Source organism: Cylas formicarius, unplaced genomic scaffold (genome assembly GCF_029955315.1).
Source record: "Cylas formicarius isolate icCylForm1 unplaced genomic scaffold, icCylForm1.1 PGA_scaffold_26__1_contigs__length_5699629, whole genome shotgun sequence".
Taxonomy (NCBI): domain Eukaryota; kingdom Metazoa; phylum Arthropoda; class Insecta; order Coleoptera; family Brentidae; genus Cylas; species Cylas formicarius.
In genome coordinates, this window is record NW_026844301.1 from 1,032,806 (window position 1) to 1,104,894 (window position 72,089).

At 37.1% G+C, this 72,089-nt stretch overlaps 2 protein-coding genes across 2 annotated transcripts; both read right to left on the reverse strand.

Annotated features, from left to right (window-relative positions):
* Positions 1–19,188: 19,188 nt before the first annotated feature.
* Positions 19,189–19,611, reverse strand: LOC132697632 (uncharacterized). Its single transcript, XM_060663175.1, has one exon. The coding sequence runs from the start codon at positions 19,609–19,611 to the stop codon at positions 19,189–19,191; it is 423 nt and encodes a 140-aa protein (XP_060519158.1).
* A 99-nt stretch (positions 19,612–19,710) lies between these two features.
* LOC132697633 (uncharacterized) lies at positions 19,711–41,936 on the reverse strand. Its single transcript, XM_060663176.1, has 5 exons — positions 41,649–41,936; positions 38,957–39,218; positions 38,418–38,915; positions 38,062–38,371; positions 19,711–21,439 (listed from the first exon to the last, which is right to left on the reverse strand). Exons 1-5 carry the CDS (start codon positions 41,934–41,936, stop codon positions 19,711–19,713), a joined length of 3,087 nt encoding a protein of 1,028 aa, XP_060519159.1.
* Positions 41,937–72,089: the final 30,153 nt, after the last annotated feature.

Consider the following 72,089-nt stretch of genomic DNA (forward strand, 5'->3'; position numbering starts at 1 on the left):
ATCGTACCTAAAACCGCATCAAAACTGCAAATATTAGTTTAAACTATCATTTTTTGATACAAACAGTTATATATTCATGTCAATATCTTTCAAATTCTAGTCAAAATCGGCGTCTTTGGGCATTTTAGTAACGAAAACCTTAATAAACTATTAGATTTCGACGTAAGACAACCATTCTGAGTCAAATAGTTGCCGATTTCGATAAAATCTTAGTCAGAATCTGCTTTTTCGCCTCTTATTGTACCCAAATCTACCTTAGAAATGCAGATATATACTTAAAACACCTTCTTTTGGGACAAATAATTGGTTTTCGCCCTTGATTTACGGAAGATTATAGCTAAAACATGCATTTTCATAACTTAGCGAACTGAAATCTACATTAAAACAGCAGATAACTGCTTAAAAATTCACTTCCTTGAATTGATAATAGGTTTTTCTTTGTCATTTTAAACAGATTCCAGTCAAAATCGGCTTCTTCGATTCACATCGTATCTAAAACCGCATCAAAACTGCAAATATCAGTTTAAACTATCATTTTTTGATACACTTATATATTCTTGTCAATATCTTTCAAATTCTAGTCAAAATCGGCGTCTTTGGGCATTTTAGTAACGAAAACCTTAATAAACTATTAGATTTCGACGTAAGGCAACCTTTCTGAGTCAAATAGTTGCCGATTTCGATAAAATCTTAGTCAGAATCTGTTTTTTTCGCCTCTTATTGTACCCAAATCTACCTTAGAAATGCAGATATATACTTAAAACACCTTCTTTTGAAACAAATAATTGGTTTTCGCCCTTGATTTACGGAAGATTATAGCCAAAACATGCATTTTCATAACTTAGCGAACTGAAATCTACATTAAAACTGCAGATAACTACTTAAAAATTCACTTCCTTGAATTGATAATACAATAAGAGGCGAAAAAGCAGATTCTGACTAAGATTTTATCGAAATCGGCAACTATTTGACTCAGAAAGGTTGCCTTACGTCGAAATCTAATAGTTTATTAACGTTTTCGTTACTAAAATGCCCAAAGACGCCGATTTTGACTAGAATTTGAAAGATATTGACATGAATATATAACTGTTTGTATCAAAAAATGATAGTTTAAACTGATATTTGCAGTTTTGATGCGGTTTTAGATACGATATGAATGGAAGAAGCCGATTTTGACTGGAATCTGTTTAAAATGACAAAGAAAAACCTATTATCAATTCAAGGAAGTGAATTTTTAAGTAGTTATCTGCAGTTTTAATGTAGATTTCAGTCCGCTAAGTTATGAAAATGCATGTTTTTGGCTATAATCTTCCGTAAATCAAGGGCGGAAACCAATTATTTGTCCCAAAAGAAGGTGTTTATCTGCATTTCTAAGGTAGATTTGGGTGCAATAAGAGGCGAAAAAGCAGATTCTGACTAAGATTTTATCGAAATCGGCAACTATTTGACCCAAAATGGTTGTCTTACGTCGAAATCTAATAGTTTATTAAGGTTTTCGTTACTAAAATGCCCAAAGACGCCGATTTTGACTAGAATTTGAAAGATATTGACATGAATATATAACTGTTTGTATCAAAAAATGATAGTTTAAACTGATATTTGCAGTTTTGATGCGGTTTTAGATACGATATGAATCGAAGAAGCCGATTTTAACTGGAATCTGTTTAAAATGACAAAGAAAAACCTATTATCAATTCAAGGAAGTGAATTTTTAAGTAGTTATCTGCAGTTTTAATGTAGATTTCAGTCCGCTAAGTTATGAAAATGCATGTTTTTGGCTATAATCTTCCGTAAATCAAGGGCGGAAACCAATTATTTGTCCCAAAAGAAGGTGTTTATCTGCATTTCTAAGGTAGATTTGGGTGCAATAAGAGGCGAAAAAGCAGATTCTGACTAAGATTTTATCGAAATCGGCAACTATTTGGCTCAGAAAGGTTGCCTTACGTCGAAATCTAATAGTTTATTAAGGTTTTCGTTACTAAAATGCCCAAAGATGCCGATTTTGACTAGAATTTGAAAGATATTGACATGAATATATAACTGTTTGTATCAAAAAATGATAGTTTAAACTGATATTTGCAGTTTTGATGCGGTTTTAGGTACGATATGAGTCGAAGAAGCCGTTTTTGACTGGAATCTGTTTAAAATGATAAGGAAAAACCTACTATCAATCCAAGAAAGTGAATTTTGTGTAAAGTTGGTGAAGTTACCTGTAGTTTTAATGTAAATTTCATTCCGCTAAGTTATGGCCACGTGGAGACGTCGGGCCAGTTCGTACCTATATCCGCAGCAGATCTCCAAGGTGAAGAGCCTCTAGTCGATAGAATAATGTCGGTAAGCGAAGTCGGCAGGGGAAATCCCCTGGGAAGCAATACGACGCGCACGAAGTTGTTTGGCGCTTAACCCCTGTGCTGTTGCGACATTCTACTGCAATAGTGAAGGGCTGGGGCGCATATTAGGTTTAGAAATGCTCCAAGATAGTGTAGATGAGGGGGTTGTCACTGTCTCCACAATCTGTCCCGAAATGCCAGAAACGCCCATCGGGAAAGCCACAGAACGCACACAACACGTTAAGACGACACACGCGACTATCCCGGATTCGATGGCGCAAGGGCGATGGCGAAAAGCCCCGATTTACGAGCAGCCGCGAAACGCATGTCCACACTCGACGACCTCTCTCAAGAGAGGCATAGTTAAGTTACTCCCGCCGTTTACCCGCGCTGAATTGAATTTTTTCACTTTGACATTCAGAGCACTGGGCACGGATCCAATTTGCCGACTTCCCTTACCGACATTATACTATCGACTAGAGGCTCTTCACCTTGGAGACCTGCTGCGGATATAGGTACGAACTGGCCCGACGTCTCCACGTGGCCATAACTTAGCGGAATGAAATTTACATTAAAACTACAGGTAACTTCACCAACTTCACACAAAATTCACTTTCCTGGATTGATAGTAGGTTTTTCCTTATCATTTTAAACAGATTAGGGACGGTTTACGACCCCATTTTACGGGAATCCGGTGTCAGTTTCCCCATTTTCTTGATTTTGGTACCCCGGCCGGCATCGTATAGAGCATTGCGAGCCTACCTCGATTTAAAATTTAAAACTTGAATGGATAGGAGGAACGTCGGAAACCTACCAGGCTATAGTGGTTACGAATCCGCACCACTCTACGCGCGTTATATTGAGCTCGGTACGAAAATTCGCTTATTTTTCGCCTCCGATGCACCCTTACCGAGATACGGCCCTTTTTCGAAATTTTTTTTTCGATTTTAAAATGGCTATATCTCGAAAACGGTTCGTTTTTTGAGAAAACCGAGCAATTTTTTGCCCCTTAAGGGACGCTTTACCACCCCATTTTACGGGAATCCGGTATCGGTTTCCCCATTTTCTTGATTTTGGTACCCCCGCCGGCATCGTATAGAGTATTGCGAGCCTACCTCGCTTTAAAATTTCAAACTTGAATGGATAGGAGGAACGTCGGAAGCCTACCAAACTATAGTGGTTACGAAACCGCACCACTCTACGCGCGTTATAATAAACTCGGTACGAAAATTCGCTTATTTTTCGCCTCCGACGCACCGTTTCTGAGATACGGCCCTTTTTCGAAAATTTTTCGAAAATGTCGAAATCTCGAAAACGGCTCGTCGGATCGAAAAACGCACGAAATTTTCGCCCCAAAGGGGTCGCTTCTCACCCCCCTTTACCCTTAGAAGGCATTTTCTCCGATTTTTTTTCAAAAATTACAAAATTCGAGGGGGTAAAATTTGAAGTGGGGGGGGGGGGGTTGAGACTTTGCCAGTCGATTCCCCACGCCGAGTCGGCCGGTCCATCTAGTCAGCGACGCCGAGGCCGGTACGAAATACGGCCCTTTTTCGAAAATTTTTCGAAAATGTCGAAATCTCGAAAACGGCTCGTCGGATCGAAAAACGCACGAAATTTTCGCCCCAAAGGGGTCGCTTCTCACCCCCTTTTACCCTTAGAAGGCATTTTCTCCGATTTTTTTTTCAAAAATTACAAAATTCGAGGGGGTAAAATTTGATGGGGGGGGGGGGTTGAGACTTTGCCAGTCGATTCCCCACGCCGAGTCGGCCGGTGCATCTAGTCAAAGACGCCGAGGCCGGTACGAAAATTCGCTTATTTTTCGAAAATTTTCGCCCCAAAGGGGTCGCTTCTCACCCCCCTTTACCCTTAGAAGGCATTTTCTCCGATTTTTTTTTCAAAAATTACAAAATTCGAGGGGGTAAAATTTGGAGGGGGGGGGTTGAGACTTTGCCAGTCGATTCCCCACGCCGAGTCCGCCGGTCCGCCTATTCAATGACGCTGAGGCCGCTTATTTTTCGCCTCCGACGCACCGTTTTCGAGATACGACGATTTGAAAATTTTGAAAATTTTTCCAAAAAACCGCCGTATCTCGGAAACGGTTCGTCGTAGCGAGAAACGGAGCGAATTTCCGCCCCAAAGGGGACGGTTTCCGATCCCGTTTTACCCGGATCCGACATCGTTTCCGCCATTTTCCGGAAAAAAGTTCTTTCGGGGGCGGTAACTCCGCCCCCCGAGGTCGCGGGCGGTTCCGCTCGCGGCGCCGAAATCGCGGCCGCCCCCTCCGCCGACCCGCCAAGTTTCATCCCGATCGGAGCGGCCGTTCCCGAGATACATCGCGAGCCGGCAACGATTAGAGTCAGGTCCCGCATAACAAGCGGCGCGAGAAGCGCGGTCGCTTATTATGCGGGGACTAGGGCGGTATCTGATCGCCTTCGAACCTCTAACTTTCGTTCTTGATCAATGAAAACGTTTTTGGCAAATGCTTTCGCTTCTGTCCGTCTTGCGACGATCCAAGAATTTCACCTCTAACGTCGCAATACGAATGCCCCCATCCGTTCCTATTAATCATTACCTCGGGGTTCCGAAAACCAACAAAATAGAATCGAGGTCCTATTCCATTATTCCATGCACACAGTATTCAGGCGAAGTTTTAGCCTGCTTTAAGCACTCTAATTTGTTCAAAGTAAACGTGCCGGCCCACCTCGACACTCAATGAAGAGCACCGCGGCAGGATTGAGTTGGACCGCCCGCGTGAACGGGCTAAGTCCACCGGCAGGACGTCTCGCGGCACGCCAGTTAACACCGCGGACGATGAACCGGCGGCGCGAGACACAAATTCGACTACGAGCTTTTTAACCGCAACAACTTTAATATACGCTATTTTAGCTGGAATTACCGCGGCTGCTGGCACCAGACTTGCCCTCCAATTGATCCTCGTGTTAAAGGGTTTAGAGTGTACTCATTCCGATTACGGGGCCTCGGATGAGTCCCGTATCGTTATTTTTCGTCACTACCTCCCCGTGCCGGGAGTGGGTAATTTGCGCGCCTGCTGCCCTCCTTGGATATGGTAGCCGTTTCTCAGGCTCCCTCTCCGGAATCGAACCCTGATTCCCCGTTACTCGTTACGACCATGGTAGGCGCAGAACCTACCATCGACAGTTGATAAGGCAGACATTTGAAAGATGCGTCGCCGGTGCGAGACCGTGCGATCAGCGTAAAGTTATTCAGAGTCACCAAGTTGAACGATGGTTTTGATCTAATAAAAGCACTCCTTCCGTCTCCGGTCGGACCTCTGTTTGCATGTATTAGCTCTAGAATTACCACAGTTATCCAAGTAATTGTGGGTACGATCTAAGGAACCATAACTGATTTAATGAGCCTTTCGCGGTTTCAATTCGAATTCGCGTATACGGATCGCCTTTGTATGCGGACCGCCTCCGTATGCGGACCGCCTTCGTATATGGATCGCCTCGGTATACGGACCGCCTCCGTATGCGGACCGGCTCCATATACGGACCGCCTCCAAATACAGACCGCCTTTGTATACGGACCGCCTTGATATACAGACCGCTTCAATATACAGACCGCCTTCGTATACGAACCGCCTCCATATACAGACCGCCATTATATATTAGCTCTAGAATTACCACAGTTATCCAAGTAATTGTGGGTACGATCTAAGGAACCATAACTGATTTAATGAGCCTTTCGCGGTTTCAATTCGAATTCGCGTATACGGATCGCCTTTGTATGCGGACCGCTTCCGTATGCGGACCGCCTTCGTATATGGATCGCCTCGGTATACGGACCGCCTCCGTATGCGGACCGGCTCCATATACGGACCGCCTCCAAATACAGACCGCCTTCGTATACGGACCGCCTCCATACACTGATCGCCTCCATATACGGATCACCTCCATATGCGGACCGCCATTATATACGGACCGTCTCTAAATACAGACCGCCTTCGTATACGAACCGCCTCTCTATACGGACCGCTTCCATATAGGGATCGCCTTCATATACGGAACGCCTTTATATACGGACCGCCTCCAAATACAGACCGTCTTCGTATACGGACCGCCTCGATATACAGACCGCTTCCATATATTGATCGCCTCCATATACGGACCACCTCCATATACAGACCGCCATTATATACGGAACGTCTCTAAATACAGACCGCCTTTGTATACGGACCGCCTCCATATACAGACCGCCTCTATATGTAAACCGCTTCCACATGCGGACCGACTTTATATACGGACCGCTTCCAAATACAGACCGCCTTTGTATACGGACCGCCTTGATATACAGACCGCTTCAATATACAGACCGCCTTCGTATACGAACCGCCTCCATATACAGACCGCCATTATATACGGACGGTCTCTAAATGCAGACCGCCTTCGTATATGAACCGCCTCCATATACAGACCGCCTCTATATGTAAACCGCTTCCATATGCGGACCGGCTCCATATATAGACCGCCTGCATATATAGACCGAGTCCATTTATAGACCGCCTCCATGTACAGATCGCCTTTATATACAGACCGCCCCATATATAGGTCGTCTCTATATATAGACCGCTTCCATAACCGAAGCTAACCAAAATGGACCAAAGTGAAGTATATAGACCGTCTAAACGGTAAACCGCCTCGGTGGTGGTTGGCATCACCAAAGCGATAACCGAAACTAACCAAAATGGACTAAAGTGACGTATTGCCTAGACCGTGAACCTCTTCGGTGGCGGTTTGATATCTAATTAAAACTAATAAAAAAACCGATCAAAATTTAGAATTGAACATCACCATGATTCAGAACGTTTTGAAATTGAAATAAAAATGTTAAGATATGTGATTACGTATTTTTGAATCGTTCGTCTCGAAACGTTTCGTTCGACGTTAAAGGAAAAAGGAATGGGAAAGGGAAAATAAATTTATTTCATTTTTATTTATTATCGAAAACGAATTCTTTAAAAAACGATTTGGCGGTTCTAAAAAGAACCTTGAAGGTCGCCTGAAATATAACAAATTAGTATTGATAATAAAAAATCCTTGGTCGGTTGTGAACGTCTCGTAGATCTGAAACATTTAAAAAAAAAGGATTAGTTACGTTATGAGATAGTGTGTCGCGAATCGGGTTATCGTCGTATTTTTCTCTATCGTTCGATTGTCCGCGGTATCGAACGTAACGAATAATTTCGACCCTCGTGATGGGATTAAAGTCATAATCGGGTAAAAGTCTCAATCGGGTGAACGTCTTTGTCGGGTTAGAGTTTTAATCGGGAAAAAGTCATCGTTCGTACCGGCGGCAGGAAATATTGGAACTCGTGTACTTAATAAAAATTTGGAAAATGTAATATTTTTATTTGGTAAAAGTCGTGATCGAGTAAACGTCATATTTGGGTAAAAAGTCACGATCGGGTGAAAAGGCTATATTGGGTAAAGGACGTCGTCGGTAAAAAGTCGCCCTCGGTTACAAGTTATTATCGGTGAACTGTCATCGTTGTGTCGTAAAATCGGAACGAAAATGGGGTCGTAAAATGGAAACGAAAATGTAAAAAGTGGCAAATTTTCGAATTCAATTGAAGTTTTTATCTAAAAACGCCCTATAAACGATATTCTGCGTGAAAACTGGATTATTTTTGCGACCGTCTTTAAAGAAACGACCCTGTCTACGACTTTCCTTTACAAAAATGCGAATATCCTGCCAAGTACCCACTCTGGGCAAAGCGACGTACAATTGACCGTGAGCAAAACACGGGACGTTGAGACACAAACCGACTCGCGAAAGAGTCTGTCCTTGCGCTTTGTTGATAGTAATTGCGTGCGCCAACTTAATCGGAAATTGTTTTCTATAAAATGTGCCGCCGCCCGGTAGCAATGGCGTTTCTTTTTCCTCTAAAACGAATTGTTTTCTGATAATGACAAATTTACGGCCCTGAAATTGACCGGAAACGATGCGGCCGACTATCACGTCATCGCCCATCTCCAAAACGATCATTCTCTGTCCGTTACAAAAACCCCTCCGCACGTTAAGATTTACCAAAAGGACTACCACCGAACCGATCTTCAAAGTCAACCGATGTGGCGGTAGTCCCGACAAATCTAAACTTTCGATAATTTCACTGGTGACTCCCGTCGCGAGGGGATTGGCGATTTCGTGATCGTCGGCCCCATCCTCGTTACTCTGTCTATCGTAGGAATTGGTCGCCAAAAAGACCCTCTCCGATCCTGACGGATCGGGGAAGATCTTTGAGATGATTTCGTTCAACTCCTCGACCTCGCTGTTCGCGGGACAAAGGATCGACCGGAGGGCCAATCGCTCGGCTAATTCCAAGAATCGCTCGTTCGTCCCGGGAAGAGCGAGCATCGATTCGAAGACGTCCCCGTAAACAAAGTCGACGAGTTGTTCGCGCGATTTGACAATTAATTTGGAAGGAACGAACAGACAGTTATCGGAAATCGGTTCGCGTCTGTTGTCCGAAACGATTCTTTCCCCGTCGCCTACTCTCCTGATGAAATTCGACCATTCCACCTCTTGCGGATGAACACGCATGTTTTCCGTTAACGTGCACAGTTGAAAAGTACTCCATGCCGGATGCGAAACGATGGACTCGAACACGGACGCCATTCCCGCTCGCCTACCCTTGACAACGGGAAGCAACTGCTTGGGATCGCCGCTAAGAATAACGGTTTTCCCACCGAACGGCCGTCGCGATTGACCGTATTCCCGACACACGGCATCGATCATTTCCAACATCCACGACGCCAACATAAACACCTCGTCTAACACGACGAGTCTCGCGTTTCGAATATCGTCGGCCGCCTCCGACTCGCCCACCAAATTAGAAACCGGCGTATCGTCTACGCCTCTTTCTCTAGGAATGCCGAAAGAAGAATGAATCGTAGCCGCGTTCCGGGTTAACGTGGCCGCGATCCCCGTAAAAGCCGCGGATACGTACGGTAACGCGCGAAGTTCCGCCACTTCCAAAATAACGTTGACGGTCGCGGTTTTGCCGGTGCCCCCTTCGCCGGTCAAAACGAAAACGATACCGTTACGATTGCATACAGACTGTAAAACCTCGTAAACGAATCCCAGCTGTTGATCGTTGAGATCGATCAGATGCAAATTTTGATTCGGTCTCGGAACGAAAGCGAATTCCTCGAACGTAACCTCTTCCTCGTCCAAAAGTTGTTCCGCCTCCTCGTCGTAAACCCAATCGGAAATCCAATCCCGAGGAAGATTAATTTTTTCCATCGAAGTGGAGCATTCGACCAGAAATCGATCTACGAAACTCCAAAGGACCGTATACCGACACGTACGGAGCACGTGCATCCTTTCGTTTAAGTCGCCCGCGCCCTCTTCGTCGATATCTCTGATTAAATCGATATGAATCCTAAGCACGTCCGCGGACATACGCCTGCACCATCTCTTAAATAAAGTTCGGGGATTCTTCGACGGATTGTACAAGAGAATTAGAGCGAACGCTTCCCTTAAATAAAACGGATGACGAAGACGATCCGCTATCCAATCTGAAATCTTGTCCGCCTCTTCGTCGTCGTCCGGGATCAATTTTAACGCTAAGCAAGCGGCCTGATACGAAGGACATAAAACGCCGTTTACGGTTTTCGCGTCCACGAACGAAATCAAACCTGTCACGTTGCCCAAAATCATTCGTAGATAGTAGCGCTCCATATTCCCCGGACTCGGATAAACCGGACTCATACGACCTATAGAACTGGTGGGTCGCGACTTGGCGACCCAACGACCTTGCCGCCAAGAGTGCGTTTCGACGATGTCGACGTAGAACCGTCGCCGACCCGTCGCCTCCTCCGCCGCGTTCAATTCGAACCAAGCGACGAGCTTAGAACGCTCGCCCCTTTCGACTACGGCCACCTCGTCCCCTTCCCTGTAAATTTCACAAGCCTCTCCTTCCAAATGCACGTTCAACTTTTCGATCGTGTGACTGATATGGAACATGCCATTTCCCAAGATGCGATAGACCGCCTCGTGCGGTCCGATATATCTCATTTTAAGGAATGCCGCCGCCTCGTTCCAATCGATCGTACCGGTGGTCGTATTCACTTGCATCTCAACGCATTGGATGTTCGCTACGTCTAACCCCTTATTGACGTAGGCGTTAATGTATCGACATACCTGGATCGGGTTTCCGACGCAAAGTTCCAAATTCGTTGCCGACGAAACGATTTTGTTGCCTGTTAAAAAAGCAAACACCCGGAGGACGTCTGTAAAGAATTTGCTTCTCGATCTTAAAAACGGTGCTCGATATTTGCTGTTTCGGATATTTCCACCGGCATCGATCGACAACGGTCCAGCAAGGCGGTCTTCTGACCCTCGAATTTTCGACACCTATCTCCCCCTCTTGTTCCTCCTCCTCGTCATTGTCGTCGATTTCCTGTTCGACGTTTTCCGGTTCGATATCGCACTTGTTATGTATCATGAACGTGTTGACCAAGTGACGAAGCGATTCGAAACCGTTACCGTCCGAAGGTTCGGGCCATCTCGCCCAAATGACCCTATCCACATCCTCTCCCGAAACGGGAACGTCTTCTCTGGACAAATAGAGAAGGATATACGCGTGCGGAGCGCCGCGTTTTTGGAATTCTACCCTGACAACGTATCCTTCGATTTTCCCTAAGATTTGACGCTCGGTCAAATCTCCCATCAAGGCATTCAATTTTTGTTCGAATACGCGACACAAAACCTCCGGAAAGTTTCCTATGTCGGACACGGATTTGTCGCGGCGGTTCATCTCGTCGATTACCTCTTGCCAATTTTTGTTTGACGTGAACGTGAGAAGGTAAGTGGGAACTCTTCTCAATTTCGCGCACAAAGCCAAACTGTCTAGATAACCGTTGTGGTAGTACCGCCTGGTACCGGGAATCGTAGCCGGTAAGATGATGATGCGACCGGGACGTACGCGAGCTAGACCTTCATTTCCCTCGTTTATTTCCGCCGTCCGCATTTCCAAGAACCTTTTCAAACTATCGTAGGTATCGGATCGTAACACCTTTTGATTTTTTTCCGCCCAAGAAACGTCGTTGTACTCGATTTTGACGGCGGCGTCGATGATGTATTGTAAACGCAATTTACCTACCAAATCCAAGACATTCCAATAACGACCGCCCTTTGTCCTCGGAATATCCGATAACAACCGAAATCTGTAATATTGTCTCAACGTGTTGACCTTGTCGGCGGATTCGTTCCAAGAACTCTCCGCGTGCAAATGAACCAAAGGATACAACATTAGATCTAGTGTGGCCGTGATAACGGAAATCTCTCTATACGGCAAAGCCGCGTCCTCCTCCAACGGTCTTGGAACAAACTCCACGTCGTAGTAGCAAGGGGGCCTGTCCCCGATGTAAATACCCGCGATCGTTTCGTTTCTCGGAAATTGAAGTCCCGAGATGCGAGCCGCGGCTTCGGATATCCTCCTACGGTGGTATCCCGCTTTACGTGGACCGTTTCGTTCGTCCTTGATCCGCGGATTAACGCATAAAACAATTTCCCTAACTTCCCTGTTATTGACGGCGGCGTTTTCGACCTCCTCCCTATATAATTGGCCTGCCCATTTAGAAATTTTACATAATCGATTTTCCCGTCTTAAATACGATTCGAATGAATCGACAACGTCCTCGGATAATTGTCCCGAAACGGTGGAAAAAGACCTTCGCAAATTGGCCGTGTTTTCCGATACGTCCATGAAATAAAGATGCGCCTCGTTAAAACGACGATTTCCTGTTCGATGCGAATCCGCCATAAACCTCACTTGACGATTGATTACCGCGGTCGATGTAGCCGGACGGCCCGATCCGTACATCCCTAGACCGGCGTAATTGCCCCTGGGATGGGCCATAGCGAAAATGCTATTATAGGCCCTGGAAAATTTTCCAAAATGCCGCATTAATTCATATTCGTCTACGTTCAATTTTCCTCCGGCGTACAATTTGAGAAGGTTCAAATCGACCGGTTTCTTAAAGAACGCGTCTTCGCCCAAGACATTACGACCAGAAGAACAACATAACTCGCTTCGACCCGTTTTTTCGATACAATTCGGAAAACCAAAAAGCAGCCCCGCAAAATGGACAAAACCACCTTTCCCTTCCTAGATAATGAGTTTCGATTAAATCAAAATCAACGTCCTCGTGATATACGGCATTTTGATAAAAATTGTTGATTCTCTCGTTTCGAATACGCCACTCTCGCTTGTGCGTATCGAACGGAGGTAGAGGGTGCCAAGCGCGACCCACTCTACCGCGGATGACCGGCCTCGAAGCTTCCGCCACCGATTCCGCGATGGAATCCAAATCGTCTTCGTCGTCGTCGTCTTTCTCCTCGTTGTGTTGTTTTGACATCGTGATCGTCTCCTCCAAAGGACTCTTGGTAGGATTGACGCAAATTTCAAGCGATTCTTCGCCAACGACAGACGGCTCCGATTCCCTGACGTTCTCGACGACGGAATCCCGGACAAAAGTGTCCATGACCTCCACACCTGACCTAGACAAATCGAAATTGCGCCGCATTTCGATATAACAATCGTAATGATTGTGTCCACTGTATCTTAACAAAATCGGATTGGTATCGTCCATTCTTCCCTGATCTAAGAGAATTTTTCCATTTTCGATGATCAAAAACCTCCTATTATAAAACGAAGAAAGTGCGAAAACTTCCATGGCGGAACCCCATTCGCCGTTTTTTGACATGACATTTTTGTAATCATCAAAATTTGTAAAATCGGTCCAAACCGCTAGATCGTTCCAATTGTTTTCCGCCGCCGCGACCGCGTTCGATCTTACCTGGAAATGTTGCCGGTCGTTACCGTGCAATCCCACGGCGATAGAACGAAACAAGCAATTCCCGTCGCCGGCCGCCACTCGATACCGCCCGTATCGATCGCTTCTAATTTGTTCGCTTTCCATTATTATTTTCGACTAGAAACTTCTGAATAAAAAAAAGAAAAACGCGAATAAATTATACGATAAAATGTGTAAGAACGCATAAATCGACACATATTTAAAGAAAAACGTTAAAAAAAAATTAGAACATTTAAAATTTAATAAGAACCGTCAAAATAACAGAACGATATCGCGACGTTCTGTATACAATTTAAATTTAAAGAAGGAAATAAAAAAAAAACGAAAACGAAAATATCGTTCGCTCGAAACAAACGAAATAATAACGTAACACATAGAACCAATGTAAAAAAAATGGGACAACCTGTATGTGATTAAAAGCAAACTACCTTATCGAAGAACGTGTGATGGTGTAAAAACAGAGTTACGCAACCCGCGCATGATTTTAGGTAGGAAATAATTTAAGGACATCCGGTATATTTTTAAAAAATTAAATTTAAAATTATAAAGCCAGAGATGCAAAAACATTAGCAAATTTAAATCGAAATACTCATTTACCGCGGGGAACAATATCGCGACGTCCTGTATACAATTTAAATTCAAAGAAGGAAATAAAAATAACGAAAACGAAAGTATCGTTGACTCAAAAGAAGCGATATAATAACGTAACACATAGAACCAATGTAAAGAAAATGGGACAACCTGTATCTGATTAGATGCAAACATTTTTATCTGAGTATGTGTAATCGTGTGAAAACAGAGTTACGCAACCCGCGTATGATTTTACATAGGAAATAATTTAAGGATAACCGGTATATTTTTAAAAAATTGAACATGACGCTAGAGATGTAAAAACCAATGCAAAGAAAAAAAAACACTAAAATATATTAGCGAGAGATAGTCGCAACTCGAAAACTTTTTCTTCATGTCCGGGTAGGAGCACATAGCAATAGAAATATATTTAATTACCTTAAAAAAAGAAAATCAATCACAATTAACTTTCTCGGGTGCACTTTTAAAACAAACTAAATGCAAATCTCGATGAAGATCATCCCACCTACATTGTCACCCCCACCAATTATTTAATATTTCGCGCCTAGGATAACGATCGCTAAGATCGTCGAACGTTGCCACGTTGAGCGCAAAACGTAGTTATTAAAAATGATGCGAGTTAATTTTTGTCTTTACCAATTATGAGAATCGTCGAAATCTATCTGGAAACACTTTCAACTGCATCCCGTCTCTTTTCGTTGAATTGAAATTGATCTTTTTTTCAATAAAAATCGATATAAATCACAATGCAGGGATGCTTCTGGCAACAGTGTCACCCCATCCACTTTTATAACGGTTTTCTGTCCGTCGATCGTAAATCATTTTTTCGCGGGTAAAATAACGGCTGTTAGAGAATCGTCGGACGTTGCCATATTTAAGAGATGCAAAAATCACGAAAATAATCGATCGATTTTAATAAGGGAAAAATGAAAGCCTACCTCGCTTTAAAATTTCAAACTTGAATGGATAGGAGGAACGTCGGAAACCTACCAGGCTATAGTGGTTACGAATCCGCACCACTCTACGCGCGTTATAATGAGCTCGGTACGAAAATTCGCTTATTTTTCGCCTCCGACGCACCCTTACCGAGATACGGCCCTTTTTCGTATTTTTTTTTCGATTTTAAAATGGCCATAACTCGAAAACGGTTCGTCCAATCAAAAAAAGGACAAAATTTTCACCCCACAGGGGTCGCTTCTCTCCCCCCTTTACCCTTAGAAGACATTTTCTCCGATTTTTTTTTTCAAAAATTACAAAATTCGAGGGGATAAAATTTGGAGGGGGGGGTTGATACTTTGCCAGTCGATTCCCCACGCCGAGTTCGCCGGTCCACCTAATTAATAACGCTGAGGCCGGTACGAAAATTCGCTTATTTTTCGCCTCCGACGCACCGTTTCCGAGATACGGCCCTTTTTCGAAAATTTTTCGAAAATGTCGAAATCTCGAAAACGGCTCGTCGGATCGAAAAACGCACGAAATTTTCGCCCCATAGGGGTCGCTTCTCACCCCCCTTTACCCTTAGAAGGCATTTTCTCCGATTTTTTTTTTCAAAAATTACAAAATTCGAGGGGGTAAAATTTGGAGGGGGGGGGGTTGAGACTTTGCAAGTCGATTCCCCACGCCGAGTCGGCCGGTCCATCTAGTCAATAACGCCGAGGCCGGAACGAAAATTCGCTTATTTTTCGCCTCCGACGCACCGTTTCCGAGATACGGCCCTTTTTCGAAAATTTTTCGAAAATGTCGAAATCTCGAAAACGGCTCGTCGGATCGAAAAACGCACGAAATTTTCGCCCCAAAGGGGTCGCTTCTCACCCCCCTTTACCCTTAGAAGGCATTTTCTCCGATTTTTTTTTTCAAAAATTACAAAATTCGATGGGGTAAAATTTGGAGGGGGGGGGGAGGGTTGGGACTTTGTCAGTCGATTCCCCACGCCGAGTCCGCCGGTTAGCCTAGTCAATAATGCCGAGGCCGGTACGAAAATGATTTGAATATTTTGAAAATTTTTCCAAAAAACCGCCGTATCTCGGAAACGGTTCGTCGTAGCGAGAAACGGAGCGAATTTCCGTCCCAAAAGGGACGGTTTCCGACCCCGTTTTACCCGGATCCGACATCGTTTCCGCCATTTTCCGGAAAAAAGTTCTTTCGGTGGCGGTAACTCCGCCCTCCGAGGTCGGGGGCGGTTCCGCTCGCGGCGCCGAAATCGCGGCCGCCCCCTCCGCCGACCCGCCAAGTTTCATCCTGATCGGAGCGGCCGTTCCCGAGATACATCGCGAGCCGGCAACGTTTAGAGTCAGGTCCCGCATAACAAGCGGCGCGAGAAGCGCGGTCGCTTATTATGCGGGGACTAGGGCGGTATCTGATCGCCTTCGAACCTCTAACTTTCGTTCTTGATCAATGAAAACGTTTTTGGCAAATGCTTTCGCTTCTGTCCGTCTTGCGACGATCCAAGAATTTCACCTCTAACGTCGCAATACGAATGCCCCCATCCGTTCCTATTAATCATTACCTCGGGGTTCCGAAAACCAACAAAATAGAACCGAGGTCCTATTCCATTATTCCATGCACACAGTATTCAGGCGAAGTTTTAGCCTGCTTTAAGCACTCTAATTTGTTCAAAGTAAACGTGCCGGCCCACCTCGACACTCAATGAAGAGCACCGCGGCAGGATTGAGTTGGACCGCCCGCGTGAACGGGCTAAGTCCACCGGCAGGACGTCTCGCGGCACGCCAGTTAACACCGCGGACGATGAACCGGCGGCGCGAGACACAAATTCGACTACGAGCTTTTTAACCGCAACAACTTTAATATACGCTATTTTAGCTGGAATTACCGCGGCTGCTGGCACCAGACTTGCCCTCCAATTGATCCTCGTGTTAAAGGGTTTAGAGTGTACTCATTCCGATTACGGGGCCTCGGATGAGTCCCGTATCGTTATTTTTCGTCACTACCTCCCCGTGCCGGGAGTGGGTAATTTGCGCGCCTGCTGCCCTCCTTGGATATGGTAGCCGTTTCTCAGGCTCCCTCTCCGGAATCGAACCCTGATTCCCCGTTACCCGTTACGACCATGGTAGGCGCAGAACCTACCATCGACAGTTGATAAGGCAGACATTTGAAAGATGCGTCGCCGGTGCGAGACCGTGCGATCAGCGTAAAGTTATTCAGAGTCACCAAGTTGAACGATGTCGGTCGCGAACCCGCCACCGATTGGTTTTGATCTAATAAAAGCACTCCTTCCGTCTCCGGTCGGACCTCTGTTTGCATGTATTAGCTCTAGAATTACCACAGTTATCCAAGTAATTGTGGGTACGATCTAAGGAACCATAACTGATTTAATGAGCCTTTCGCGGTTTCAATTCGAATTCGCGTATACGGATCGCCTTTGTATGCGGACCGGCTCCATATAGGGATAGCCTCCATATACGGAACGCCTTTATATACGGACCGCCTCCAAATACAGACCGCCTTCGTATACGGACCGCCTCGATATACGGACCGCCTCCATATACTGATCGCCTCCATATACGGATCACCTCCATATGCGGACCGCCATTATATACGGACCGTCTCTAAATACAGACCGCCTTCGTATACGGACCGCCTCCATATACGGACCGCTTCCATATAGGGATCGCCTCCATATACGGAACGCCTTTATATACGGACCGCCTTGATATACAGACCGCTTCCATATATCGATCGCCTCCATATACGGACCACCTTCATATACAGACCGCCATTATATACGGAACGTCTCTAAATACAGACCGCCTTTGTATACGAACCGCCTCCATATACAGACCGCCTCTCTATACGGACCGCTTCCATATAGGGATCGCCTTCATATACGGAACGCCTTTATATACGGAACGCCTTTATATACGGACCGCCTCCAAATACAGACCGTCTTCGTATACGGACCGCCTCGATATACAGACCGCTTCCATATATTGATCGCCTCCATATACGGACCACCTCCATATACAGACCGCCATTATATACGGAACGTCTCTAAATACAGACCGCCTTTGTATACGGACCGCCTCCATATACAGACCGCCTCTATATGTAAACCGCTTCCATATGCGGACCGGCTTTATATACGGACCGCTTCCAAATACAGACCGCCTTTGTATACGGACCGCCTTGATATACAGACCGCTTCAATATACAGACCGCCTTCGTATACGAACCGCCTCCATATACAGACCGCCATTATATACGGACGGTCTCTAAATGCAGACCGCCTTCGTATATGAACCGCCTCCATATACAGACCGCCTCTATATGTAAACCGCTTCCATATGCGGACCAGCTCCATATATAGACCGCCTGCATATATAGACCGAGTCCATTTATAGACCGCCTCCATGTACAGATCGCCTTTATATACAGACCGCCCCATATATAGGTCGTCTCTATATATAGACCGCTTCCATAACCGAAGCTAACCAAAATGGACCAAAGTGAAGTATATAGACCGTCTAAACGGTAAACCGCCTCGGTGGTGGTTGGCATCACCAAAGCGATAACCGAAACTAACCAAAATGGACCAAAGTGACGTATTGCCTAGACCGTGAACCTCTTCGGTGGCGGTTTGATATCTAATTAAAACTAATAAAAAAACCGATCAAAATTTAGAATTGAACATCACCATGATTCAGAACGTTTTGAAATTGAAATAAAAATGTTAAGATATGTGATTACGTATTTTTGAAACGTTCGTCTCGAAACGTTTCCTTCGACGTTAAAGGAAAAAGGAATTGGAAAGGGAAAATAAATTTATTTCATTTTTATTTATTATCGAAAACGAATTCTTTAAAAAACGTTTTGGCGGTTCTAAAAAGAACCTTGAAGGTCGCCTGAAATATAACAAATTAGTATTGATAATAAAAAATCCTTGGCCGGTTGTGAACGTCTCGTAGATCTGAAACATTTAAAAAAAAAGGATTAGTTACGTTATGAGATAGTGTGTCGCGAATCGGGTTATCGTCGTATTTTTCTCTATCGTTCGATTGTCCGCGGTATCGAACGTAACGAATAATTTCGACCCTCGTGATGGGATTAAAGTCATAATCGGGTAAAAGTCTCAATCGGGTGAACGTCTTTGTCGGGTTAGAGTTTTAATCGGGAAAAAGTCATCGTTCGTACCGGCGGCAGGAAATATTGGAACTCGTGTACTTAATAAAAATTTGGAAAATGTAATATTTTTATTTGGTAAAAGTCGTGATCGAGTAAACGTCATAATTGGGTAAAAAGTCACGATCGGGTGAAAAGGCTATATTGGGTAAAGGACGTCGTCGGTAAAAAGTCGCCCTCGGTTACAAGTTATTATCGGTGAACTGTCATCGTTGTGTCGTAAAATCGGAACGAAAATGGGGTCGTAAAATGGAAACGAAAATGTAAAAAGTGGCAAATTTTCGAATTCAATTGAAGATTTTATCTAAAAACGCCCTATAAACGATATTCTGCGTGAAAACTGGATTATTTTTGCGACCGTCTTTAAAGAAACGACCCTGTCTACGACTTTCCTTTACAAAAATGCGAATATCCTGCCAAGTACGCACTCTGGACAAAGCGACGTACAATTGACCGTGAGCAAAACACGGGACGTTGAGACACAAACCGACTCGCGAAAGAGTCTGTCCTTGCGCTTTGTTGATAGTAATTGCGTCCGTCAACTTAATCGGAAATTGTTTTCTATAAAATGTGCCGCCGCCCGGTAGCAATGGCGTTTCTTTTTCCTCTAAAACGAATTGTTTTCTGATAATGACACATTTACGGCCCTGAAATTGACCGGAAACGATGCGGCCGACTATCACGTCATCGCCCATCTCCAAAACGATCATTCTCTGTCCGTTACAAAAACCCCTCCGCACGTTAAGATTTACCAAAAGGACTACCACCGAACCGATCTTCAAAGTCAACCGATGTGGCGGTAGTCCGGACTAATCTAAACTTTCGATAATTTCACTGGTGACTCCCGTCGCGAGGGGAATGGCGATTTCGTGATCGTCGGCCCCATCCTCGTTACTCTGTCTATCGTAGGAATTGGTCGCCAAAAAGACCCTCTCCGATCCTGACGGATCGGGGAAGATCTTTGAGATGATTTCGTTCAACTCCTCGACCTCGCTGTTCACGGGACAAAGGATCGACCGGAGGGCCAATCGCTCGGCTAATTCCAAGAATCGCTCGTTCGTCCCGGGAAGAGCGAGTATCGATTCGAAGACGTCCCCGTAAACAAAGTCGACGAGTTGTTCGCGCGATTTGACAATTAATTTGGAAGGAACGAACAGACAGTTATCGGAAATCGGTTCGCGTCCGTTGTCCGAAACGATTCTTTCCCCGTCGCCTACTCTCCTGATGAAATTTGACCATTCCACCTCTTGCGGATGAACACGCATGTTTTCCGTTAACATGCACAGTTGAAAAGTACTCCATGCCGGATGCGAAACGATGGACGCCATTCCCGCTCGCCTACCCTTGACAACGGGAAGCAACTGCTTGGGATCGCCGCTAAGAATAACGGTTTTCCCACCGAACGGCCGTCGCGATTGACCGTATTCCCGACACACGGCATCGATCATTTCCAACATCCACGACACCAACATAAACACCTCGTCTAACACGACGAGTCTTGCGTTTCGAATATCGTCGGCCGCCTCCGACTCGCCCACCAAATTAGAAACCGGCGTATCGTCTACGCCTCTTTCTCTAGGAATGCCGAAAGAAGAATGAATCGTAGCCGCGTTCCGGATTAACGTGGCCGCGATCCCCGTAAAAGCCGCGGATACGTACGGTAACGCGCGAAGTTCCGCCACTTCCAAAATAACGTTGACGGTCGCGGTTTTGTCGGTGCCCCCTACGCCGGTCAAAACGAAAACGATACGGTTACGATTGCATACACACTGTAAAACCTCGTAAACGAATCCCAGCTGTTGATCGTTGAGATCGACCAGATGCAAATTTTGATTCGGTCTCGGAACGAAAGCGAATTCCTCGAACAAAACCTCTTCCTCGTCCAAAAGTTGTTCCGCCTCCTCGTCGTAAACCCAATCGGAAATCCAATCCCGAGGAAGATTAATTTTTTCCATCGAAGTGGAGCATTCGACCAGAAATCGATCTACGAGACTCCAAAGGACCGTATACCGACACGTACGGAGCACGTGCATCCTTTCGTTTAAGTCGCCCGCGCCCTCTTCGTCGATATCTCTGATTAAATCGATATGAATCCTAAGCACGTAAGCGGACATACGCCTGCACCATCTCTTAAATAAAGTTCGGGGATTCTTCGACGGATTGTACAAGAGAATTAGAGCGAACGCTTCCCTTAAATAAAACGGATGACGAAGACGATCCGCTATCCAATCTAAAATCTTGTCCGCCTCTTCGTCGTCGTCCGGGATCAATTTTAACGCTACGCAAGCGGCCTGATACGAAGGACATAAAACGCCGTTTACGGTTTTCGCGTCCACGAACGAAATCAAACCTGTCACGTTGCCCAAAATCATTCGTAGATAGTAGCGCTCCATATTCCCCGGACTCGGATAAACCGGACTCATACGACCTATAGAACTGGTGGGTCGCGACTTGGCGACCCAACGACCTTGCCGCCAAGAGTGCGTTTCAACGATGTCGACGTAGAACCGTCGCCGACCCGTCGCCTCAGTAGTTATTCTAACGCGGGACTGTGACGATTCAAGGTCACCGATGGCATTTTCCATCAGCAGTGTACCAAAGCCAGTTCTTCGTAAGGGGGGTCATGTAAAAGAAGTAAAGGTCACGCCGAAGAAGTGGAAAGTGTCACCATTAGGGTGTAGACAGGTGTACGGGGACCCCTGGGGGTGGGTAAAGTAATTACACCTGTGTCGAGGTGTGACGTCATAGTGCCTTTTTGGCGCCTCCCCTTGGGGAAAAAGTGTTGTCACTGATTAAAAAACATTTTATGACGTCATAGTCGCTAGTGCCTTTTTGGCAATTGTACCCCGGTAAAAAAAGGGGTTCGTAGAAAAAATAAATTTCGTAGTGCCTTTTCGGCACTACGGGGGGTGTGGGGGTGCGGGGGTGAGAAATTTTTGAGAGCCGAAAAAAGCGACCGCCGCCGCCGCCGATGTCTCGCGCGGGCGGGATTCGAACCTCGAACCTTCGGAGATAAACGCCGACGCGCGCGCGCTGTTCCCCTAGCGTAACTGGGCCGGCACGTTATCGCGTCGTCGTCGTGTATGCGCGCTGGTCGATATAATTAAATAAGTGTGCACCGATAAAATTGATGATTTATTTAAAACATTTACATTGATAAGTTTTAATAGAAAACAAATTAATATCTAAAAAGGTTGTCGAGGTGAATGCAATTAAATAAATGTGCACCGATAAAATTGATGATTTATTTAAAACATTTACATTGATAAGTTGGAATAGAAAACAAAATAATATCTAAAAAGGTTGTCGAGGTGAATACAATTAAATAAATGTGCACCGATAAAATTGATGATTTATTGAAAACATTTACAAAGTATTGACATCCGATATAAATTTGCTAAACACCACAACGTATTTCTTCTTCTTCTTCTTCTATAGGGTATGTTCTAAATCCTTGTTTTTTTGGCCGCTGGTGGTGACGACGACGACGACGACGACGACGATGATGGAATAACTTCGTCGCAATATAAACTTATATTGTTCGAACGACTTGTTGATTGCGAACAATATTTTATATTACATATTGGATGATTTTTAATGGATTCTTCACAAAAGCAAAAAGATTTGTTACAGCTATTACAGAACTTGGTACCGTTATAGTAGTAGACTTTGGAGTTTTCCGAAACATCTTGTTTTACTTTTTTTTCGGTTGTTGTTGTTACGTAACGATCACTATTCATGGCTGCTGCTGCTTCGTACTTGACAAAACACTTTAATGCAAATTTTACATTTTATTAGATAAACAACACAAAAATATCTCATTTAAATGGTCAAAGGTTATCAAATATTATTTATTATCATTATATTTTGTACATACAAAGTAAATATGTTAAAATTACAATTTGCTAAATTTTTCACTATTTGATTGCGTAGATTTAGAATAAGTTGACGGTGTAGCACTTTTCACTTATTTTTTTCAGAGATTGGGTGATGCGCAGATAAAAACATATTCATCGATAAATATATTTATTTAAATTCTCAACAGTATATAAATAATTTTACGCATAAATAAAACATTGATAATCTAGACTAGATAGTTCTACAAAATTTTTTTTAAAATCATCTAATGTAAATTCATAATTTTCAACAATTATAGATTTATTTCCAATTAGATTTTCCAACCCGTATCTTCCACAATACATGATCGTATTTTCTCTCGGAAATATCGGATAATAATTCAAATGTTGACCAATTACTGTACCTATAGTTTTATTAAACGAATTTCGAATTTGCGTTCCTACGGGAAAAGCACCGTCAAAATAGAATGCCGGACACTGCTTCAAAGTTATGTTTTCTTTGGATTTTTCGTATAGGTAGAATGTTCCTCGTTCAATTGGAAAAGTGTAATTTTCAACGTAGACTTTCTCCAAAATTGAGTTTGCTTTGATTGGAGTATGCACGACGACAAAATCGATGAAATTCAAAGTCACAATCAGACTAGAAATTATTTTTGTTTGAAACATGTTTTTTGTTTAAACTTGACAGATTAACAATAAATTACACAATGAATAATATTTGCAACGTTTGATACATTTTATACAGTTTTAATAAGAGCATGCGCAAATAAAAGATCACCACCATGTTAAACTATTTTAATTTGCAAATAACTATACAAAAAATTAGTACAAAATTAAATAATTCTGACAGTGCTAGAGAGGGGATTGTATTTTATTAAACGATCATGTATGATAAGACAATAGGCGGTTGTGTTTGCGGGAATATTCTGAGAAGTTTCAAATTCCAGCCGAATATCTACCGAACCAGATTTTAAACTTTCATTTTGTCTACTACAATCTATTACAATGAAAGGCGCCAACTGTAAAAACGTCTTAAATGTTAAACAGGGTTCGCTTATTTGCTTATAATAGTAAAATTGTTGAAATTGTGCGTACATTTCATATAAAATGGCGATATAATTTTTAGTAAAATTTAAATTAACGTTATCATATGGATATGTTTCTGAATTCAAATACAATTTTATATTACTTAAATTACAATGGTCCAAGTTGGACATATTTTTAGAAACATTATTTTTTCGAAGAGTTTGAAAAGCAACTAAAACAAATCGAGGTTTTTCAAGTTGATTTGTGGCTTTAACGTTCCACGTGTGTTTAGTCGTTTCCTGTAACAATGGATATTCGTGCAATTCCCAACTTCTAAAAGCCAATTCTAATTCTCGTCCTTTCTCTATATACTTGAGAAGTCGTAGCTTTTCCACATCTGCTACTTGTATGTGCGGTATTCTCCATATCGCTTTATATAATTCTATTTTGGGTTTTTCGTTTTCTTTCGTAGATATGACGGCGTTATTATCGTTGGAGCTTCGAATTAAAACCAATTCTTGTCTCATATTGATTAGAATTTTTTTGAAATCTTGTTCAAAAAATCCCATTAAATTTTTAAGAGGAACGTTTACATTGAAATATCCATCTTTGTTTGTTATTTCGGGATTTTGCAAGTGATTCCAACCGGCATGTTCGTATCGATCACATTCATTTTTTGTGAAAGATGCCAATCCTTTGAGAGTAGTTGTAATTCCAGGATTTCTAACCCTGTCTATAACGATCCCTCCAATTTCATAACGAATTTCATAGAAAAGAAACGCTATAAAATTATTGATCGGTTTAAGAGTCGTGCTTACTTTTTTTTCGCTGTCGACAATTCGTCCTTCGAAATACATGTAACTATTGGTCGGTAAAGTGTAAACGTCTTGAGCCTGTATAGGAATCCGTATTTCATCCGAATTATTTAATGTCGTATTTGCGTATGGAGTGTAGCTATGTAACTCGTAATTAATAATAGAATTGTCCATAAATGCTTGTTCACCTACGTTCAGAATATTAAAACTCATCTTCTTTGTTCTTCTTCTTCTTCTTCTGGTTGTAGTAACTTCCAAAACACTTGCAAAAGACAATAAGTCTTCGTATACCCGAACGGATTGTTAATGTTATATTTAGGAGGAATTTACACGCCGTTTTTCTTTTTGTTTTTTCCCTTCAATGTTAATCCCAGATAGCGAAGAAATTCGAAATTTTCGACTGTTAACGGTTTCAACGATCGACTATGATTAACTCTATGTAGATCCGTATTTTCTTTTATATTCGACGACGTGAAAACGCCATTTGGAATGTTGAGGTTATAGAGGAGCACCATTTTTTATGACACCACTTCCTTTAAATGTATTCTTACTGTTATCGTTTCTCTTTGAAAATTAATCAAATTACCGTCTTGATCCACTATTTTAAGGATAATTTCGTCAATGTAATTAGAATTTATAGGTAAATATATAACATTTGACACATTTTCGATTATACGAAATCCGCTTGGCACACTAGGATAAAACATGTGTAGTATATGTACTGAGTTATTATTATTATAAGAATTCTTTATCAAATTACATTCTACACAAACAGAATTTACTTTCGAAATATTTATCGGAAATTCGAATATGTGTAATTGATTGGCAGACAGTTTTCTATTTTTGAATCCCAACAATTTTGCAATCGAATCGCCTTTTTCAAAATGTATCGTCTCGTTGGATTTGATTTCGTATTTTAGTGTATTAAGATTGGCCCTCATAAATAAAACGATTTCGTCATTCATCGACAATTCCTTTTCAATCACATTTGTTTTTTGTTGTTTCTTTTGGTTTTCTTTTTTCAATGTTTCGTTTTTCTCCGTAATCTTCTCCATTATAAACTTTTCAATGTCGTTAATTTCATAACTAGCTTCGGGTACGACAATAACTTGACTTCCGATATAAAATTTATTGTTGGAATTGTCTACATTGGGAATTGTGTTGAAAGTAACAAAGTCGATCAATCCGATCGCATAACTTTTTGAATCGTCCAAAACGATGGGAGGATATATTTTAGTCGAAAGTATCGAGTCTTTACCAGATAATGTAAACGTATACATACCGACCGATCTGTACAAAGGTTATCGGATTAATGAATAACAGTTTGCTAATAATAAATAATTTATTCGGAAAGAAAATGTAAACATAGCTGACCACAATTCACGGTATTAAATTTTTGATAAACATCGTAATTGTATCGTATATTGCACGGTCCATTCGAATTGAAATATGTCAATGCTTCCAGTGGCGGAGGTAGATTTCCATAACTGTCAAAATACATGATATTAGGTCCCTGTTTTTTGCAACATGTCCAGTGGGTTCCGGTTCCGCTTCTACTGTCCAAGTTGATTATACCTCGTTCATTTTTTCTTATTTTTCTGGGCAGATTATCTATCATAAAAACACCCCTAAACCAAGGTATTTTCAACAACTTTTTAGCATACTTTTCCAACTGAATATTCGTTAACGGATAATCGTTAGGTATTTGCTTCTTATTCATTTTATTAATTTGTACTGCAATTGCGACGCCGGTACTAAGTTTACTATTTATTTGTTAACGGTTATATGGCTTAAGAAAAAGTCCCATTCCTGTTTTATACGGTTTTAAGTATATGCCTTTACCCATTGCGATCGCTTCCATGGCTTTGTTGTGACGTTGCGATTCTTGCAATTGTTTCGTTGCCGATTTCGCATCGTTTACAGCTTTCGCGATACCCGCAGCTCCACCGGAAAGAGCACCGAGCGCCGAAAGTCCAGCAAATATCGGAATGAGCGGTAAAACACCACCCGTTTTTGGTATCGGTACGATACGACTAGGTTTGATTTTATTTTTTAAACTCTGAGCCGCCTTTAATGCGACACGAATTGCATCACCATAAGTACTAGGTTTTTGTTTAATAACGTGTTTTTTAATTTGTTTAGTAGCATTTGTAAAGCCAATTTTTTTCTCTCGTCGCCGTCGTCGTTGTATCGCACTTGTTTTACGTTTTCTTGGATTAGTGTTTTTTCTTCTGACCATTTTACCGATTACAACTTCTAATTAGTACTGAAAGTGTTTTCCATCTTTATTTACTATTTATAATTTGAAGTTTTTAGGTGGTGTGTATACGCAACTGTCGTCGTCGTCGTCATTGTCGAGACTTAATTTTCATTTTCTATTATCAGTATTCGATATTTTTGATAGAATCATCCATTTCTATGTTTTTCTCATTATCTTCTACGTTTAATCTTTTTGTCCTTTTTATTTCATTTCTATCAATCGTGGCAGCTTTTCTTTTCCGATTATGAACTAATACGATACGAGGTTTCTTTTTTGAAATTTCATTATCTTCATCATCATTTAGAATGCTTTTAGGTCGAACTCTATCTAATGGATAATCGTCTGCGATATCAAAATCTTTCTTATCTTCATATGTCTGTTGTTTCGATTTGTTGTTTTCTTTTCGCTGCTGTGTCTTCTTTTTCTTCTTTTGGCTGCAAATATTCTTTTTCTCTTTGTGATTTATCATCTTGGCTAAAGAATCCTCAATTTCGTATAAACTTTTTTTAGTTTTTTGTAGTTTTTTTAAACAAGTTTGAATTAATCTCCTAGAACGGTAATAGTAACCACCACCGCCGCGGTCTGTATTTGGAATGCCCATTCCGAGTTTTAATTTTGTTTTCATTGCCGCCGTTACTCCTAAAGCGGCAATTTTCTCCTTCCACCCTGAATTTTTAGCTTTAAATCTAGCTAAAGCCTTGGAAGCTAATACTTTATCTGCCTCGTGACGTTTGTTTAAATCACTTTCCGTTGAATAGGCGATATCGTGTTGTTTGCATGCATGGTCCAAACCGTTTATGCCGGAATCGTTTTTAGCGAGACGTTTTTCAACTTTTGTACCGGGGCCGCACCCCGGTTCGTTTTGTTAGTACAAACTAATATAAAAAGTTTGTAAGTCATCTATTTTATATCATTATGAATAGTACGGTGTTTTAGAAAACAATCACATTATGAAACTTATTAAACAAAGTACTACATTAGATATTGAAAATAATACGTTTCACGAAAAATCTTACAAGAGGCATGGTAAATTGTTTCCCGCAACAATAAGATGTATTATCGTGGGTCCTTCGAATTGCGGTAAAACTAACGTGATGATTAATTTAATCGAACAGGAGAACGGTGTAAAATTTGAAAACGTATACATTTATTCGCGATCTTTGAACCAACCAAAATATATTTACCTGGATCAACTGCTGAAATCAATAAAAGGTATTCGATATTTTACATTTAACGCCGGTGAAAGCATTATGCATCCGTCGGAGGCTAAACCGAACAGTATTTTCATTTTCGACGATGTAGCGTGCGACAACCAAGATGTCATACGCGAATACTTTAGTATGGGACGACATAATAAAATTGATTCGTTTTATTTATGTCAAACGTATGCTAAAATACCTAAACATCTTATAAGAGACAATGCTAATTGTCTCGTAATTTTCAAACAAGACGATTTAAATTTGAAACACATATACAACGATCATATCGGTACCGATATGACTTTTGAACGTTTTAAAGAAATGTGTGCTTTATGCTGGAACGAAGCGTTTAGTTTCCTAACTGTATTTAAAGACTGCGATATTAACCAAGGAGGTCGATATAGGAAAACATTTGATTGCTTCATACATTTCTCATCGTCCTATCGCGGCGGCGGCGGCGGCGGAAGCTGTTTCGACCTGTTCAGGAGCTGTTCAGACCTGTTCAGAAGCTGTTTAGACCTGATCAAGAGCTGTTTTAGACCTGTTCAGGAGCTGTTTAGGTCCCCGATCAAAAGTTGTTTACGCCTGATCAGAGAGAGCTGTTCCTATAAAGGTTATTCAGTAGTGGTTCTACATTCAGAACGTAACTTGCTATAGACGGTGATATCGAGCGCTATGATCAGTCAACAAAATATTAAAGTTTTGAAAAAACGATTAATTTCTAAACGTAAGGATATAAGAAAAAAAAATTTGAAGAATTAAAACGTGGTGAAATGATGCAAGAGACAATGTTTAAGCCTATTACAAAACTATTGAAAAATATCGAGTCTTCTTTGCAAAATTCAACAAGAACAACAACGCCAGCAACCACGACGACGAAGACGACTCTAGTAAGTGATGTAACACAAACTACTCCAAAGTATCATCCTCCCGTAAAAGTGGAGGAGCCCGCCGCCGCAGCAGCAGCAGCCGCCGCCACAGCAGAAGAACAAACTTTACCACTATCAGTAATTCAAAATAAACGAAAAATATTGCCTAGACAGTAATCATTTAATTCGACTCCTATTAGTAATTACGATTCACCGAGTGAAATGAAACAATCAATTATAGATGAAATTGATTCAGATTATGAAGACAACGTAGTAAACGTAGACAAGGAATCTACTAGTCGATTTGAAGATATCGGACCAGTGTCTTTTATTGAATATTTGGATCAATACGATCCATTACCACGGAAATATATTCGAGAAATGTACGAAGATACCGAAAATAGAGAGTTTGATCACAAGTATGGCGTTAGAATGGATAAAAGTACTGAAAATTTTTTTATTGGTAACTCACAAGTAGATATTCAAGGATCAGATATTTATGTTCAAGGTAAACGGTACAGAGGTACTCAAGGTTTATACGAATTGTTATTTAAAAAGTATCCTAACAATAGTTTATTTAACGAACAAGACAGGGAAAATTATAAACAAATTGTATACAAAACGAACGCTCACAAAAGACATTATAAACCCAATGCTCAAATTGACGGAAGTAAGCTGAAAAAATATAAAAATATTATTGCACCAACAACAACAACTGGGGGAAAGGGTTTAATGACAACAATGGAAGTGACACCCAATAAAAAAGATTACATTTATTGGGACGATCCAAATGAATTAGTCGATCGATTGCGTCTACTCGTATCGTCACAGTCTGCAGGTCATACGGGTCACTTAAATGAGATAAATTCGCTGATTGAAGAATTGCGCGAAGCCGATATTATAGAATGAAGCCGTCGAAATTTATTACGGATGCCAAGCGACAAGTTGTAGAGGAACTTCATAAACCTGCTCGTATGAACTTTAAACGTAGAAAAACTATAATTAAATCTTTATATGATCTGTTTCAAGCTGACCTTATCGAAATGATTCCGTACGCAAAACAGAATCGTGGATACAAATACATACTAATTGTAATAAATTGTTTTTCTAAATTTGTTTGGGCGCTACCTGTAAAAAATAAGTCGCGAGCGGAAGTGACGAGAGCTATGGAAACAATTTTAAAGTCCACCAAAAAACCAAAAAATTTACAAACTGACGCTGGAGCTGAATTTTTTAACAAAGACTTTCAAAATTTAATGAAAAAATATCATATCAATCATTATAATGTATTTAGCGAGAAAAAGGCCGCTATGGTGGAAAGAGTGAACCGTACCATAAAAAATATAATGTGGAAAGAGTTTAGTCTACGAGGAAACTATAAATGGATCGACATATTATCGGAAATTGTTAGAAACTACAATAATACACATCACAGCGTAATTAAAATGAAACCGGCCGATGTTATAAAAAAGCACGAAAAAAAGCTAATGGAAACGGTGTTTAATCGAATAAAAATGACAAATCTTAATACCAAATTTAAGATTGGCGATCGCGTACGAATATCGAAGAGGCGAGGTGTTTTCGATAAAAAATACCAACCAAATTGGTCAACGGAAATTTTTACGGTAGATAAAGTTCAACTAACCAATCCCACTACGTATTTATTAAAATAATCAAAATATTCTCGGTGGATTTTACAACGAACAATTGCAAAAAGTGAAGTTTCCAGACGTTTATCTAGTTGAAAAAATTCTCAAAAGGAAACGCGATAAAGTGTTTGTAAAGTGGTTGGGGTTTGATAACAAACACAATAGTTGGATAGATATAAATAATGTTGCGTAGGTGTGAGGAAGATTCAGTTGCAAATTAGTAGTGCTCGTAGAACATTTAAAAAATGTTTATCCTCGAAGTTCAAGGATTTCAGTATAAACAGAGCGATTATATCGTTAGAGAAATCGCAATTATAAACGTGTCCAGTGGAGAAGTGTTTCATAGAATGGTGAAAACACCTTGTCCGTATAACTGGTTCACAGGAGAAATTAGAAACCATCTTTTGAAGACCACGAATCGTGTCCACGGACTATCCTGGGATGAAAAAGAAGATGAGACCTGTCTACCTCAAGAAAGTATAGTTAGTTTTATTAGAAACATTGTACAAAATAACTATATCTATGTTAAAGGTAAAGGTAAGGTAAACTATTTAAAATCACTGCTTTATTACAATGATATTGATATTGTCGATTTACATGACATTGGATGTCCAAATTTTAAAAGTTTAAAAGAAAATAACCAGTATAATTTTCATTGTAATAATCACTTTTATAATTTCTCTAATTGTGCCAAAGAAAATGTACTATTGCTGAGAAATTGGTATATTAATAAAAATTATCTTAAAAAATGAACTTGTTGTTTTATTAACTTTAACCATAAGAACAATTAAAATGATTTTTATCATGTGACGGAAAAATTAAACAAGTTATAACTCGAATATTTTTTTTATTATTTTTATTTACTAACTAACTAAAAACGATTAATTTCTAAACGTAAGGATATAAGAAAAAAACTTGAAGAATTAAAACGTGGTGAAATGATGCAAGAGACAATGTTTAAGCCTATTACAAAACGATTGAAAAATATCGAGTCTTCTTTGCAAAATTCAACAAGAACAACAACGCCAGCAACCACGACGACGAAGACGACTCTAGTAAGTGATGTAACACAAACTACTCCAAAGTATCATCCTCCCGTAAAAGTGGAGGAGCCCGCCGCCGCCACAGCAGAAGAACAAACTTTACCGCTACCAGTAATTCAAAAGAAACGAAAAATATTGCCTAGACAGTTATCATTTAATTCGACTCCTATTAGTAATTACGATTCACCGAGTGAAATGAAACAATCAATTATAGATGAAATTGATTCAGATTATGAAGACAACGTAGTAAACTTGTTGTTTTATTAACTTTAACCATAAGAACAATTAATATTATTTTTATCATGTGATGGAAAAATTAAACAAGTTATAACTCGAATATTTTTTAATATTTTTATTTACTAATTACACTAAATTTTTGACTTTCAAAGTCTTCCGCGTCGTCGTCTAAAACGAAGCAAAAATCTTCAACTTTGCTGGTACTGGGAGTGGTGGTAGTCGTCGTCATCGTCGTAGTGGTGGCTGATTTTAAAATTCTGTTTTCCAGAATTTTTATTTTCTCTTCTTCCGAAGCCGGCTTGAATTTTTTAGCCGGTACGGGTTCGTCCTCCTCTATGGCAGCCGCATAAAAATTGACGTCCGAGAATTCACGCATCCCCTTCAATAACAATTGTAATTCTTCCTCGTCATCGGCCGCCACTCTCAGGTATCGGACGGGAAGATTTTTTAATTTTCCCTGAACCGTTTCATTCTTCGGTGAATATTTCAAATACAAGTGAACACTCTTGTTCACAATCTTCACTTCTTTCCTCCCATACCTATGATAATTTGATAGATTTTAAGTAAATTATGGAAAACAAAACAATGAAGGTGACAGACTTACCTGAATAAATTTTTTAAAAATACCGCCAGCATCTTGTTGGAAAGTCTGGCGGGATCCGTTGACTCAAAAATTAATGTTGACGGAGTGTCCATAGTCGTTGTGTACAATGATTCCTTGTCGTAGAGTTCGATATATTTATATGCATTTATTTTTTTTAATTATTATCTATCCTAAAATTTCCACTTCGTCAGCACGATAATAACACAGTGCATTCATAATATTAAAAGCGATTACGTTATATTTATCAATTGCGCAAAACAATAGTTTTGACCCTAACCCCGCTATCCGATAAAAGCGGTAAAATTCTACAAAGTGATATTATTTATCACATACGCGTCTATTAGAATAGACAAAAAAGTCTGCTGCGTATAAGTAAAAATGTCTGAAATCAGTGAGTTGAGTGAAAAAACGCTGCTGAAAATTAAAGAAGTTGGTGAGTTAATTAAAACAAAACATGAATATTGCAAGTGGATAAAATTTCTGAACAGAAACAATTTAATTTTGAAAAAATATTTAAAAAGTGTATCGTCATCGTCGACAGACAGAAAAGCGGTGGCAAAAATAGAATCAAATTTAAGTCTTTTAAAAAATTTCAAAGAACAATTCAAACATCATAAAACAGTTAAAAAAAATAATGCAAAATTAATTTGGGTTGATAACGAGTCTTGCTTTAAAAATCGTATTAAAACGGGAGCAATAGTTAATTTAGATATTAAAGATCCTATAATATTTTTTAGCAAGGCGTTTAGATCATTCTCTTGTCAAATAAAAAAAGCCCTTCGGGAGTCCCTAATTAAAGTTAACGTAATATTTCTTGCAGATTTTGTAAAACCACAAACGGGCGAAACCGATGTAAAACATTTTTCCACCAAAAATCGCGTCATCGATCATAATACCGATTTGAAAGAATTTTATAGTAATTATATTAAAAATAATATATTAACAAAATTAGAGGATTTTCAAGAGAGGGATTCTGGTTGGGCTCTTCACCGGATTCTACAATTAAAAGTTAACATTAATAATTATACACCGATAAATATCGGTCTTTCAACTTATGTATCGATGCCAAAATTTATTATTAATAAAAAAGCTGTTCTTAATATTCAAAATAACGATGAATATTGTTTTCTTTGGTCTATCGTTGCCGTGCTACATCCTTGTCGTACAAATCAAAATCCGCGTATTACCTATTCATATCCTCATTTCAGTGAAGTTTTAAAATACGATGGCATTGAATTTCCAATCAAATTAAAAGACATAAAAAAATTTGAAGAAATGAATAATATTTCCATAAACGTTTTCTCATTAGAAAAGCGGGAAATTGTACCGGCGTGTTTAAGTCAATTCTCTTATTTAAGAACGGTTAATTTATTGATGCTTCCCACCGATACAACCAATGATTACGACGACGACGACGACGACGACGACGACGACAACAATAATCTCTCTAATCACATTAACAATTTTGAGACAGTTTTTCAATTCGCATTAATTAGAAGTTTATCACGGTTATTATCGAAACAAAGCGGAGATTCGACTCATAGCAGATTTTATTGCGATCGGTGCTTAAATCATTTTTATTCACAACAAACTTTAAATAAACATATATTTAGTTGCAGAAAATTAAATAAAACCAAAATTACGCTCCCGACTGAACAAGAGAAACACGTAACATTTTCGCATTTTAAAAATAAAGAAAAAGTACCGTTTGTTATTTACGCGGATATCGAGTGTATTTTACAAAAATACGAAGATTCCGCTGCGACGGGAAACATTAAAAAATATCAAAAACATATTCCTTGTAGTATTTCTTATTATCTGTTGTGCAGTTACGATAATAATCTTTCCAAATTTAACTTGTATACGGGTAAAGATTGTATGAGCTGGTTTTGTCGACAATTACAAGAACTGGCCCTACAATTAAATCCTATATTTAACAATGCTGTTTCAATGACACCTTTGACTGAACATGAAAAAGAATCATTTTATACATCAATCACATGTCACATTTGTTCAAAACCATTTACCGAAAATGATTTAAGAGTAAAAGATCATTGTCATTTCACGGGAAAATATCGAGGAGTTGCTCATTCTTCTTGCAATCTTAATTACAAGGACGATCATATGATACCCGTGGTATTTCATAACTTAGGATACGATCTACACTTTTTTATTAAAAACTTGGCAACTGAAATTCCCGGTTCGGTAATATTACTTACTACCTCGTAACAAAGAAAAATATATATCGTTTACAAAATATATCGAAAACACGAGCGTTAATTTTCGATTTTTAGATTCGTTCAGATTTATGGCTAGTAGTTTGGATAAGTTAAGTTCTTATTTAGACCCTAGCGAAAAAAACATTACTAGAAGCTTTTGCGAAAATCTCGAAGAATTTCAGTTGTTACAGAAAAAGGGAGTCTTTCCGTATGAATATCTAGATGATTGGGAAAAATTGAACGACGTCGAATTGCCCCCGATTGAAAATTTCTATAGTAAACTTAGAAAATCCGGTATTACGATAAAAGATTACGAGCATGCCAAAAATATTTGGACAACATTCAAAATTCAAAATTTACGCGAATATATAGAATTGTATTTGAAAACAGACGTACTATTATTCACGGACGTTTTCGAAAATTTCAGAAATGTATGTCAAAAAACGTATGGCTTGGAATGTTTGAAATATTACACGGCACCGGGTCTGGCATACGATGCATGTCTTCTCATTTCAAATGTTCAACTAGAATTAATTACGGACATCGATCAATTAATGATGATCGAAAAAGGAATACGCGGTGGAATTTCACAATGCAGTAACCGATACGGTAAGGCTAACAATAAATACATGGAAAACGATTATAATCCAGACATTCCTTCATCATATTTAATGTATTTCGATGTAAATAACCTATATGGAACGGCAATGAGACTACCACTACCGACGAGTGGGTTCCAATGGATCGATAATAACGCATTTTATTCTATCATAAACACGTCGGACGATTCTGACGTTGGGTATCTTCTTGAAGTAGATATAGAATATCCTACAATACTTCACGATATCCACAAAGATCTACCTCTATGTCCGGAACGTTTGATTCCACCAACGGGTCAAACAAAACAGCCGAAATTATTGACAACATTGTTTGATAAAAAAAACTACGTAATACATTATAAAAATCTCAAACAGGCTCTTCAGTTAGGTTTACGTGTTACAAAAATTCATAAAATATTACAATTTAACCAATCTCCGTGGTTGAAAACCTACATTGACCTAAACACACACTTGAGGCAGCAAAGCAAAAACGAATTTGAAAAAAATTTTTTTAAATTAATGAATAATGCCGTTTTCGGCAAGACTATGGAAAACGTTCGGAAATATAAAGACGTTAAACTGGTAACAAGTTGGTCGGGACGATACGGTGCAAAGAGTTATATTTCAAAACCAAATTTTCATAGCTTAACAATTTTCGACAATGACATGGTTATCATTGAAATGAAGAGATTGAATATTAAATTTAATAAACCCATTTACGCTGGTTTTAGTATTTTAGAAATTTCAAAAACATTTTTATACGATTTTCATTATTTCATTATATTATACCAAAATTCGGCAAGGATGTAAAACTCTTGTATTCAGATACAGATTCGTTAATATATAATTTTTACGTTGACGATATTTATAAATGTATTCGAGAAGATATTCATAAATTTGACACTTCTGATTATCCTCCCGATAACATTTATAATATTCCTTTGGCTAATAAAAAAGTTTTGGGATTGATGAAAGACGAAAACAACGGTAGAATTATGCACGAATTTATCGGATTAAAATCTAAAATGTACGCGATCAAATTATATTATTCAAATGTAGAACGAGAAAACTCTTCTAACAAAAAAGAAGTCGAAACTATTAAAAAAGCCAAAGGTATTACCGATTCGTCATTAAAAACAATCACTTTTGAAGACTATTATAATTGTCTGTTTGATAAAACTCAAATGTATACCAACGAAAATCTGTTTCGTAGTAAAAACCATGAAGTTTTTACGGTAAACCAAAGGAAAATTGTTTTAACACCGTTCGATGATAAGAGAGTGCTTAATTATATATTTACTGATACATTGCCTTGGGGATATAAAACAAATTAAATTTTATGTTAAAAAAATATTCACTTGTTTTAATTAATACAATTTCATAAGCAGCAAAAACTCACTTGTTTTATCATTTTTGTTTTAATTAATTCAATTTCATAAGCAGCAAAAACTCAACAATTTTAAATAAAGACATTATTAAAAGGTAAGAACCTATTTGTTTTCTGTAGTCATAATTTAATACAATTTTTTTCACAGCATTCTAACGTCGAGTCACTGAAAATTTGCGTTAAAGTGTTTAGTCAAGTACGAAGCAGCAGCAGCCATGAATAGTGATCGTTACGTAACAACAACAACCGAAAAAAAAGTGAAACAAGATGTTTCGGAAAACTCCAAAGTCTACTACTATAACGGTACCAAGTACTGTAATAGCTGCAACAAATCTTTTTGCTTTTGTGAAGAATCCATTAAAAATCATCCAATATGTAATATAAAATATTGTTCGCAATCAACAAGTCGTTCGAACAATATAAGTTTATATTGCGACGAAGTTATTCCATCATCATCGTCGTCGTCGTCGTCGTCGTCGTCGTCGTCGTCACCACCAGCGGCCAAAAAAACAAGGATTTAGAACATACCCTATAGAAGAAGAAGAAGAAGAAATACGTTGTGGTGTTTAGCAAAATTATATCGGATGTCAATACTTTGTAAATGTTTTCAATAAATCATCAATTTTATCGGTGCACATTTATTTAATTGTATTCACCTCGACAACCTTTTTAGATATTATTTTGTTTTCTATTCCAACTTATCAATGTAAATGTTTTAAATAAATCATCAATTTTATCGGTGCACATTTATTTAATTGCATTCACCTCGACAACCTTTTTAGATATTAATTTGTTTTCTATTAAAACTTATCAATGTAAATGTTTTAAATAAATCATCAATTTTATCGGTGCACACTTATTTAATTATATCGACCAGCGCGCATACACGACGACGACGCGATAACGTGCCGGCCCAGTTACGCTAGGGGAACAGCGCGCGCGCGTCGGCGTTTATCTCCGAAGGTTCGAGGTTCGAATCCCGCCCGCGCGAGACATCGGCGGCGGCGGCGGTCGCTTTTTTCGGCTCTCAAAAATTTCTCACCCCCGCACCCCCACACCCCCCGTAGTGCCGAAAAGGCACTACGAAATTTATTTTTTCTACGAACCCCTTTTTTTACCGGGGTACAATTGCCAAAAAGGCACTAGCGACTATGACGTCATAAAATGTTTTTTAATCAGTGACACCACTTTTTCCCCAAGGGGAGGCGCCAAAAAGGCACTATGACGTCACACCTTACCCACCCCCAGGGGTCCCCGTACACCTGTCTACACCCTAATGGTGACACTTTCCACTTCTTCGGCGTGACCTTTACTTCTTTTACATGACCCCCCTTACGAAGAACTGGCTTTGGTACACTGCTGATGGAAAATGCCATCGGTGACCTTGAATCGTCACAGTCCCGCGTTAGAATAACTACTCGCCTCCTCCGCCGCGTTCAATTCGAACCAAGCGACGAGCTTAGAACGCTCGCCCCTTTCGACTACGGCCACCTCGTCCCCTTCCCTGTAAATTTCACAAGCCTCTCCTTCCAAATGCACGGGCAACTTTTCGATCGTGTGACTGATATGGAACATGCCATTTCCCAAGATGCGATAGACCGCCTCGTGCGGTCCGATATATCTCATTTTAAGGAATGCCGCCGCCTCGTTCCAATCGATCGTACCGGTGGTCGTATTCACTTGCATCTCAACGCATTGGATGTTCGCTACGTCTAACCCCTTATTGACGTAGGCGTTAATGTATCGACACACCTGGATCGGGTTTCCGACGCAAAGTTCCAAATTCGTTGCCGACGAAACGATTTTGTTGCCTGTTAAAAAAGCAAACACCCGGAGGACGTCTGTAAAGAATTTGCTTCTCGATCTTAAAAACGGTGCTCGATATTTGCTGTTTCGGATATTTCCACCGGCATCGATCGACAACGGTCCAGCAAGGCGGTCTTCTGACCCTCGAATTTTCGACACCTATCACCCCCTCTTGTTCCTCCTCCTCGTCATTGTCGTCGATTTCCTGTTCGACGTTTTCCGGTTCGATATCGCACTTGTTATGTATCAAGAACGTGTTGACCAAGTGACGAAGCGATTCGAAACCGTTACCGTCCGAAGGTTCGGGCCATCTCGCCCAAATGACCCTATCCACATCCTCTCCCGAAACGGGAACGTCTTCTCTGGACAAATAGAGAAGGATATGCGCGTGCGGAGCGCCGCGTTTTTGGAATTCTACCCTGACAACGTATCCTTCGATTTTCCCTAAGATTTGACGCTCGGTCAAATCTCCCATCAAGGCACACAATCGTAATGATTGTGTCCACTGTATCTTAACAAAATCGGATTGGTATCGTCCATTCTTCCCTGATCTAAGAGAATTTTTCCATTTTCGATGATCAAAAACCTCCTATTATAAAACGAAGAAAGTGCGAAAACTTCCATGGCGGAACCCCATTCGCCGTTTTTTGACATGACATTTTTGTAATCATCAAAATTTGTAAAATCGGTCCAAACCGCTAGATCGTTCCAATTGTTTTCCGCCGCCGCGACCGCGTTCGATCTTACCTGGAAATGTTGCCGGTCGTTACCGTGCAATCCCACGGCGATAGAACGAAACAAGCAATTCCCGTCGCCGGCCGCCACTCGATACCGTCCGTATCGATCGCTTCTAATTTGTTCGCTTTCCATTATTATTTTCGACTAGAAACTTCTGAATAAAAAAAAGAAAAACGGGAATAAATTATACGATAAAATGTGTAAGAACGCATAAATCGACACATATTTAAAGAAAAACGTTAAAAAAAAATTAGAACATTTAAAATTTAATAAGAACCGTCAAAATAGCAGAACGATATCGCGACGTTCTGTATACAATTTAAATTTAAAGAAGGAAATAAAAAAAAAACGAAAACGAAAATATCGTTCGCTCGAAACAAACGATATAATAACGTAACACATAGAACCAATGTAAAGAAAATGAGACACCCTGTATGTGATTAGAAGCAAACTATCTTATCGGAGTACGTCTGATGGTGTAGAAACAGAGTTACGCAACCCGCACATGATTTTACGTAGGAAATAATTTAAAGACATCCGGTATGTTTTTAAAAAATTAAATTTAAAATTATAAAGCCAAAGATGCAAAAACATTAGCAAATTTAAATCGAAATACCCATTTACCGCGAAGAACGATATCGCGACGTCCTGTATACAATTTAAATTCAAAGAAGGAAATAAAAATAACGAAAACGAAAGTATTGTTGACTCAAAAGAAGCGATATAATAACGTAACACATAGAACCAATATAAAAAAAATGGGACAACCTGTATGTGATTAAAAGCAAACTACCTTATCGAAGAACGTGTGATGGTGTAAAAACAGAGTTACGCAACCCGCGCATGATTTTAGGTAGGAAATAATTTAAGGACATCCGGTATATTTTTAAAAAATTAAATTTAAAATTATAAAGCCAGAGATGCAAAAACATTAGCAAATTTAAATCGAAATACTCATTTACCGCGGGGAACAATATCGCGACGTCCTGTATATAATTTAAATTCAAAGAAGGAAATAAAAATAACGAAAACGAAAGTATCGTTGACTCAAAAGAAGCGATATAATAACGTAACACATAGAACCAATGTAAAGAAAATGGGACAACCTGTATCTGATTAGATGCAAACATTTTTATCTGAGTATGTGTAATCGTGTGAAAACAGAGTTACGCAACCCGCGTATGATTTTACATAGGAAATAATTTAAGGATAACCGGTATATTTTTAAAAAATTGAACATGACGCTAGAGATGTAAAAACCAATGCAAAGAAAAAAAAACACTAAAATATATTAGCGAGAGATAGTCGCAACTCGAAAACTTTTTCTTCATGTCCGGGTAGGAGCACATAGCAATAGAAATATATTTAATTACCTTAAAAAAAGAAAATCAATCACAATTAACTTTCTCGGGTGCACTTTTAAAACAAACTAAATGCAAATCTCGATGAAGATCATCCCACCTACATTGTCACCCCCACCAATTATTTAATATTTCGCGCCTAGGATAACGATCGCTAAGATCGTCGAACGTTGCCACGTTGAGCGCAAAACGTAGTTATTAAAAATGATGCGAGTTAATTTTTGTCTTTACCAATTATGAGAATCGTCGAAATCTATCTGGAAACACTTTCAACTGCATCCCGTCTCTTTTCGTTGAATTGAAATTGATCTTTTTTTCAATAAAAATCGATATAAATCACAATGCAGGGATGCTTCTGGCAACAGTGTCACCCCATCCACTTTTATAACGGTTTTCTGTCCGTCGATCGTAAATCATTTTTTCGCGGGTAAAATAACGGCTGTTAGAGAATCGTCGGACGTTGCCATATTTAAGAGATGCAAAAATCACGAAAATAATCGATCGATTTTAATAAGGGAAAAATGAAAGCCTACCTCGCTTTAAAATTTCAAACTTGAATGGATAGGAGGAACGTCGGAAGCCTACCAAACTATAGTGGTTACGAAACCGCACCACTCTACGCGCGTTATAATAAACTTGGGACGAAAATTCGCTTATTTTTCGCCTCCGACGCACCGTTTCCGAGATACGGCCCTTTTTCGAAATTTTTTTTTCCATTTTAAAATGGCTATAGCTCGAAAACGGTTCGTTTTTTGGGAAAACCGAGCAATTTTTTGTTCGAAAGGGGACGGTTTACCACCCCATTTTACGGGAATCCGGTATCTGTTTTCCCATTTTCTTGATTTTGGTGCCCCCGCCGGCATCGTATAGAGTCTTAGGAGCCTACCTCGATTTAAAATTTTAAACTTGAATGGATAGGAGGAACGTCGGAAACCTGCCAGGCTATAGTATATACGAAACCGCACCATTTTACGCGCGTTATAATAAACTCGGTACGAAAATTCGCTTATTTTTCGCCTCCGACGCACCGTTTTCGAGATACGACGATTTGAAAATTTTGAAAATTATTCCAAAAAACCGCCGTGTCTCGGAAACGGTTCGTCGTAGCGAGAAACGGAGCGAATTTCCGCCCCAAAGGTACGGTTTCCGACCCCGTTTTACCCGGATCCGACATCGTTTCCGCCATTTTCCGGAAAAAAGTTCTTTCGGGGGCGGTAACTCCGCCCCCCAAGGTCGGGGGCGGTTCCGCTCGCGGCGCCGAAATCGCGGCCGCCCCCTCCGCCGACCCGCCAAGTTTCATCCCGATCGGAGCGGCCGTTCCCGAGATACATCGCGAGCCGGCAACGTTTAGAGTCAGGTCCCGCATAACAAGCGGCGCGAGAAGCGCGGTCGCCTATTATGCGGGGACTAGGGCGGTATCTGATCGCCTTCGAACCTCTAACTTTCGTTCTTGATCAATGAAAACGTTTTTGGCAAATGCTTTCGCTTCTGTCCGTCTTGCGACGATCCAAGAATTTCACCTCTAACGTCGCAATACGAATGCCCCCATCCGTTCCTATTAATCATTACCTCGGGGTTCCGAAAACCAACAAAATAGAACCGAGGTCCTATTCCATTATTCCATGCACACAGTATTCAGGCGAAGTTTTAGCCTGCTTTAAGCACTCTAATTTGTTCAAAGTAAACGTGCTGGCCCACCTCGACACTCAATGAAGAGCACCGCGGCAGGATTGAGTTGGACCGCCCGCGTGAACGGGCTAAGTCCACCGGCAGGACGTCTCGCGGCACGCCAGTTAACACCGCGGACGATGAACCGGCGGCGCGAGACACAAATTCGACTACGAGCTTTTTAACCGCAACAACTTTAATATACGCTATTTTAGCTTGAATTACCGCGGCTGCTGGCACCAGACTTGCCCTCCAATTGATCCTCGCGTTAAAGGGTTTAGAGTGTACTCATTCCGATTACGGGCCCTCGGATGAGTCCCGTATCGTTATTTTTCGTCACTACCTCCCCGTGCCGGGAGTGGGTAATTTGCGCGCCTGCTGCCCTCCTTGGATATGGTAGCCGTTTCTCAGGCTCCCCCCTCTCCGGAATCGAACCCTGATTCCCCGTTACCCGTTACGACCATGGTAGGCGCAGAACCTACCATCGACAGTTGATAAGGCAGACATTTGAAAGATGCGTCGCCGGTGCGAGACCGTGCGATCAGCGTAAAGTTATTCAGAGTCACCAAGTTGAACGATGTCGGGCGCGAACCCGCCACCGATTGGTTTTGATCTAATAAAAGCACTCCTTCCGTCTCCGGTCGGACCTCTGTTTGCATGTATTAGCTCTAGAATTACCACAGTTATCCAAGTAATTGTGGGTACGAACTAAGGAACCATAACTGATTTAATGAGCCTTTCGCGGTTTCAATTCGAATTCGCGTATACGGATCGCCTTTGTATGCGGACCGGCTCCATATATAGACCGCCTTCGTATATGGATCGCCTTGCTATACGCTTCCATATAGGGATCGCCTCCATATACAGAACGCCTTTATATACGGACCGCCATTATATACGGACCGTCTCTAAATACAGACCGCCTTCGTATACGGACCGCCTCCATATACGGACCGCCTCCATATACAGAAAGTCTCTATATGTAAACCGCTTCTATATGCGGACCGGCTCCATATATAGACCGCCTGTATATATAGACCGCCTCCATTTATAGATCGCCTCCATATACAGATCGCCTCTATATACAGACCGCCCCCATATATAGGTCGTCTCTATATATAGACCGCTTCCATAACCGAAACTAACCAAAATGGATCAAAGTGGAGTATATAGACCGCCTAGATGGTAGACCGCCTCCGTGGTGGTTGGCATCACTAAAGCGATAACCAAAACTAACCAAAATGGACCAAAGTTGAGTATATAGATTGCCTAGACCGTGAACTTCTTCGGTGGCGGTTTGTTAGGAACGTCGGAAACCTACCACGCTATGGTGTTTACGAAACCGCACCACTCTACGCGCATTTTAAGAAACTCGGTACGAAAATTCGCTTATTTTTCGCCTCCGACGCACCGTTTCCGAGATACGGCCCTTTTTCGAATTTTTTTTTTTCAATTTTAAAATGGCCATACTCGAAAACGGTTCGTTTTTTGGGAAAACCGAGCAATTTTTTGTCCCATAGGGGACGCTTTACCACCCCATTTTACGGGAATCCGGTATCGGTTTCAAAACTGCAAATATCAGTTTAAACTATCATTTTTTGATACAAACAGTTATATATTCATGTCAATATCATTCAAATTCTAGTCAAAATCGGCGTCTTTGGGCATTTTAGTAACGAAAACCTTAATAAACTATTAGATTTCGACGTAAGGCAACCATTCTGAGTCAAATAGTTGCCGATTTCGATAAAATCTTAGTCAGAATCTGCTTTTTCGCCTCTTATTGTACCCAAATCTACCTTAGAAATGCAGATATATACTTAAAATACCTTCTTTTGGGACAAATAATTGGTTTTCGCCCTTGATTTACGGAAGATTATAGCCAAAACATGCATTTTCATAACTTTGCGAACTGAAATCTACATTAAAACTGCAGATAACTACTTAAAAATTCACTTCCTTGAATTGATAATAGGTTTTTCTTTGTCATTTTAAACAGATTCCAGTCAAAATCGGCTTCTTCGACTCATATCGTACCTAAAACCGCATCAAAACTGCAAATATCAGTTTAAACTATCATTTTTTGATACAAACAGTTATATATTCATGTCAATATCTTTCAAATTCTAGTCAAAATCGGCGTCTTTGGGCATTTTAGTAACGAAAACCTTAATAAACTATTAGATTTCGACGTAAGGCAACCATTCTGAGTCAAATAGTTGCCGATTTCGATAAAATCTTAGTCAGAATCTGCTTTTTCGCCTCTTATTGTACCCAAATCTACCTTAGAAATGCAGATATATACTTAAAACACCTTCTTTTGGGACAAATAATTGGTTTTCGCCCTTGATTTACCGAAGATTATAGCCAAAACATGCATTTTCATAACTTAGCGAACTGAAATCTACATTAAAACTGCAGATAACTACTTAAAAATTCACTTCCTTGAATTGATAATAGGTTTTTCTTTTTCATTTTAAACAGATTCCAGTCAAAATCGGCTTCTTCGATTCATATCGTATCTAAAACCGCATCAAAACTGCAAATATCAGTTTAAACTATCATTTTTTGATACAAACAGTTATATATTCATGTCAATATTTTTCAAATTCTAGTCAAAATCGGCGTCTTTGGGCATTTTAGTAACGAAAACCTTAATAAACTATTAGATTTCGACGTAAGGCAACCTTTCTGAGTCAAATAGTTGCCGATTTCGATAAAATCTTAGTCAGAATCTGCTTTTTCGCCTCTTATTGTACCCAAATCTACCTTAGAAATGCAGATATATACTTAAAACACCTTCTTTTGGGACAAATAATTGGTTTTCGCCCTTGATTTACGGAAGATTATAGCCAAGACATGCATTTTCATAACTTAGCGAACTGAAATATACATTAAAACTGCAGATAACTACTTAAAAATTCACTTCCTTGAATTGATAATAGGTTTTTCTTTGTCATTTTAAACAGATTCCAGTCAAAATCGGCTTCTTCGATTCATATCGTATCTAAAACCGCATCAGAACTGCAAATATCAGTTTAAACTATCATTTTTTGATACAAACAGTTATATATTCATGTCAATATCTTTCAAATTCTAGTCAAAATCGGCGTCTTTGGGCATTTTAGTAACGAAAATCTTAATAAACTATTAGATTTCGACGTAAGGCAACCATTCTGAGTCAAATAGTTGCCGATTTCGATAAAATCTTAGTCAGAATCTGCTTTTTCGCCTCTTATTGTACCCAAATCTACCTTAGAAATGCAGATATATACTTAAAACACCTTCTTTTGGGACAAATAATTGGTTTTCGCCCTTGATTTACCGAAGATTATAGCCAAAACATGCATTTTCATAACTTAGCGAACTGAAATCTACATTAAAACTGCAGATAACTACTTAAAAATTCACTTCCTTGAATTGATAATAGGTTTTTCTTTTTCATTTTAAACAGATTCCAGTCAAAATCGGCTTCTTCGATTCATATCGTATCTAAAACCGCATCAAAACTGCAAATATCAGTTTAAACTATCATTTTTTGATACAAACAGTTATATATTCATGTCAATATTTTTCAAATTCTAGTCAAAATCGGCGTCTTTGGGCATTTTAGTAACGAAAACCTTAATAAACTATTAGATTTCGACGTAAGGCAACCTTTCTGAGTCAAATAGTTGCCGATTTCGATAAAATCTTAGTCAGAATCTGCTTTTTCGCCTCTTATTGTACCCAAATCTTCCTTAGAAATGCAGATATATACTTAAAACACCTTCTTTTGGGACAAATAATTGGTTTTCGCCCTTGATTTGCGGAAGATTATAGCCAAAACTTGCATTTTCATAACTTAGCGAACTGAAATCTACATTAAAACTGCAGATAACTACTTAAAAATTCACTTCCTTGAATTGATAATAGGTTTTTCTTTGTCATTTTAAACATATTCCAGTCAAAATCGGCTTCTTCGACTCATATCGTACCTAAAACCGCATCAAAACTGCAAATATCAGTTTAAACTATCATTTTTTGATACAAACAGTTATATATTCATGTCAATATCTTTCAAATTCTAGTCAAAATCGGCGTCTTTAGGCATTTTAGTAACGAAAACCTTAATAAACTATTAGATTTCGACGTAAGGCAACCTTTCTGAGTCAAATAGTTGCCGATTTCGATAAAATCTTAGTCAGAATCTGCTTTTTCGCCTCTTATTGTACCCAAATCTACCTTAGAAATGCAGATATATACTTAAAACACCTTCTTTTGGGACAAATAATTGGTTTTCGCCCTTGATTTACGGAAGATTATAGCCAAAACATGCATTTTCATAACTTAGCGAACTGAAATCTACATTAAAACTGCAGATAACTACATAAAAATTCACTTCCTTGAATTGATAATAAGTTTTTCTTTGTCATTTTAAACAGATTCCAGTCAAAATCGGCTTCTTCGATTCATATCGTATCTAAAACCGCATCAAAACTGCAAATATCAGTTTAAACTATCATTTTTTGATACAAACAGTTATATATTCATGTCAATATCTTTCAAATTCTAGTCAAAATCGGCGTCTTTGGGCATTTTAGTAACGAAAACCTTAATAAACTATTAGATTTCGACGTAAGGCAACCATTCTGAGTCAAATAGTTGCCGATTTCGATAAAATCTTAGTCAGAATCTGCTTTTTCGCCACTTATTGTACCCAAATCTACCTTAGAAATGCAGATATATACTTAAAACACCTTCTTTTGGGACAAATAATTGGTTTTCGCCCTTGATTTACGGAAGATTATAGCCAAGACATGCATTTTCATAACTTAGCGAACTGAAATCTACATTAAAACTGCAGATAACTACTTAAAAATTCACTTCCTTGAATTGATAATAGGTTTTTCTTTGTCATTTTAAACAGATTCCAGTCAAAATCGGCATCTTCGATTCATATCGTATCTAAAACCGCATCAGAACTGCAAATATCAGTTTAAACTATCATTTTTTGATACAAACAGTTATATATTCATGTCAATATCTTTCAAATTCTAGTCAAAATCGGCGTCTTTGGGCATTTTAGTAACGAAAATCTTAATAAACTATTAGATTTCGACGTAAGGCAACCATTCTGAGTCAAATAGTTGCCGATTTCGATAAAATCTTAGTCAGAATCTGCTTTTTCGCCTCTTATTGTACCCAAATCTACCTTAGAAATGCAGATATATACTTAAAACACCTTCTTTTGGGACAAATAATTGGTTTTCGCCCTTGATTTACGGAAGTTTATAGCCAAAACATGCATTTTCATAACTTAGCGAACTGAAATCTACATTAAAACTGCAGATAACTACATAAAAATTCACTTCCTTGAATTGATAATAGGTTTTTCTTTGTCATTTTAAACAGATTCCAGTCAAAATCGGCTTCTTCGATTCATATCGTATCTAAAACCGCATCAAAACTGCAAATATCAGTTTAAACTATCATTTTTTGATACAAACAGTTATATATTCATGTCAATATCTTTCAAATTCTAGTCAAAATCGGCGTCTTTGGACATTTTAGTAACGAAAACCTTAATAAACTATTAGATTTCGACGTAAGGCAACCATTCTGAGTCAAATAGTTGCCGATTTCGATAAAATCTTAGTCAGAATCTGCTTTTTCGCCTCTTATTGTACCCAAATCTACCTTAGAAATGCAGATATATACTTAAAACACCTTCTTTTGGGACAAATAATTGGTTTTCGCCCTTGATTTACGGAAGATTATAGCCAAAACATGCATTTTCATAACTTAGCGAACTGAAATCTACATTAAAACTGCAGATAACTACTTAAAAATTCACTTCCTTGAATTGATAATAGGTTTTTCTTTGTCATTTTAAACAGATTCCAGTCAAAATCGGCTTCTTCGACTCATATCGTACCTAAAACCGCATCAAAACTGCAAATATCAGTTTAAACTATCATTTTTTGATACAAACAGTTATATATTCATGTCAATATCTTTCAAATTCTAGTCAAAATCGGCGTCTTTAGGCATTTTAGTAACGAAAACCTTAATAAACTAATAGATTTCGACGTAAGGCAACCTTTCTGAGTCAAATAGTTGCCGATTTCGATAAAATCTTAGTCAGAATCTGCTTTTTCGCCTCTTATTGTACCCAAATCTACCTTAGAAATGCAGATATATACTTAAAACACCTTCTTTTGGGACAAATAATTGGTTTTCGCCCTTGATTTACGGAAGATTATAGCCAAAACATGCATTTTCATAACTTAGCGAACTGAAATCTACATTAAAACTGCAGATAACTACATAAAAATTCACTTCCTTGAATTGATAATAGGTTTTTCTTTGTCATTTTAAACAGATTCCAGTCAAAATCGGCTTCTTCGATTCATATCGTATCTAAAACCGCATCAAAACTGCAAATATCAGTTTAAACTATCATTTTTTGATACAAACAGTTATATATTCATGTCAATATCTTTCAAATTCTAGTCAAAATCGGCGTCTTTGGGCATTTTAGTAACGAAAACCTTAATAAACTATTAGATTTCGACGTAAGGCAACCATTCTGAGTCAAATAGTTGCCGATTTCGATAAAATCTTAGTCAGAATCTGCTTTTTCGCCTCTTATTGTACCCAAATCTACCTTAGAAATGCAGATATATACTTAAAACACCTTCTTTTGGGACAAATAATTGGTTTTCGCCCTTGATTTACGGAAGATTATAGCCAAAACATGCATTTTCATAACTTAGCGAACTGAAATCTACATTAAAACTGCAGATAACTACTTAAAAATTCACTTCCTTGAATTGATAATAGGTTTTTCTTTGTCATTTTAAACAGATTCCAGTCAAAATCGGCTTCTTCGACTCATATCGTACCTAAAACCGCATCAAAACTGCAAATATCAGTTTAAACTATCATTTTTTGATACAAACAGTTATATATTCATGTCAATATCTTTCAAATTCTAGTCAAAATCGGCGTCTTTGGGCATTTTAGTAACGAAAACCTTAATAAACTATTAGATTTCGACGTAAGGCAACCTTTCTGAGTCAAATAGTTGCCGATTTCGATAAAATCTTAGTCAGAATCTGCTTTTTCGCCTCTTATTGTACCCAAATCTACCTTAGAAATGCAGATATATACTTAAAACACCTTCTTTTGGGACAAATAATTGGTTTTCGCCCTTGATTTACGGAAGATTATAGCCAAAACATGCATTTTCATAACTTAGCGAACTGAAATCTACATTAAAACTGCAGATAACTACTTAAAAATTCACTTCCTTGAATTGATAATAGGTTTTTCTTTGTCATTTTAAACAGATTCCAGTCAAAATCGGCTTCTTCGATTCATATCGTATCTAAAACCGCATCAAAACTGCAAATATCAGTTTAAACATTTTTTGATACAAACAGTTATATATTCATGTCAATATCTTTCAAATTCTAGTCAAAATCGGCGTCTTTGGGCATTTTAGTAACGAAAACCTTAATAAACTATTAGATTTCGACGTAAGGCAACCATTCTGAGTCAAATAGTTGCCGATTTCGATAAAATCTTAGTCAGAATCTGCTTTTTCGCCTCTTATTGTACCCAAATCTACCTTAGAAATGCAGATATATACTTAAAACACCTTCTTTTGGGACAAATAATTGGTTTTCGCCCTTGATTTACGGAAGATTATAGCCAAGACATGCATTTTCATAACTTAGCGAACTGAAATCTACATTAAAACTGCAGATAACTACTTAAAAATTCACTTCCTTGAATTGATAATAGGTTTTTCTTTGTCATTTTAAACAGATTCCAGTCAAAATCGGCTTCTTCGACTCATATCGTACCTAAAACCGCATCAAAACTGCAAATATCAGTTTAAACTATCATTTTTTGATACAAACAGTTATATATTCATGTCAATATCTTTCAAATTTTAGTCAAAATCGGCGTCTTTGGGCATTTTAGTAACGAAAACCTTAATAAACTATTAGATTTCGACGTAAGGCAACCATTCTGAGTCAAATAGTTGCCGATTTCGATAAAATCTTAGTCAGAATCTGCTTTTTCGCCTCTTATTGTACCCAAATCTACCTTAGAAATGCAGATATATACTTAAAACACCTTCTTTTGGGACAAATAATTGGTTTTCGCCCTTGATTTACAGAAGATTATAGCCAAAACATGCATTTTCATAACTTAGCGAACTGAAATCTACATTAAAACTGCAGATAACTACTTAAAAATTCACTTCCTTGAATTGATAATAGGTTTTTCTTTGTCATTTTAAACAGATTCCAGTCAAAATCGGCTTCTTCGATTCATATCGTATCTAAAACCGCATCAAAACTGCAAATATCAGTTTAAACTATCATTTTTTGATACAAACAGTTATATATTCATGTCAATATCTTTCAAATTCTAGTCAAAATCGGCGTCTTTGGGCATTTTAGTAACGAAAACCTTAATAAACTATTAGATTTCGACGTAAGGCAACCTTTCTGAGTCAAATAGTTGCCGATTTCGATAAAATCTTAGTCAGAATCTGCTTTTTCGCCTCTTATTGTACCCAAATCTACCTTAGAAATGCAGATTTATACTTAAAACACCTTCTTTTGGGACAAATAATTGGTTTTCGCCCTTGATTTACGGAAGATTATAGCCAAAACATGCATTTTCATAACTTAGCGAACTGAAATCTACATTAAAACTGCAGATAACTACTTAAAAATTCACTTCCTTGAATTGATAATAGGTTTTTCTTTGTCATTTTAAACAGATTCCAGTCAAAATCGGCTTCTTCGATTCATATCGTATCTAAAACCGCATCAAAACTGCAAATATCAGTTTAAACTATCATTTTTTGATACAAACAGTTATATATTCATGTCAATATCTTTCAAATTCTAGTCAAAATCGGCGTCTTTGGACATTTTAGTAACGAAAACCTTAATAAACTATTAGATTTCGACGTAAGGCAACCATTCTGAGTCAAATAGTTGCCGATTTCGATAAAATCTTAGTCAGAATCTGCTTTTTCGCCTCTTATTGTACCCAAATCTACCTTAGAAATGCAGATATATACTTAAAACACCTTCTTTTGGGACAAATAATTGGTTTTCGCCCTTGATTTACGGAAGATTATAGCCAAAACATGCATTTTCATAACTTAGCGAACTGAAATATACATTAAAACTGCAGATAACTACTTAAAAATTCACTTCCTTGAATTGATAATAGGTTTTTCTTTGTCATTTTAAACAGATTCCAGTCAAAATCGGCTTCTTCGATTCATATCGTATCTAAAACCGCATCAGAACTGCAAATATCAGTTTAAACTATCATTTTTTGATTCAAACAGTTATATATTCATGTCAATATCTTTCAAATTCTAGTCAAAATCGGCGTCTTTGGGCATTTTAGTAACGAAAATCTTAATAAACTATTAGATTTCGACGTAAGGCAACCATTCTGAGTCAAATAGTTGCCGATTTCGATAAAATCTTAGTCAGAATCTGCTTTTTCGCCTCTTATTGTACCCAAATCTACCTTAGAAATGCAGATATATACTTAAAACACCTTCTTTTGGGACAAATAATTGGTTTTCGCCCTTGATTTACCGAAGATTATAGCCAAAACATGCATTTTCATAACTTAGCGAACTGAAATCTACATTAAAACTGCAGATAACTACTTAAAAATTCACTTCCTTGAATTGATAATAGGTTTTTCTTTTTCATTTTAAACAGATTCCAGTCAAAATCGGCTTCTTCGATTCATATCGTATCTAAAACCGCATCAAAACTGCAAATATCAGTTTAAACTATCATTTTTTGATACAAACAGTTATATATTCATGTCAATATTTTTCAAATTCTAGTCAAAATCGGCGTCTTTGGGCATTTTAGTAACGAAAACCTTAATAAACTATTAGATTTCGACGTAAGGCAACCATTCTGAGTCAAATAGTTGCCGATTTCGATAAAATCTTAGTCAGAATCTGCTTTTTCGCCTCTTATTGTACCCAAATCTACCTTAGAAATGCAGATATATACTTAAAACACCTTCTTTTGGGACAAATAATTGGTTTTCGCCCTTGATTTACGGAAGATTATAGCCAAGACATGCATTTTCATAACTTAGCGAACTGAAATCTACATTAAAACTGCAGATAACTACTTAAAAATTCACTTCCTTGAATTGATAATAGGTTTTTCTTTGTCATTTTAAACAGATTCCAGTCAAAATCGGCTTCTTCGACTCATATCGTACCTAAAACCGCATCAAAACTGCAAATATCAGTTTAAACTATCATTTTTTGATACAAACAGTTATATATTCATGTCAATATCTTTCAAATTTTAGTCAAAATCGGCGTCTTTGGGCATTTTAGTAACGAAAACCTTAATAAACTATTAGATTTCGACGTAAGGCAACCATTCTGAGTCAAATAGTTGCCGATTTCGATAAAATCTTAGTCAGAATCTGCTTTTTCGCCTCTCATTGTACCCAAATCTACCTTAGAAATGCAGATATATACTTAAAACACCTTCTTTTGGGACAAATAATTGGTTTTCGCCCTTGATTTACGGAAGATTATAGCCAAAACATGCATTTTCATAACTTAGCGAACTGAAATCTACATTAAAACTGCAGATAACTACTTAAAAATTCACTTCCTTGAATTGATAATAGGTTTTTCTTTGTCATTTTAAACAGATTCCAGTCAAAATCGGTTTCTTCGATTCATATCGTATCTAAAACCGCATCAAAACTGCAAATATCAGTTTAAACTATCATTTTTTGATACAAACAGTTATATATTCATGTCAATATCTTTCAAATTCTAGTCAAAATCGGCGTCTTTGGGCATTTTAGTAACGAAAACCTTAATAAACTATTAGATTTCGACGTAAGGCAACCTTTCTGAGTCAAATAGTTGCCGATTTCGATAAAATCTTAGTCAGAATCTGCTTTTTCGCCTCTTATTGTACCCAAATCTACCTTAGAAATGCAGATATATACTTAAAACACCTTCTTTTGGGACAAATAATTGGTTTTCGCCCTTGATTTACGGAAGATTATAGCCAAAACATGCATTTTCATAACTTAGCGAACTGAAATCTACATTAAAACTGCAGATAACTACTTAAAAATTCACTTCCTTGAATTGATAATAGGTTTTTCTTTGTCATTTTAAACAGATTCCAGTCAAAATCGGCTTCTTCGATTCATATCGTATCTAAAACCGCATCAAAACTGCAAATATCAGTTTAAACTATCATTTTTTGATACAAACAGTTATATATTCATGTCAATATCTTTCAAATTCTAGTCAAAATCGGCGTCTTTGGACATTTTAGTAACGAAAACCTTAATAAACTATTAGATTTCGACGTAAGGCAACCATTCTGAGTCAAATAGTTGCCGATTTCGATAAAATCTTAGTCAGAATCTGCTTTTTCGCCTCTTATTGTACCCAAATCTACCTTAGAAATGCAGATATATACTTAAAACACCTTCTTTTGGGACAAATAATTGGTTTTCGCCCTTGATTTACGGAAGATTATAGCCAAAACATGCATTTTCATAACTTAGCGAACTGAAATCTACATTAAAACTGCAGATAACTACTTAAAAATTCACTTCCTTGAATTGATAATAGGTTTTTCTTTGTCATTTTAAACAGATTCCAGTCAAAATCGGCTTCTTCGATTCATATCGTATCTAAAACCGCATCAGAACTGCAAATATCAGTTTAAACTATCATTTTTTGATTCAAACAGTTATATATTCATGTCAATATCTTTCAAATTCTAGTCAAAATCGGCGTCTTTGGGCATTTTAGTAACGAAAATCTTAATAAACTATTAGATTTCGACGTAAGGCAACCATTCTGAGTCAAATAGTTGCCGATTTCGATAAAATCTTAGTCAGAATCTGCTTTTTCGCCTCTTATTGTACCCAAATCTACCTTAGAAATGCAGATATATACTTAAAACACCTTCTTTTGGGACAAATAATTGGTTTTCGCCCTTGATTTACGGAAGATTATAGCCAAAACATGCATTTTCATAACTTAGCGAACTGAAATCTACATTAAAACTGCAGATAACTACTTAAAAATTCACTTCCTTGAATTGATAATAGGTTTTTCTTTGTCATTTTAAACAGATTCCAGTCAAAATCGGCTTCTTCGATTCATATCGTATCTAAAACCGCATCAAAACTGCAAATATCAGTTTAAACTATCATTTTTTGATACAAACAGTTATATATTCATGTCAATATTTTTCAAATTCTAGTCAAAATCGGCGTCTTTGGGCATTTTAGTAACGAAAACCTTAATAAACTATTAGATTTCGACGTAAGACAACCTTTCTGAGTCAAATAGTTGCCGATTTCGATAAAATCTTAGTCAGAATCTGCTTTTTCGCCCCTTATTGTACCCAAATCTTCCTTAGAAATGCAGATATATACTTAAAACACCTTCTTTTGGGACAAATAATTGGTTTTCGCCCTTGATTTACGGAAGATTATAGCCAAAACATGCATTTTCATAACTTAGCGAACTGAAATCTACATTAAAACTGCAGATAACTACTTAAAAATTCACTTTCTTGAATTGATAATAGGTTTTTCTTTGTCATTTTAAACAGATTCCAGTCAAAATCGGCTTCTTCGACTCATATCGTACCTAAAACCGCATCAAAACTGCAAATATCAGTTTAAACTATCATTTTTTGATACAAACAGTTATATATTCATGTCAATATCTTTCAAATTCTACTCAAAATCGGCGTCTTTAGGCATTTTAGTAACGAAAACCTTAATAAACTATTAGATTTCGACGTAAGGCAACCTTTCTGAGTCAAATAGTTGCCGATTTCGATAAAATCTTAGTCAGAATCTGCTTTTTCGCCTCTTATTGTACCCAAATCTACCTTAGCAATGCAGATATATACTTAAAACACCTTCTTTTGGGACAAATAATTGGTTTTCGCACTTGATTTACGGAAGATTATAGCCAAAACATGCATTTTCATAACTTAGCGAACTGAAATCTACATTAAAACTGCAGATAACTACATAAAAATTCACTTCCTTGAATTGATAATAAGTTTTTCTTTGTCATTTTAAACAGATTCCAGTCAAAATCGGCTTCTTCGATTCATATCGTATCTAAAACCGCATCAAAACTGCAAATATCACTTTAAACTATCATTTTTTGATACAAACAGTTATATATTCATGTCAATATCTTTCAAATTCTAGTCAAAATCGGCGTCTTTGGGCATTTTAGTAACGAAAACCTTAATAAACTATTAGATTTCGACGTAAGGCAACCATTCTGAGTCAAATAGTTGCCGATTTCGATAAAATCTTAGTCAGAATCTGCTTTTTCGCCTCTTATTGTACCCAAATCTACCTTAGAAATGCAGATATATACTTAAAACACCTTCTTTTGGGACAAATAATTGGTTTTCGCCCTTGATTTACGGAAGATTATAGCCAAGACATGCATTTTCATAACTTAGCGAACTGAAATCTACATTAAAACTGCAGATAACTACTTAAAAATTCACTTCCTTGAATTGATAATAGGTTTTTCTTTTTCATTTTAAACAGATTCCAGTCAAAATCGGCTTCTTCGATTCATATCGTATCTAAAACCGCATCAGAACTGCAAATATCAGTTTAAACTATCATTTTTTGATACAAACAGTTATATATTCATGTCAATATCTTTCAAATTCTAGTCAAAATCGGCGTCTTTGGGCATTTTAGTAACGAAAATCTTAATAAACTATTAGATTTCGACGTAAGGCAACCATTCTGAGTCAAATAGTTGCCGATTTCGATAAAATCTTAGTCAGAATCTGCTTTTTCGCCTCTTATTGTACCCAAATCTACCTTAGAAATGCAGATATATACTTAAAACACCTTCTTTTGGGACAAATAATTGGTTTTCGCCCTTGATTTACCGAAGATTATAGCCAAAACATGCATTTTCATAACTTAGCGAACTGAAATCTACATTAAAACTGCAGATAACTACTTAAAAATTCACTTCCTTGAATTGATAATAGGTTTTTCTTTTTCATTTTAAACAGATTCCAGTCAAAATCGGCTTCTTCGATTCATATCGTATCTAAAACCGCATCAAAACTGCAAATATCAGTTTAAACTATCATTTTTTGATACAAACAGTTATATATTCATGTCAATATTTTTCAAATTCTAGTCAAAATCGGCGTCTTTGGGCATTTTAGTAACGAAAACCTTAATAAACTATTAGATTTCGACGTAAGGCAACCTTTCTGAGTCAAATAGTTGCCGATTTCGATAAAATCTTAGTCAGAATCTGCTTTTTCGCCTCTTATTGTACCCAAATCTTCCTTAGAAATGCAGATATATACTTAAAACACCTTCTTTTGGGACAAATAATCGGTTTTCGCCCTTGATTTACGGAAGATTATAGCCAAAACTTGCATTTCCATAACTTAGCGAACTGAAATCTACATTAAAACTGCAGATAACTACTTAAAAATTCACTTCCTTGAATTGATAATAGGTTTTTCTTTGTCATTTTAAACATATTCCAGTCAAAATCGGCTTCTTCGACTCATATCGTACCTAAAACCGCATCAAAACTGCAAATATCAGTTTAAACTATCATTTTTTGATACAAACAGTTATATATTCATGTCAATATCTTTCAAATTCTAGTCAAAATCGGCGTCTTTAGGCATTTTAGTAACGAAAACCTTAATAAACTATTAGATTTCGACGTAAGGCAACCTTTCTGAGTCAAATAGTTGCCGATTTCGATAAAATCTTAGTCAGAATCTGCTTTTTCGCCTCTTATTGTACCCAAATCTACCTTAGAAATGCAGATATATACTTAAAACACCTTCTTTTGGGACAAATAATTGGTTTTCGCCCTTGATTTACGGAAGATTATAGCCAAAACATGCATTTTCATAACTTAGCGAACTGAAATCTACATTAAAACTGCAGATAACTACATAAAAATTCACTTCCTTGAATTGATAATAAGTTTTTCTTTGTCATTTTAAACAGATTCCAGTCAAAATCGGCTTCTTCGATTCATATCGTATCTAAAACCGCATCAAAACTGCAAATATCAGTTTAAACTATCATTTTTTGATACAAACAGTTATATATTCATGTCAATATCTTTCAAATTCTAGTCAAAATCGGCGTCTTTGGGCATTTTAGTAACGAAAACCTTAATAAACTATTAGATTTCGACGTAAGGCAACCATTCTGAGTCAAATAGTTGCCGATTTCGATAAAATCTTAGTCAGAATCTGCTTTTTCGCCACTTATTGTACCCAAATCTACCTTAGAAATGCAGATATATACTTAAAACACCTTCTTTTGGGACAAATAATTGGTTTTCGCCCTTGATTTACGGAAGATTATAGCCAAGACATGCATTTTCATAACTTAGCGAACTGAAATCTACATTAAAACTGCAGATAACTACTTAAAAATTCACTTCCTTGAATTGATAATAGGTTTTTCTTTGTCATTTTAAACAGATTCCAGTCAAAATCGGCATCTTCGATTCATATCGTATCTAAAACCGCATCAGAACTGCAAATATCAGTTTAAACTATCATTTTTTGATACAAACAGTTATATATTCATGTCAATATCTTTCAAATTCTAGTCAAAATCGGCGTCTTTGGGCATTTTAGTAACGAAAATCTTAATAAACTATTAGATTTCGACGTAAGGCAACCATTCTGAGTCAAATAGTTGCCGATTTCGATAAAATCTTAGTCAGAATCTGCTTTTTCGCCTCTTATTGTACCCAAATCTACCTTAGAAATGCAGATATATACTTAAAACACCTTCTTTTGGGACAAATAATTGGTTTTCGCCCTTGATTTACGGAAGATTATAGCCAAAACATGCATTTTCATAACTTAGCGAACTGAAATCTACATTAAAACTGCAGATAACTACATAAAAATTCACTTCCTTGAATTGATAATAGGTTTTTCTTTGTCATTTTAAACAGATTCCAGTCAAAATCGGCTTCTTCGATTCATATCGTATCTAAAACCGCATCAAAACTGCAAATATCAGTTTAAACTATCATTTTTTGATACAAACAGTTATATATTCATGTCAATATTTTTCAAATTCTAGTCAAAATCGGCGTCTTTGGGCATTTTAGTAACGAAAACCTTAATAAACTATTAGATTTCGACGTAAGGCAACCTTTCTGAGTCAAATAGTTGCCGATTTCGATAAAATCTTAGTCAGAATCTGCTTTTTCGCCCCTTATTGTACCCAAATCTTCCTTAGAAATGCAGATATATACTTAAAACACCTTCTTTTGGGACAAATAATTGGTTTTCGCCCTTGATTTACGGAAGATTATAGCCAAAACATGCATTTTCATAACTTAGCGAACTGAAATCTACATTAAAACTGCAGATAACTACTTAAAAATTCACTTTCTTGAATTGATAATAGGTTTTTCTTTGTCATTTTAAACAGATTCCAGTCAAAATCGGCTTCTTCGACTCATATCGTACCTAAAACCGCATCAAAACTGCAAATATCAGTTTAAACTATCATTTTTTGATACAAACAGTTATATATTCATGTCAATATCTTTCAAATTCTACTCAAAATCGGCGTCTTTAGGCATTTTAGTAACGAAAACCTTAATAAACTATTAGATTTCGACGTAAGGCAACCTTTCTGAGTCAAATAGTTGCCGATTTCGATAAAATCTTAGTCAGAATCTGCTTTTTCGCCTCTTATTGTACCCAAATCTACCTTAGCAATGCAGATATATACTTAAAACACCTTCTTTTGGGACAAATAATTGGTTTTCGCACTTGATTTACGGAAGATTATAGCCAAAACATGCATTTTCATAACTTAGCGAACTGAAATCTACATTAAAACTGCAGATAACTACATAAAAATTCACTTCCTTGAATTGATAATAAGTTTTTCTTTGTCATTTTAAACAGATTCCAGTCAAAATCGGCTTCTTCGATTCATATCGTATCTAAAACCGCATCAAAACTGCAAATATCACTTTAAACTATCATTTTTTGATACAAACAGTTATATATTCATGTCAATATCTTTCAAATTCTAGTCAAAATCGGCGTCTTTGGGCATTTTAGTAACGAAAACCTTAATAAACTATTAGATTTCGACGTAAGGCAACCATTCTGAGTCAAATAGTTGCCGATTTCGATAAAATCTTAGTCAGAATCTGCTTTTTCGCCACTTATTGTACCCAAATCTACCTTAGAAATGCAGATATATACTTAAAACACCTTCTTTTGGGACAAATAATTGGTTTTCGCCCTTGATTTACGGAAGATTATAGCCAAGACATGCATTTTCATAACTTAGCGAACTGAAATCTACATTAAAACTGCAGATAACTACTTAAAAATTCACTTCCTTGAATTGATAATAGGTTTTTCTTTTTCATTTTAAACAGATTCCAGTCAAAATCGGCTTCTTCGATTCATATCGTATCTAAAACCGCATCAGAACTGCAAATATCAGTTTAAACTATCATTTTTTGATACAAACAGTTATATATTCATGTCAATATCTTTCAAATTCTAGTCAAAATCGGCGTCTTTGGGCATTTTAGTAACGAAAATCTTAATAAACTATTAGATTTCGACGTAAGGCAACCATTCTGAGTCAAATAGTTGCCGATTTCGATAAAATCTTAGTCAGAATCTGCTTTTTCGCCTCTTATTGTACCCAAATCTACCTTAGAAATGCAGATATATACTTAAAACACCTTCTTTTGGGACAAATAATTGGTTTTCGCCCTTGATTTACCGAAGATTATAGCCAAAACATGCATTTTCATAACTTAGCGAACTGAAATCTACATTAAAACTGCAGATAACTATTTAAAAATTTACTTCCTTGAATTGATAATAGGTTTTTCTTTTTCATTTTAAACAGATTCCAGTCAAAATCGGCTTCTTCGATTCATATCGTATCTAAAACCGCATCAAAACTGCAAATATCAGTTTAAACTATCATTTTTTGATACAAACAGTTATATATTCATGTCAATATTTTTCAAATTCTAGTCAAAATCGGCGTCTTTGGGCATTTTAGTAACGAAAACCTTAATAAACTATTAGATTTCGACGTAAGGCAACCTTTCTGAGTCAAATAGTTGCCGATTTCGATAAAATCTTAGTCAGAATCTGCTTTTTCGCCTCTTATTGTACCCAAATCTTCCTTAGAAATGCAGATATATACTTAAAACACCTTCTTTTGGGACAAATAATCGGTTTTCGCCCTTGATTTACGGAAGATTATAGCCAAAACTTGCATTTCCATAACTTAGCGAACTGAAATCTACATTAAAACTGCAGATAACTACTTAAAAATTCACTTCCTTGAATTGATAATAGGTTTTTCTTTGTCATTTTAAACATATTCCAGTCAAAATCGGCTTCTTCGACTCATATCGTACCTAAAACCGCATCAAAACTGCAAATATCAGTTTAAACTATCATTTTTTGATACAAACAGTTATATATTCATGTCAATATCTTTCAAATTCTAGTCAAAATCGGCGTCTTTAGGCATTTTAGTAACGAAAACCTTAATAAACTATTAGATTTCGACGTAAGGCAACCTTTCTGAGTCAAATAGTTGCCGATTTCGATAAAATCTTAGTCAGAATCTGCTTTTTCGCCTCTTATTGTACCCAAATCTACCTTAGAAATGCAGATATATACTTAAAACACCTTCTTTTGGGACAAATAATTGGTTTTCGCCCTTGATTTACGGAAGATTATAGCCAAAACATGCATTTTCATAACTTAGCGAACTGAAATCTACATTAAAACTGCAGATAACTACATAAAAATTCACTTCCTTGAATTGATAATAAGTTTTTCTTTGTCATTTTAAACAGATTCCAGTCAAAATCGGCTTCTTCGATTCATATCGTATCTAAAACCGCATCAAAACTGCAAATATCAGTTTAAACTATCATTTTTTGATACAAACAGTTATATATTCATGTCAATATCTTTCAAATTCTAGTCAAAATCGGCGTCTTTGGGCATTTTAGTAACGAAAACCTTAATAAACTATTAGATTTCGACGTAAGGCAACCATTCTGAGTCAAATAGTTGCCGATTTCGATAAAATCTTAGTCAGAATCTGCTTTTTCGCCACTTATTGTACCCAAATCTACCTTAGAAATGCAGATATATACTTAAAACACCTTCTTTTGGGACAAATAATTGGTTTTCGCCCTTGATTTACGGAAGATTATAGCCAAGACATGCATTTTCATAACTTAGCGAACTGAAATCTACATTAAAACTGCAGATAACTACTTAAAAATTCACTTCCTTGAATTGATAATAGGTTTTTCTTTGTCATTTTAAACAGATTCCAGTCAAAATCGGCATCTTCGATTCATATCGTATCTAAAACCGCATCAGAACTGCAAATATCAGTTTAAACTATCATTTTTTGATACAAACAGTTATATATTCATGTCAATATCTTTCAAATTCTAGTCAAAATCGGCGTCTTTGGGCATTTTAGTAACGAAAATCTTAATAAACTATTAGATTTCGACGTAAGGCAACCATTCTGAGTCAAATAGTTGCCGATTTCGATAAAATCTTAGTCAGAATCTGCTTTTTCGCCTCTTATTGTACCCAAATCTACCTTAGAAATGCAGATATATACTTAAAACACCTTCTTTTGGGACAAATAATTGGTTTTCGCCCTTGATTTACGGAAGATTATAGCCAAAACATGCATTTTCATAACTTAGCGAACTGAAATCTACATTAAAACTGCAGATAACTACATAAAAATTCACTTCCTTGAATTGATAATAGGTTTTTCTTTGTCATTTTAAACAGATTCCAGTCAAAATCGGCTTCTTCGATTCATATCGTATCTAAAACCGCATCAAAACTGCAAATATCAGTTTAAACTATCATTTTTTGATACAAACAGTTATATATTCATGTCAATATCTTTCAAATTCTAGTCAAAATCGGCGTCTTTGGACATTTTAGTAACGAAAACCTTAATAAACTATTAGATTTCGACGTAAGGCAACCATTCTGAGTCAAATAGTTGCCGATTTCGATAAAATCTTAGTCAGAATCTGCTTTTTCGCCTCTTATTGTACCCAAATCTACCTTAGAAATGCAGATATATACTTAAAACACCTTCTTTTGGGACAAATAATTGGTTTTCGCCCTTGATTTACGGAAGATTATAGCCAAAACATGCATTTTCATAACTTAGCGAACTGAAATCTACATTAAAACTGCAGATAACTACTTAAAAATTCACTTCCTTGAATTGATAATAGGTTTTTCTTTGTCATTTTAAACAGATTCCAGTCAAAATCGGCTTCTTCGACTCATATCGTACCTAAAACCGCATCAAAACTGCAAATATCAGTTTAAACTATCATTTTTTGATACAAACAGTTATATATTCATGTCAATATCTTTCAAATTCTAGTCAAAATCGGCGTCTTTAGGCGTTTTAGTAACGAAAACCTTAATAAACTAATAGATTTCGACGTAAGGCAACCTTTCTGAGTCAAATAGTTGCCGATTTCGATAAAATCTTAGTCAGAATCTGCTTTTTCGCCTCTTATTGTACCCAAATCTACCTTAGAAATGCAGATATATACTTAAAACACCTTCTTTTGGGACAAATAATTGGTTTTCGCCCTTGATTTACGGAAGATTATAGCCAAAACATGCATTTTCATAACTTAGCGAACTGAAATCTACATTAAAACTGCAGATAACTACATAAAAATTCACTTCCTTGAATTGATAATAGGTTTTTCTTTGTCATTTTAAACAGATTCCAGTCAAAATCGGCTTCTTCGATTCATATCGTATCTAAAACCGCATCAAAACTGCAAATATCAGTTTAAACTATCATTTTTTGATACAAACAGTTATATATTCATGTCAATATCTTTCAAATTCTAGTCAAAATCGGCGTCTTTGGGCATTTTAGTAACGAAAACCTTAATAAACTATTAGATTTCGACGTAAGGCAACCATTCTGAGTCAAATAGTTGCCGATTTCGATAAAATCTTAGTCAGAATCTGCTTTTTCGCCTCTTATTGTACCCAAATCTACCTTAGAAATGCAGATATATACTTAAAACACCTTCTTTTGGGACAAATAATTGGTTTTCGCCCTTGATTTACGGAAGATTATAGCCAAGACATGCATTTTCATAACTTAGCGAACTGAAATCTACATTAAAACTGCAGATAACTACTTAAAAATTCACTTCCTTGAATTGATAATAGGTTTTTCTTTGTCATTTTAAACAGATTCCAGTCAAAATCGGCTTTTTCGACTCATATCGTACCTAAAACCGCATCAAAACTGCAAATATCAGTTTAAACTATCATTTTTTGATACAAACAGTTATATATTCATGTCAATATCTTTCAAATTTTAGTCAAAATCGGCGTCTTTGGGCATTTTAGTAACGAAAACCTTAATAAACTATTAGATTTCGACGTAAGGCAACCATTCTGAGTCAAATAGTTGCCGATTTCGATAAAATCTTAGTCAGAATCTGCTTTTTCGCCTCTTATTGTACCCAAATCTACCTTAGAAATGCAGATATATACTTAAAACACCTTCTTTTGGGACAAATAATTGGTTTTCGCCCTTGATTTACGGAAGATTATAGCCAAAACATGCATTTTCATAACTTAGCGAACTGAAATCTACATTAAAACTGCAGATAACTACTTAAAAATTCACTTCCTTGAATTGATAATAGGTTTTTCTTTGTCATTTTAAACAGATTCCAGTCAAAATCGGCTTCTTCGATTCATATCGTATCTAAAACCGCATCAAAACTGCAAATATCAGTTTAAACTATCATTTTTTGATACAAACAGTTATATATTCATGTCAATCTTAATAAACTATTAGATTTCGACGTAAGGCAACCATTCTGAGTCAAATAGTTGCCGATTTCGATAAAATCTTAGTCAGAATCTGCTTTTTCGCCTCTTATTGTACCCAAATCTACCTTAGAAATGCAGATATATACTTAAAACACCTTCTTTTGGGACAAATAATTGGTTTTCGCCCTTGATTTACCGAAGATTATAGCCAAAACATGCATTTTCATAACTTAGCGAACTGAAATCTACATTAAAACTGCAGATAACTACTTAAAAATTCACTTCCTTGAATTGATAATAGGTTTTTCTTTTTCATTTTAAACAGATTCCAGTCAAAATCGGCTTCTTCGATTCATATCGTATCTAAAACCGCATCAAAACTGCAAATATCAGTTTAAACTATCATTTTTTGATACAAACAGTTATATATTCATGTCAATATTTTTCAAATTCTAGTCAAAATCGGCGTCTTTGGGCATTTTAGTAACGAAAACCTTAATAAACTATTAGATTTCGACGTAAGGCAACCATTCTGAGTCAAATAGTTGCCGATTTCGATAAAATCTTAGTCAGAATCTGCTTTTTCGCCTCTTATTGTACCCAAATCTACCTTAGAAATGCAGATATATACTTAAAACACCTTCTTTTGGGACAAATAATTGGTTTTCGCCCTTGATTTACGGAAGATTATAGCCAAGACATGCATTTTCATAACTTAGCGAACTGAAATCTACATTAAAACTGCAGATAACTACTTAAAAATTCACTTCCTTGAATTGATAATAGGTTTTTCTTTGTCATTTTAAACAGATTCCATTCAAAATCGGCTTCTTCGACTCATATCGTACCTAAAACCGCATCAAAACTGCAAATATCAGTTTAAACTATCATTTTTTGATACAAACAGTTATATATTCATGTCAATATCTTTCAAATTTTAGTCAAAATCGGCGTCTTTGGGCATTTTAGTAACGAAAACCTTAATAAACTATTAGATTTCGACGTAAGGCAACCATTCTGAGTCAAATAGTTGCCGATTTCGATAAAATCTTAGTCAGAATCTGCTTTTTCGCCTCTCATTGTACCCAAATCTACCTTAGAAATGCAGATATATACTTAAAACACCTTCTTTTGGGACAAATAATTGGTTTTCGCCCTTGATTTACGGAAGATTATAGCCAAAACATGCATTTTCATAACTTAGCGAACTGAAATCTACATTAAAACTGCAGATAACTACTTAAAAATTCACTTCCTTGAATTGATAATAGGTTTTTCTTTGTCATTTTAAACAGATTCCAGTCAAAATCGGCTTCTTCGATTCATATCGTATCTAAAACCGCATCAAAACTGCAAATATCAGTTTAAACTATCATTTTTTGATACAAACAGTTATATATTCATGTCAATATCTTTCAAATTCTAGTCAAAATCGGCGTCTTTGGGCATTTTAGTAACGAAAACCTTAATAAACTATTAGATTTCGACGTAAGGCAACCTTTCTGAGTCAAATAGTTGCCGATTTCGATAAAATCTTAGTCAGAATCTGCTTTTTCGCCTCTTATTGTACCCAAATCTACCTTAGAAATGCAGATATATACTTAAAACACCTTCTTTTGGGACAAATAATTGGTTTTCGCCCTTGATTTACGGAAGATTATAGCCAAAACATGCATTTTCATAACTTAGCGAACTGAAATCTACATTAAAACTGCAGATAACTACTTAAAAATTCACTTCCTTGAATTGATAATAGGTTTTTCTTTGTCATTTTAAACAGATTCCAGTCAAAATCGGCTTCTTCGATTCATATCGTATCTAAAACCGCATCAAAACTGCAAATATCAGTTTAAACTATCATTTTTTGATACAAACAGTTATATATTCATGTCAATATCTTTCAAATTCTAGTCAAAATCGGCGTCTTTGGACATTTTAGTAACGAAAACCTTAATAAACTATTAGATTTCGACGTAAGGCAACCATTCTGAGTCAAATAGTTGCCGATTTCGATAAAATCTTAGTCAGAATCTGCTTTTTCGCCTCTTATTGTACCCAAATCTACCTTAGAAATGCAGATATATACTTAAAACACCTTCTTTTGGGACAAATAATTGGTTTTCGCCCTTGATTTACGGAAGATTATAGCCAAAACATGCATTTTCATAACTTAGCGAACTGAAATCTACATTAAAACTGCAGATAACTACTTAAAAATTCACTTCCTTGAATTGATAATAGGTTTTTCTTTGTCATTTTAAACAGATTCCAGTCAAAATCGGCTTCTTCGATTCATATCGTATCTAAAACCGCATCAGAACTGCAAATATCAGTTTAAACTATCATTTTTTGATTCAAACAGTTATATATTCATGTCAATATCTTTCAAATTCTAGTCAAAATCGGCGTCTTTGGGCATTTTAGTAACGAAAATCTTAATAAACTATTAGATTTCGACGTAAGGCAACCATTCTGAGTCAAATAGTTGCCGATTTCGATAAAATCTTAGTCAGAATCTGCTTTTTCGCCTCTTATTGTACCCAAATCTACCTTAGAAATGCAGATATATACTTAAAACACCTTCTTTTGGGACAAATAATTGGTTTTCGCCCTTGATTTACCGAAGATTATAGCCAAAACATGCATTTTCATAACTTAGCGAACTGAAATCTACATTAAAACTGCAGATAACTACTTAAAAATTCACTTCCTTGAATTGATAATAGGTTTTTCTTTTTCATTTTAAACAGATTCCAGTCAAAATCGGCTTCTTCGATTCATATCGTATCTAAAACCGCATCAAAACTGCAAATATCAGTTTAAACTATCATTTTTTGATACAAACAGTTATATATTCATGTCAATATCTTTCAAATTCTAATCAAAATCGGCGTCTTTAGGCATTTTAGTAACGAAAACCTTAATAAACTATTAGATTTCGACGTAAGGCAACCTTTCTGAGTCAAATAGTTGCCGATTTCGATAAAATCTTAGTCAGAATCTGCTTTTTCGCCTCTTATTGTACCCAAATCTACCTTAGCAATGCAGATATATACTTAAAACACCTTCTTTTGGGACAAATAATTGGTTTTCGCACTTGATTTACGGAAGATTATAGCCAAAACATGCATTTTCATAACTTAGCGAACTGAAATCTACATTAAAACTGCAGATAACTACATAAAAATTCACTTCCTTGAATTGATAATAAGTTTTTCTTTGTCATTTTAAACAGATTCCAGTCAAAATCGGCTTCTTCGATTCATATCGTATCTAAAACCGCATCAAAACTGCAAATATCACTTTAAACTATCATTTTTTGATACAAACAGTTATATATTCATGTCAATATCTTTCAAATTCTAGTCAAAATCGGCGTCTTTGGGCATTTTAGTAACGAAAACCTTAATAAACTATTAGATTTCGACGTAAGGCAACCATTCTGAGTCAAATAGTTGCCGATTTCGATAAAATCTTAGTCAGAATCTGCTTTTTCGCCACTTATTGTACCCAAATCTACCTTAGAAATGCAGATATATACTTAAAACACCTTCTTTTGGGACAAATAATTGGTTTTCGCCCTTGATTTACGGAAGATTATAGCCAAGACATGCATTTTCATAACGTAGCGAACTGAAATCTACATTAAAACTGCAGATAACTACTTAAAAATTCACTTCCTTGAATTGATAATAGGTTTTTCTTTGTCATTTTAAACAGATTCCAGTCAAAATCGGCTTCTTCGATTCATATCGTATCTAAAACCGCATCAGAACTGCAAATATCAGTTTAAACTATCATTTTTTGATACAAACAGTTATATATTCATGTCAATATCTTTCAAATTCTAGTCAAAATCGGCGTCTTTGGGCATTTTAGTAACGAAAATCTTAATAAACTATTAGATTTCGACGTAAGGCAACCATTCTGAGTCAAATAGTTGCCGATTTCGATAAAATCTTAGTCAGAATCTGCTTTTTCGCCTCTTATTGTACCCAAATCTACCTTAGAAATGCAGATATATACTTAAAACACCTTCTTTTGGGACAAATAATTGGTTTTCGCCCTTGATTTACGGAAGATTATAGCCAAGACATGCATTTTCATAACTTAGCGAACTGAAATCTACATTAAAACTGCAGATAACTACTTAAAAATTCACTTCCTTGAATTGATAATAGGTTTTTCTTTGTCATTTTAAACAGATTCCAGTCAAAATCGGCTTCTTCGATTCATATCGTATCTAAAACCGCATCAGAACTGCAAATATCAGTTTAAACTATCATTTTTTGATACAAACAGTTATATATTCATGTCAATATCTTTCAAATTCTAGTCAAAATCGGCGTCTTTGGGCATTTTAGTAACGAAAACCTTAATAAACTATTAGATTTCGACGTAAGGCAAACTTTCTGAGTCAAATAGTTGCCGATTTCGACAAAATCTTAGTCAGAATCTGCTTTTTCGCCTCTTATTGTACCCAAATCTTCCTTAGAAATGCAGATATATACTTAAAACACCTTCTTTTGGGACAAATAATTGGTTTTCGCCCTTGATTTACGGAATATTATAGCCAAAACATGCATTTTCATAACTTAGCGAACTGAAATCTACATTAAAACTGCAGATAACTACTTAAAAATTCACTTCCTTGAATTGATAATAGGTTTTTCTTTGTCATTTTAAACAGATTCCAGTCAAAATCGGCTTCTTCGACTCATATCGTACCTAAAACCGATTCAAAACTGCAAATATCAGTTTAAACTATCATTTTTTGATACAAACAGTTATATATTCATGTCAATATCTTTCAAATTCTAGTCAAAATCGGCGTCTTTAGGCATTTTAGTAACGAAAACCTTAATAAACTATTAGATTTCGACGTAAGGCAACCTTTCTGAGTCAAATAGTTGCCGATTTCGATAAAATCTTAGTCAGAATCTGCTTTTTCGCCTCTTATTGTACCCAAATCTACCTTAGAAATGCAGATATATACTTAAAACACCTTCTTTTGGGACAAATAATTGGTTTTCGCCCTTGATTTACGGAAGATTATAGCCAAAACATGCATTTTCATAACTTAGCGAACTGAAATCTACATTAAAACTGCAGATAACTACATAAAAATTCACTTAGCTGAATTGATAATAGGTTTTTCTTTGTCATTTTAAACAGATTCCAGTCAAAATCGGCTTCTTCGATTCATATCGTATCTAAAAACGCATCAAAACTGCAAATATCAGTTTAAACTATCATTTTTTGATACAAACAGTTATATATTCATGTCAATATCTTTCAAATTCTAGTCAAAATCGGCGTCTTTGGGCATTTTAGTAACGAAAACCTTAATAAACTATTAGATTTCGACGTAAGGCAACCTTTCTGAGTCAAATAGTTGCCGATTTCGATAAAACCTTGCAATTGGCTATTTATACATACTGTATGTATACGCAATTGGCTATTTATACATACTGTATGTATACGCAATTGGCTATTTATACATACTGTATGTATACGCAATTGGCTATTTATAGTTACGTATAACGTACTAACTAACCAAAAAGTTTATTGATATTAATATTTTAATAAAAACTACATAATTATAGAAAAATATTGTTTAATTTATTGTTTATTGTTACAATATACTTGGGTATTTATTTTATTTTTTATTTCGTGTTTTAATTTGCTTCTTGTAAAACTGAATCTGTTTAGTTTTTCTCTTCGGACGTCCTTTAGACTTAATTTTTGTTTTAAATTTTAGATTTTCATTTGATTGATGATTTGTATCGGATTCGTTCTGACTTTCAGTACCAACTAAGCTATTCTGGCAACTTCCAGCTTCAACTAAGTTACTTGTCTCAAATTCTATTGAACTAATTGTAGGTTTACTATACTCATTCTCAAACAGAGAAACCCCATTTCTAGCATTTTTTTCAATTAATTTTAGTTCGTTCATATATTTGTTAAAGGTTGTAGTTCCATAATTTTATAAAATATCTGCGATATTTTTTGTTACTGTCAGTGCTGTATTGAATTTTTCTCGATCCGATAATACTTTTTGACAACCATCGAATTCATCCTTGTCTATATCATCAATGTCTACGTCATTCGTGTCTTCATCATCGGTATCCATATTCATAATACTTTCTGTATTTCCAACTGAAGTAATGTATCTTGGATGGAAACATGTTTTTGAAAAAATATCTAAGTTATTGTATTTTCTTAACATAAAAATATGCCTACATGGTGCACTGAAAGAGTTCCAAAATGTACATGAACATGCTTCCAGCGACGTATTATAAATCTTCGATATTCCAGTCTCAAGATTTTCCTCAATGCCATTAGCCATTACTTTTATTTTAGATTCTAAAGTTTTAAACAATTTTAATTGTTTATGAAATAATTTCATTCCAGTCTCTGTGAGAACTTCGGAACATACTTCCAGCAATTTTCTTATTTCATTATCGTTATCCATAATTTTAAAAACTTTTTGTTTATTTTTGGCTAATTTATTCTTTATTCTTGAATCAATAAAGTCTATAAGCTCTTTAATACATAAATAAATTGTCGGCAAACTATGATATTTAGTTTGTATGTATTGCTTAAGAGTCCAAAATGATCGTTCAATTCTGTTTGTTGTCGTATCTCCCATTAGTGGCAAATGTTTTCTAAAATAATGTACCCACATTTCTTTACAGCTGTCCCAATTTTTAAGAAATTGCTCTTCAAGAGTCACGTATTTATCTTTTGTTCCTGCAAAAACTTTTACAGACTTGCAAATGTCCAGGAATTTCTTTTTCTGCTCTTCGTATTCTTTATATGATTGAGCATATAAACATTTCTTGAACGCATCCAATATTTTGTTTTTTTCATCAATTTGTTTATTGTAGGCAGTAGAAACTAGCCTTTTAATGTATTTAATGACATGAAATTTACAAAGTAAAACGGTTGCACTAGAAAAAATGTCTCTGATAGCTTTTATTTCGATGAAATCTTTGTCAATTAAAAAAACGGATGGGTGGGTCTTACAAATTTTTTTAAATTCATTCATACAATGTATGAATGCGGAATATGTTTCTTTAGCAATAAATCCTATAGCTGCAAATTCTGATTTGTCGGTTATGCTAGAATAGTAGCAAAATCCCAAAACTTTATAATTTTCGACATTAAATCCAAAGGAAACATCTATTTGTATCACTGGACACTGAGATTTATTATAATTTAGAACCATCGCCGAAGAGGCTACAAATAATGATTCTACTTCTTCTTCTGCATCTTTTTGTATAGCGTATATACCACCATTTTCTTCGATTTCCGCTAAGAATTCCATTAAATGATTTTGGTCCACTTCGGTACATGAAGGAAAAAGTTTGTTTCGAAAATTTTGTATATCCTTTCTTATAAACTGTTTCCCACTTTTTTTACTTAAAACTGCAGCAACCATTCCATCTTTGGCGCTAGACAAGATTAAATCTGTTGCTGTTTCGCAATCATTTTCATTCATAATTTTGGCTTTGCCGTAATTACTATATTCTTCTTTGCCAACGGTATGATTGTGATTTAGTAATAGTTTTGTTAATTTCCATTTTTCATTTTTGCTTTTATAAAAATTAATTTGAGCTTTACAATTCTTGTAGTAGTAATGTTGATTCGGACGTTTTCCCAGGCATTTTGAATTTTGCTTAATACCATGACAACATTTGTACAGCACTTGTTTCTGAGACCGTGTTCTAATAACAAATGGATGATAATGCTCTTTACAAAATACATTAACAGTCTTTGATAACTGTTCATAATCATTAAAATGTTGACCAACATTTAAAGTATGTTCACTAACATTGTTGTCATTAACGGACATTTGTTCT

What these genes read in the sequence shown, in the direction of transcription:
- LOC132697632 (XM_060663175.1), bottom strand. Translation starts at nt 19,611, where the DNA reads ATGATCGTTTTGGAGATGGGCGATGACGTGATAGTCGGCCGCATCGTT.
- LOC132697633 (XM_060663176.1), bottom strand. Translation starts at nt 41,936, where the DNA reads ATGCGGGACCTGACTCTAAACGTTGCCGGCTCGCGATGTATCTCGGGA. An exon ending in TGGACACAATCATTACGATT is followed by an intron (nt 38,916 to 38,956) that starts GTGTGCCTTGAT and finishes GTCAAATCTTAG; the next exon opens with GGAAAATCGAAGGATACGTT. An exon ending in AGTTATTCTAACGCGGGACT is followed by an intron (nt 21,440 to 38,061) that starts GTGACGATTCAA and finishes GTCCCGCGTTAG; the next exon opens with AATAACTACTGAGGCGACGG.